General features: G+C 36.1%; 2 protein-coding genes across 6 annotated transcripts in view; one reads left to right on the top strand and one right to left on the bottom strand.

The window, feature by feature from the left end:
* Positions 1-32,825: 32,825 nt before the first annotated feature.
* Positions 32,826-37,118, top strand: LOC125480534 (calcineurin B-like protein 1). Of its 2 annotated transcripts, none has more exons than XM_048591468.1 (9): positions 32,826-33,114; positions 33,780-33,927; positions 34,421-34,503; positions 34,920-34,979; positions 35,437-35,545; positions 35,679-35,731; positions 36,155-36,235; positions 36,568-36,680; positions 36,773-37,118. In XM_048591468.1, exons 2-9 carry the CDS (start codon positions 33,849-33,851, stop codon positions 36,834-36,836), a joined length of 642 nt encoding a protein of 213 aa, XP_048447425.1. In that variant the 5' UTR covers positions 32,826-33,114; positions 33,780-33,848; the 3' UTR covers positions 36,837-37,118. The 2 variants fall into 2 exon arrangements, with proteins under 2 accessions (XP_048447425.1, XP_048447424.1); XM_048591467.1 differs by having other exon boundaries at positions 32,827-33,118.
* Positions 37,119-54,511: 17,393 nt separating this feature from the next.
* The window catches only part of LOC125480543 (protein SENSITIVITY TO RED LIGHT REDUCED 1-like), a 2,307-nt gene continuing 747 nt past the window's right edge, over positions 54,512-56,071 (bottom strand). For 2 of the 4 annotated variants that reach the window (XM_048591488.1, XM_048591487.1), the window contains one exon: positions 54,512-55,623. In XM_048591488.1, coding sequence (XP_048447445.1) covers positions 54,729-55,580 — 852 coding nt within the window. In that variant the 5' untranslated portion in view covers positions 55,581-55,623 and the 3' untranslated portion in view covers positions 54,512-54,728. Of the gene's footprint in view, positions 55,649-56,071 lie in introns of all 4 variants that reach the window. The other 2 variants (XM_048591489.1, XM_048591486.1) reach the window with 2 other exon arrangements.

Genomic DNA, 56,071 nt, shown 5'->3' with positions numbered 1-56,071 from the left:
TGCTTGAAGACTCTTCAAGCAACGCTCTTCTTTTTCCAAGGCATCACCATCTGTAGGAGGTGGAAGAGGAAAATTGGACACCTGGATGCCCAGAAAAAAGGTCATACTATCTTCTTAATCTTCCCGAATTCACAAAAGGTCGCGTGATGATAAATATTTGACTATTGGGTGTGGGTTGATTAATAATTTTTAGTTTTATTATTTATATATCTTGTACTTAATAGTAATTATATAATAAGATAAGAAAATCATTCACATCTAAAATTTAAGTTGAATGTAAAGTGAGGATATTTGAGTTTAAATAAAATTTCTCTTAAAAATTTTTTGTAACTTACATTCTAGAAAAAATAGAGTAAATGATGTCATTTTTTACATGTATTAACTTTTATCTCTCCTTGAAATATTTAAAAAAATATTATCTCAATAATAAAATTAAATATTAAAAATGTACTCTATATATAATTTTTCTTTCCTTCTATTTTTTTGACAACATTTTTAAATAGACTGAAAAACAAACAACTTTTGACTATCAAAGGACATTGCAGAATTAAATGTTACGAATAAAAGTACAAAACGGTAAAGTAACACAATGATTCGTCGTAGACTGGTTTTTTTTTATTTTTTTTATTTTTTTTAATCTTCTTCATACAGTTTGTCTAAATATATATAATCCCAAAGTTTGGCATTTTCCCACCTTGCAATGGTGATGGACCACGATACGCTCACCGTCCCTACATTTGTTTATGCAAAATTGCGTTTGGGATCTCGAACCAATAGGTCGGTCATTAGCTACACACCTTTAGTTGAACATAATATTAGACTCCATGTGATAAAGTACCATATAATCTAATTCATTCATTCATTAATATTGATAAAAAAAAAAACTTTCATGACAAGAATAAATCTCTCGTATGAACAAGCCTTAAGTTTATGAATATTTGTGTGTGTAATGAAATCAGCACTGTGAGGTCTTATTAGTGGAGTTAGCATTGGTTCATTGGTTGCTCATGACCTTTACATTTTCAAAACCCTCATGTACATTTATCTGTGTATTCAAATTTGACTCATATAAACAGTTAGGCCAAACTAAATAAGAAGTCAAAAACATTGAAATAGAACATCCTCATCCTCCTCCTTCTAATTTTTTATATCGTTCTTATGTCTTTCTTTTCTCTTGTTTTGTATGAGATTCTATTATTTTCATTAAGTGCTCGATGATATGCCTCAAATGATAAGTTTTGACAATCTTCAACATTCCTCAACATTTTTTTTATAAGGGTCATTTTGGTTCCGGTCCTTTATCAACCTAATTGTTAGACTGAAACCTTATTTGTTTAAATATTTTGATCGAGATCCTTAGCCTCATTTAAGAGATTTAACTCATGCATTTAATGTCCAACAAATCATGAAATTTAAACAAATTCAAATAATATTTTTAAATTATAAATAAATACTTAAAAAATAATTTTAGAGTAATATTGATCTTTACAAAAATTATAGCAAAAAAAAAATAATGTACCTGTTGCAGTCCTATTGGAACATGAATATGATTGTGTAAATCCTAGTAGATATGAGAATATATCTTAAATTCCTATTAGGAGTAGATTACCTATTAAATGTTGTAATCCTAAAGGGTAAGGAATTAACCTTCCCTACTACTATAAATAAAGACACAATGGAGTAGAATAACACACACCCACAATTACACATCTCTCTCTTTCTCTCTATTATTGCCACACCTTTCTCTCTCTCTATGGCCTACATAATTCTTTAGTAAATTATGCCTACAATACGTTATTAGCACGCTCTTGATGCTGCGCTAAAGAGAGTTTATTATTCAATTAGGGGAGTATTACATTTTAATTATCCTTTTCATGATTAATTAAATTATTCTTTTGAATTGATCTACATGCTATTGATTCAATTTAATTTTTCTTTGTTGAACGTGATACAACACATTGGAGAAGCAATTCCGGCTTTTCAAGAAAGATCTTCAACAAATTCAAAGGCTTTTATCGTTTTTTGCCAATCATGTACGCTTAAAATAAAGTAAGATATTTGAAATGACCATGAAAACATTCCCCATGATGCATGAACCCCCTACATTTATATTTACCTTCCGATATATATATTGTATATGTTTCATATATTTGTCAATATATATTTGTTTCATGCATTACGCAATTATGCTATGTGGAATTGTGAGTCAAAGAATATAAATAAATTAGAAGCCATTTAGGGTTTGTCAAACCCTAACTACGTCGAAAGAAAAAAAAAAAATTGCGGTTGAGCCATGTGCCGTCACGCCAAACTCACCCCAAGCCGAGCCTGCAGCTTGAGCCTTGGGCGCTAGAACTATAAGGTAACAGCCCTTTGGCCTTTGTTGCATGCGTTGACCATGCCTCTGACCTAGGTTTTAAGCCTGCCGGGCCCACTATCGCAAGTCTAATGCTTGCTAAGCCTTTCCTTTTGTCTCTACCCGCCTTCCATCAACCAGAAGCTGAATGAGCTTGCTACTCACGTATTGGACCAGGCCCGACTGACTGGGTTCCTTGATGCTGGGCTTCGGGCCCGCGACATCTTACCCAAAAGCCAGCCCAGGCTAGGCACTTGCTCACGCTTTATGCCACATATGCAGCCCTTATACTAATGGGCTTTATCTCCTGGCCCATTGATCTGCAATCAAATTGGGTTGATGTGCAGTCGTGTAATGTAATCTAAGGCCTGCAATTTTTGCAAGGCTGTGTATTGCAGCCAACCAAAGTGTGTTAGGTTGCATTCTTTTCGACCCAATGCTATTTTTTTTGGCATTTTAAATAATTTTAACCCAAATATTATTATTATTTTTGCTTCTACGATCGACCCCGAATGGTCCCGATCTATTGAATTAATTAAAAGTGACCTGCAGTCCATTAATTTGATAATAAATCTAAAATTATTGACCTGAAGATCACTTTTGGACATTAACGATTCAATAATTTATTTTTATACTTTGAACCATTGACTTACTTTCGTAGTCCCGAAGCACTCAGACTTGAGTTCCCGAAGCAACCTCAAATCCACTACACTTAAATCAGCGTATTACATTCTGTGTTCTTGCAGGAACCTCTCTTTTATGAATTAAACATTCATAAACTAAATCGAACCTGTAGTTTCAAATTTAATGCCTTTGAAACCCGAAGTTTTCATAAAACAATACACCCATGAAAACCCAATGTTTTTCATGAAAACCATGTCATAGAACTCGAATGTTCTAACTTTGATGCTTATGGATGATTCATTCCCATAGCACCAATCACAATCTTGTTCCCTCCAATTCAGTGGATTATTGAACTTTCACAAGTTAGATTTCCCTTATTTGGATGTTTTCTAAGAGAAACAACTTTAGATGTGAATCTCCACTTGACTATCAAGAAGCTGAGAAACCATTGAAGCCAACAATGGCATGGAAGAGCTGAATAAGCCTCTGCCATGATCTTCATTCGAAGACTTATGCCCAAAGCATTACAAACGGAAGTGCCTCCTGAACGAGGATTCCATGGCTCTTTGGCTCACTCTTATAGACTGTCTAATCATGAAAGAAATTGCCCGAAGCAAACCATAATTACGTCTATGAATGAGTACAATTCTGAAGTTTATAAATCCAATCGAATTTTGACTGGATAATACTTTTCTCGTCCTTCCATGTTTCTAACTCAATCTTGAAATAGCAGTGTAGAAAGCGGAAGTTTACCACATTCTCAGATCTGATTACTACCACAAACATATGGTAGAATCAGGGCCTACCAAGGTGTGGCATTATGCCCGAAGCGTGATCCTTGGCACCTAAGACCTAAAACTTCAAGAATAAGGGATAATATTCCCAAACCTTAACCCTGCATAATCTTCTTCCGTCTTGATGGAATAGATCATTGGTTATGCACATGTTCATGCCCCTACCAATGTTGTTATGGAGTACCATTCTAGTAGTCAATATGTGAGACTAATTTTTGCTCCACCAAACATCGTTGGAAGAGTAGAATTTTGACATGGATGACCTTATTGGCTGAATCCCCTTAGTAAACCATTTACTTTGTGAACATTTTTCCATGTTCTTGGATTCAAGCTTGGTGTATGTTTTACTTATAGATAATCTTATTGATATTGTCCTCCAATATGGGTTAATTGATTCATGTTTCTTAATACATGTGATCGATCCAATTAAACACGTGATTAGGTTGGAATGTGGGAAAGTTAGTTGTCTGGATGAATGCGTACTACGCACACTAACTTTACACCTAAATCACATCTCTAACAACGACTTCAGGTCTATCCAACCTGATTAAGAGCATTGGCACGCTCCTCGTTGTATAAATGGTATTGCAACACCATTTAAAGGACCTTAAATTCTCCCTGCTGTTGAGTTTTTAAGGATATTTGAGATGACAATGATCATAAATGAAACCATTGAAGCAAATAGAGTGAAATATCTTTGCACCACCTCAAAAAATGAGCCTGAAACTTTGGTTTGGGGCCAATGGGTTGTCTCCCAACTAGGAATACACCACACGTGACCCGCTTGGAGCCTGGTGATTAAGCAGTTTACTTGCTTTGGCATGACCTTTTAGGACACTTAGGTCGAACATTGATGCTACAATGCATCTCCTTATCTGAAGTAAGGATATTGTGCCCACAAGCACACTTTGCCAAGCATGCTCATTAGGGAAATTGATTTTCTATATCATTCCTCGCAAAGATACGACACGACTCTCTTTTTACAGTGGATTCAAGGGAATATATGTGGAGTAAACCAACCAAAATGCGGACCATATAAATACTTATGGTTTTAGTTAATGAATCGACAAACTGGTCACATGTTTGTCCACACACATTACTGCTAAACCTCTTGGCCGATTAAGGGTTCACCACCCTACTTATCCCTTAAGGTCTAGGAAACTAGATAATGCTGGAGAGTTTACATCGACGGTTTTCGATAAAGTATTACATGTATTTTGGGTTTATAATTAAACATCAAATTCCCATGATTCACCCCAAATAGCTTTGCTAAGTGATCATAAAGCGCAATTTAAATGATCGCCCGAATTTTGGTAAACGTACTAAGTTTTTGGTTTCTGCCTAGGGCTATGCAATCCTTGTACGCTGTTATGTTGGTCAGCCTTGAGGCCCATTGGCACCCAACCTATATGACGTCACATTTGGTTACTGGGTACGAACTTGACGATTTTCGTATTTACGCATTTGGGTGAGCATTCCATGTGCCAAGTTGCGCTGCCGCAACGTACCACCATGGGTCCTCAAAGAAGGCTGTGTATCTTTTGTCGATCATGATTCTCCTTCACACTAGCTTTCTTTGAGACCTTACATGCGATCTCTTTACCGCTCATTTACGGGTTGTCACTTTAATGAGACAGTCTTCCTGCCGTTAGGGGGAGATAAGAACGTCAATGTTCCTATAGAACGGAGCGAATTTGCATGGACGTTACCCACTATGTCTTATCTCGATCCCCATACCGCACAAATGTGATAAGCAAATGCGATGAATTCTAGTTTTCAGAACGTTGCTCCAGACACATTCCTCTGATCTAGCTGAAGTGTCGAGATCATATATCAGCTGCAAACATGCCTGCAAGGATAAATGTACTTAACGGACGTCGAGTCAACATCCCTGGAGGGTATGCCGCCCCCGTTGAATGGTTTGGACGCCCTTGTTGGACGGTCCGGTACACCGACGGATAGCCAATCAATCTATCTTGGCCTGGAGCACGATAGATCACTCGATTCATATGATTCACTTCCCTAGAAAAGGAAGACACGACATAACAATGAATCTAAACTCGATCATTGCCTCAAATCATTTCCATCTCATGAGATTAATCCGAATTTCTCCTGAGATTTAAAGTTCTTGGTACAGTATACTAGTTTGGATGAGCTAAATAAAATTGAAATGAGATTATCATCGATGATGTTTTCACTTATATGGTAGCTACCGACTTAAATGAAAATCAACGATCTCGAACCGTGTTCTGTTGATTAAGTGACAACGTAGAACTGATTGGACAACTAAAGTTATAATCTAGGTCAAATTCCTTACTAAAGTGTGTATTGGACCTGTCGTTCCTACATAGCCCAAGGTAACCCTGTTGTGTTACAAGTGGGAAAGGAAGCGTTATGAGATGAATGAAATATTGAGATATGAAGCATGCTTTACGGCACAAGGTTTCTCTCAAACCTTCTGTGATTAATAGCAACATTATGAAATGTGGTTAGTGTTTTCTCCATGGGGATATAGATACGGAGATTTACATGTAAGTCCTCGAAGAATTACATGGACTGGTTCAAATAGTTCCAAAACCACAGAACACCCTCGTAACTCATTTTGAGGCGTTCACTTATGGATTGAAAAATTCGACGGATGTGATATACCCGTCTAAGTGATTATTTGATCAGTCAGAGATATGAATTATGCCCTTACGTGTTAAACTATGAAGTATTATTCCAAATTGCTAAAGTTATAGTTTATGTCGTTGACACGAATCTCACTAAGACTCCGGAAAAGCTTGAGAAAATTGCCTCGTACCTGAAGATGAAATTTGAGATGAAAGATCTTGGGAAAACTCATCTATGCTTTAACCTGAAGTTCAAGCATTGTTCTGACAGTATTTTGGTCTACTAGTCGAACTACACCCCGAATGTGTTACTTTTGAGTATACCTTTGATCGTCCATACGTTATATGCACATGAGACCCTGAAGCAATGCGCCTACACAGATCCACTGAATTGGTATTAAAGACACACCCTGAAGGTACTACATGGGCAAATCCCAACGCATCTCAGCGGATCCAACCCCCTGATCCTCGGAATGATGCTTGCCTTGTTTGTTATGTTGACTCTGGTTACTTATCAAACCCGCACAAGGCAAAATCCCCAAATCTTTACCATTATGGATATCGCAATATCTTGGAGGTCCACAATATGACCTTAGTTATGAAATCTTTGAATCGTTTTAAGAGTCACCTCACTTCACTACGCCACAAGTGAGACATGGCTAGGAGTTCTTGTTGAGCATATTCAAAGTACTTGCTGTGTTTTCATCCGTCGTTAAGTCCCGACGACGATCCATGAAGACTATGTTGCATGTATCCACCCGATCAAGCCATGATACATCAACGAAGTCAACGCCAAGACATATTGCGTCCACATCTACATCAGCAAAGCATCAGGAGATTGAAGTCATGCAAGCCGATCCCAGACAACCTTGCCGACCTCTACACGACGTCACTGCCGAAGTCAACCTCCCAGAAGCTTGTCCGAGGAATTGGTATGCGTAACTATCATATGCAATGCTTGTAGTTCTCATTTGGAAGTAATGTCAAACTCTGGGGGAGTATCCAGAAGTACACTCACTTGATATTAATGTACTCTTTTTCTCTACGATCAGGAGCATTTTTCCCATCGGGTTTTTGCTACCTAACTAGGTTTTAACGAGGCACCCATCCTGGGCTGATCATACTCTTGAGAGCTCTTTTACTTGTGTCCAAAAGACGTATAGTTTTGACTTAATGCAACTTCTCACTTTTCTCCTTAGACGATGAGTTTTCCCTACCTTGGGTTTTACCATAGCGAGGTTTTGTGAGTTTTACTTTTTATGCAATCTTTCGTTGATTTAAGACTCACATTCGCTCATTGTGCCGACGACTTCATCAACTGGACTTGCTTGGTCACTGAAGACCTGATGCACCATTTACTGGAGTATTTACACACTCAAGGGAGAGTGTTGCAGTCCTATTGGAATAGGAATATGATTGTGTAAATCCTAGTAGATATAGGAATGTATCTTATATTCCTATTAGGAGTAGATTACCTATTAAATGTTGTAATCCTAAAGGGTAAGGAATTAACCTTCCCAACTACTATAAATAAAGGCACAATGGAGTGGAATAACACACACCCACAATAACACATCTCTCTCTTTCTCTCTACTATTGCCGCACCTTTCTCTCTCGCTATGGCCTCCATAATTGTTCAAGAAATTATGCCTACAACAATACCCACATAATTATTAACATATTTTAAAAATAACTATTGATATATTTTAAAACATGAACAAATAGGTATAATTAACATGGGTACATCTAGCAAAATTAAAAATGAGTACAAATAAACTTAAAAATATGAGTACAATTACAAATAAAAGTTTTGAAAAATATGGGCACAAAAGGGAATTAATATATGGCTACAAATTAAAACTGAAAAGAAAATTGGTACCAAATGTAACTTAACGTTTCTAACATGAGGTATTCATCAAATTCCCCCCTTAACTTGTGACTGTTAGCCAATTTCCCCTCTCAACTTTAATTTTGACCAATTTCCCCCCTCAACTCTCATAATTAGTCAATTTCCCCCCTCAACTTTAATTTAGCCAATTTCCCCCCTCAACTTTTATAATTAGTCAATTTGCACCCTACTGTTAATTTTTTAATCTGATCATAATTAAACAAGTGTGTGTAAGAAACTAAATAAGATGTATGTTAATCATGTTCCTATATCTTTATCCTATTACAAATAGATTAAAATTTAGAATTTTACAATTTATCATAGATAGTATTATTAGTCATAGTAAATCAGTATGGAGTAATTTGATTTGATTTTTTACTATACAAAATTGATAACGAAAGGGATTGATGTGTAAATTTTTGTATGTGAATACAATTTTCTTTATAAAAGTGAAAGCTAAGTTCAAGTAAATTGCAGAGAATCGAGCTTTAGTGAAAAAAATGGCTAGTCTATTCATAATTTTCGACTCCTTATTAAGAAAAACGCATTTTATTGAAATAGGTCTAATCCATAAGTTTAGGATTATTATTTCTTTTTGTTATTATTTCTTCTTCTACATGCTTTAAACCCGATTCATAACTTTTTCTTATAATCAACCCATATCACATACTAATTGTATTATGTTTTTGTATATTTTACCCTATATTATGCAAGATTGAAAATTAAGAAAAGAATAGATGGAAAATTAAAAAAAAAAAATTAACAGTAGGGTGCAAATTGACTAATTTTGAGAGTTGAGGGGGGGAATTGGCCAAATTAAAGTTGAAGGGGGAAATTGACTAATTATGAGAGTTGAGGGGGCAAATTGGCCAAAATTAAAGTTGAGGGGGGAAATTGGCCAATGGTCACAAGTTCAGGGGGGGAATTGATGAATACCTCTTCTAACAAATGTAATGTTTCTAACACTTAATGAATATATTTAGCCATAAATATAAATATAACAAATGTAACGTTTCTAACACTTAATGATTATAAAAAAATTTAGCCATTAATATAAATATACCAAATGTAATGTTTCTAACACTTAATGAATATATTTAGAAATGAAAAATATTTTAGATTAAAATAATTAATAACGTTTATTAAAATCTAAAGATCCTGATAAAAAAATTGAAAAGAAATAAGATTTTAACCAATAAAGTATGAAAAATAGGAATTAAAGCCTAATTTTTCTTTTTTTATAATCATCATTCAACAAGCCTCTATAGATCACAATAATTATCGGCATATGTAGACAAAATTTTTGGCAGATGTCGGCAGGACTCTACAGGTATCCACTAGATGCTCAGAAATAGTCCACAAAGGTTTCTTTGTTTGAAATCATGACGTCATCAAAGTTCAAACATGAAGAAATATTTTTATAGGGGTCGGCGAGGATGTGTACTTGGGACAATTTTGTGGTATGATTTGGTAAACAGAAGTTCTCTTATATTAGTAAATTTACAAGGTAATCCGGTGGGTCCCGAAGGGCGGTTGGTACTTGGTAGGCGACTTTCGTTAACTAACAAAATGCCTAAGCGTAATCTTTCGTTAATTTAGTTCCCCACAAGCCTTCCATCAGTCGCTAACTACAGTAAAGACAGACAACTTTGATTTTAATGACCATTTAATTAGTGGAGGCTTTCTTGTTTAATCATCTGATGTTGATCGATTGTCATCTGAGGAGGGTTGGAAGTGGAAGTTTCCACATGCCGAATTTTCAAGGTGTTACGTCTTTTTCTGTTTTTATGAAAAAAAGGTTTTATTTTAAAAGAAAAACTTTTAGTAAATCTGTGTCTAGTACGATAAAGTCAAAATGTATTTTTAGTAATATATTAATAATGAGTAAAAATGTATCTCAAATATTAGTATGCTGGATGAAGTGGCGACAAAATATTTTGCCTTGCAGAAGACAAGTGACCAAGAAATAAAAAAAAGGAGCTTAGAGTCATGCGTTTGGTTGGGTGATTAGGATTTTAATCATCACCAAAGAAATCACCAAAAGCTAAAAAGGATGAAGTGGAGGGGGAAATATTAAAAGAATAAAATGGAAAAGGGAAGTTGTGCTAATAAATTCCAAAAATAAGGCTGTGAAAGGCCATGCAAAACTCCCAAGTATCATGGATCATTGTCAGCCCAATGATTGCTTTTGGACTACTGATTATTTAGCCGGTTTATAGACCCAAATTGGATCATGTACCTCATATTAGGGCCTGCAATATTCTCATTGTTTAAACTTTGTTTATGTTTACACTTTTTCTTTATGGAGAAAAAAAAATTAGGATTAAGTACTTAAAATTTCTCAATCTTTTAATGTCATTCCAAATTGATCTTAGTCTTTTAAAATAGGCCCTTTTAAATATTCCAAATAAGTGGCCAACCTATTGAAAATGTCACATCCGTTAAGTTCCGTTAATTTACAAATATATATTATTCAAACCCCACCGAGGTATATCATGGTCAACATTAATATTAGTCGCCTCAAAATCTGATTGAAACATAGATTATATAATATGGAATCCAATGATCAAATAGCTATAGAATTGAATCGAAAATGGATCCAAATTGAAATTACAATAGGAGGGCAATCACCTAACAAAGAAGAGAGTTAAGAATTCAGATAGGCTTTCAAGGAACTTGTTTCTGTTTATGTGTTTTCCTCATTCGTCGATTCTCGGTTCGTAAAACTTATGGTTCTTCTTTGTGGGTGGTAAAGATGGTGGTGGCCGCATCATTATAGTTCATATCATTTTAGCAACCTCCATGACCTTCTTCTCGATGCTGGCGGCTTGAGTTGTAGGGTGGAGTTGGTGATTTTGTGTTGGGTTTGGAGGTGATGGCATGATGGAGGTGGTAGTGACCATTAGTTGGTGAAGGCTATACTTCCATGACCTTTTATTGATTTTGGAGACAAAGTAAGCCCTAGTTAATTTAATAGACTTTTAACTGAGGCTTAACAGAGGTTACATTTTCAATAGGTTTGATACTTGTTTGGAATGTTTAAAAAGATTGAAACCAAATTAGAATGACACTACTTAATCCAAAAAATTACATAAAAGGTTTTTAATTTTGTTTTGAGACGTGGTTTACATGTATCTTTACACTACTAAGATATGATATTTTAGCCAATATTTTTGTTAAAATTGGTATTAAACTAAAAAAACACCCCTGCCTTACTCTTAGTCTTAAAGAGTTTCTCTCAACTACAGTTCCTAAAGTGGAGAGAAAGTTCCTTCTTCCAGTCCCTCCCACACCTTTCTTCCCCCTAAAACACCACAAAAGTCCTCTTTATTTCTCTCCTTACATGGATAGGTATTGTGGATCTGAGCTACCAAAAAATAAACTTGAGCAAGACGTCCAAACAAAATTAGGTTGACATGTGATATTTTTCCTTGCTATATATGTAGAGTACTTGTAGACATTACGAGTTTACGAAGGGATGGATGCCCTACTTGTAGACATTACGAGTTTTCAAAGGGATGGACATCCAAACAAAATTACGTTGACATGTGATATTCTTCCTTACTATATATGTAGAGTACTTGTAGACATTACGAATTTACGAAGGGATGGATGCCCATCTCTAACCATAGAGTACTTGTAGACATTACGAATTTACGAAGAGATGGATGCCCATCCCTAACCAAAACAAAGACACAAAATTTAGAACACACGATATATGTTCTAGGGTTTGAAAACTATTGATGGATATATAAAAGAGGCGCAATCTCACAAACCACTCATTTTCCTTTGATAGAAAGAAAAGGAAAGAAACAATTCTTTAAAGAAGAAAAAAGAAAATGAAACGGAAGTATCAAAAGTAAGAGAGTGTTGCATCCCTATTAGATTAGGAATGTGATTATGTAAATCCTAACATATAGGATATACCTATGCGATTCTACCATATCTCTTATATTAGATATTATCCTATTAGAATTATAATCATATTAGGATAAGGAATTTACCTTCCTACTACCATAAATAAAGGCACAATGGAGTGACATAACACATCTCACAAAAACATCTCTCTGTGCCACACCCCCTCCCTACTATTTATATTGTTTAGTAAATTAGGGCTACAATAGGTGATTTTACACTCTTTTTAGCTTCTTCAACATATTCAAAGGCGAATCTAATGAAGGGTGCCCCATCTCAATTTTTTTTGGGTTGGGAAAAAAAAAACTTAGTTCTAAACAATTGAACAAAATATTTCTTCTTTCATTTTTCTTCGTGAAATAGACGAGTTCATCAAAAATTAAATAACATCAACATATCTCCGATGTAACTATATCACTCAATTCTCGTGTAAGACCACTAGGAAGCAGATATCCTAGTCGGTTATGACAGTTTATGAATATTAACAAGGGAAAATCCTATATGTTTATAGATAAGTGGCACTGTTTTTAAGAAAAGTTTAAAGTTAGTAATTTCTCTTCACTTAAAGCTCCCCAAAATAAAGGGCTCATTAACTCCCTCCTCCCATTCGTCTCCCGCCCTATACATGTGGTTATTAAATTTTGAAAACAAAATTTACAAAAATAGAGAAAATTAAATGGTTTTGGTCACTAAAATTTTTGGTGATGACCTTCAAACGAGTTTTGGTTGTTGAATATGCTGTTTATATCTTTAGTGATTGTTTCTAAGTAACTATTTCGTCATTAAAAATTTATTTTATTTGGGAAAAAAAACGTGAAAGAAAAACGGATGCAACAAGAATAGAGTTATGCATCCGCCACTACTTAATTGTGCCTCAATGAATTAACTTTCTAGCTTCGTCTCTGCACATATTCCTCTTTATTTCTAATCGGTGGATGACATAAATCACACAAAAAACATATAATTAAATAAAGATGTGTGTGAAAGCTTGAAAGATGTGTATTTATCAAAATTTTCAAAAGTAAATGCAAACGAAAGAATCCCTTGGTTAGGATACGTGCCAGAATTTCGACCCCACGGGCAAAACACCCCCCAACCATTTTAAAGAGACTTGACAATGACTTTGTCCATTTCACATGTACAAAAAAGGCAACAGGAAGAAGGAAGACGACCCCCATTTGTCTACCTAGATTACTACAAATCTGCACATCTTTGTCCCACAACCAGGGAGGATTTTCTCCAGATTCACTTTGCGAGGATTTCTTTTCGGATTTACTTTGTGGGATCTTAGGAATTCTCATATCTTAACCGTTCATCGTACATCATGCGATCAGTTTTCTTTAGGTATTATTTGTGTTTAATTTTAACCAAAAAGTCAAATGATTTTTTATCGCACAATGTACGATGAATGACTAAGATGTGAGGATCCTTTAAATACCCACAATTTGAATCCGGATGGGATCCAAATCCCACAACCAGCTTTATCACTAAATTATCCAAATAAAAGAAAGGATAATACTTAGCATTTTCCATTTAGGGATGCACGTATCTTCCCATTGACGAATAACGTATTTTCACGGATATAATCAATGACTTCAATTCCTTAATTTTCATTTGAAGATCAATTCTTACAAAAAAAAATCATTCGAATTAGAGATCGTTTAATCATCCAAATGTATCAAATAAATGGACGGTTTATCATGAATATGTTACTTAGTATCTAAATCGTCGATTTTTTTTTTTTGGTAAACGTCGTCGATTTGTTCTATAGATTTGAATGACTAAATCATTCGAATGAAATGAATTTTTGTAGAGATGACCTTCAAATAAAGATTAAGAAATTGCTATCTTGTAACTATATTGAATTATAAAGGAATTGTATTAATTTTTTGTGCTAATTGGTAATGGGACGGTTTTGTACCGTACCGAAATTTCATCGTGTGGTATTGGTAAGGGATACCATTATCACGGTATTACCGTACCGTACCGAAAATATAATATAATATATCATTTATAAACAATATAATATATTATTATATAACATATATTTATAATATTCCAATAATTTGAAAATAAAACCCTACGTATATTAGCATTGTTGTTGGTGACTTTGATTTCTTGAGTTGGTGGAAATCAAACATAAAAGAGTTCTCAATTCTTTCACAAATAGCCAAGGGTATCTTTACAATCCCCACTTCTACCGTCGCTAGTGAAAATGCATTTAACCTAGGGAGGAGGGTTGTGGACCCTTTTAGAACATCTTTGACTCCTAAAATGGTAGAGGCCCAAGTGTATACTAGTGATTGGCTTAGGGTGGATGAAGTAAACTTTTACAAAGAACCGGCGGAAGATATGCTTCAATTTTACAAGGAAATGGAAGAAGTGGAAACAAGTAAGATATGCTTCAACTTCTTGCTACTAATATGTTTTCTTTGCCAAGGTAATGTAGGCTTGACACAAGCTCAACCTTCTACAAGTTCAATGCCTCATCCAAAAGTTTTGACATCTCAAGCTTGAAGAATGCATAAATGAATTTTACTTTTGAAGTTTAGTTCCAATTTTTATTTGGCTTGAAACTTTAACTTCTATTTGGATTGATAACTTCATTTATTTGGGTTCGTAACTTCTATTTGGATTGTAAGTTTAATTTTCATCATGAATCTTGATGCATCATTTGAATTATTGTGTATGTGAATTGTGAATGATGAATAATAGATGAATTTAGGCTGCAATGTATGAGATAAACGTACCAAAAAACAAAAGTTTTGCCCTTGAATTGGGTTAAAAATATAAAAACAGACAAAACAAAGTGATCATTATTGTAATATCCTGAAAATTTAAATATATGAAATAGAATATTCATAATTATGAATATGTGGAGAAAATTGAAAATAAATCAATTTATGGTTATGAAAATTTAATTGAGGTGTCACATCCTAGCCCGGGCCCCCGCCAGATCTTGGACTCGACTCCACCGTAGCACAATATTGTTTGCTTTGGGCCCCGACCACGCCCTCACAGTTTTGTTTCTGGGAACTCACACGAGAACTTCCCAGTGGGTCACCCATCCTGGGATTAGCCTTGCACAAACTAGCTTAACTTCGGAGTTCCAATGAACTCTGAAGCTAGTGAGCTCCCAAAAGGCCTCGTGCTATATGGAGGTGGGCATGTACATATAAGGCATAGAAGATTCCCAGAAACAAAACAATGAGGGCGTGGTCAGGGCACAAAGCGGATAATATCGTGCTATGGTGGAGTCGAGCCCGGGATATGGTAGGGGCCCAGGCCGGGATGTGATAGAGGAATTTTATAATTTTGTTACCGGAAATTATTATAATTTACATATTTGTACTATTGAGAATTTATATTATTTTTTGAGAAATTTATATTAATTTATTTGAATTTAGTTTTAAATTAAACTAGTTACAAAGTTTGAAGTTTGGAAATTAATTATCTAAAATCCGTGGACCTTTCAAGGTCACAAATTTATATTTTTGAATAGAGCTCGATATCATGAATGCGTAGGCGCAAACCGTTCGTGAAACAGAGTTATAACGAAGAAGTTATTAATGTTTAAAATCAGGGATATTTTTGTAATTTTAACCCTCATCTAAAAGGCTCTAGATTTTCTGGAGCAATGGATGTGCCATGTGTGTGGCTGTGATGGAAAGGAAAGGAAAGAAAATGAGGGGAGGTGGATGAATCAGGAGGAGGGAGGAAAGAGAAGTGACCAATGGGGGAGAGAAGAAAGGAGGGGAGGGAGAGAGGTGAGAGGCATGAAATCACCCTAACCCGTTATACCTGCCGACCCGACTCGGTTTCTTTGCCCTTCTGTGGTGCTTTTTTGTTGATTTTTTCCAGTGAATCACATCAAATAACCACAGGGGATACACTCCATGACCTTCCCTCTACCTATTACACCCCAAAATTGTAGAAATTTGGCCTTGAAATTGTAAAAACCGCACCGGTGGCTGCATGGTCTTTGCCATCGATCAACCAATTCTGAAATGATTCCCTTCGATCACCACCACCTATAGCCTCCTCTTGAGCCCAGAAACAAATCCCAAACAACTGTAGGAGTGGTGGAGCTGTTTTGGAGTCGAATCAAAGCACACCCAAATCTAGGGTTCTAGTGGTTTGTAGGAAAATTTAGGCACTTCCCGACCAAATTGGACTTGGTCGCAGCTATGAAAATTGCTCCCCTCACTAAGACCTACTTGCCTATAAAATTTGGTAACTTTTGGAAATAGTTGAATTTCCAACGAGTCGGGACAGCCGACCGCCACCTGCGGCACGTGGCCAGTGGGCCGTATCATGTAAATTTTGATATTTTAAATCCATAATTGGAACCCATTTGATGTGATTCGATTATAAAAGCTAATGTTGAATATTTTCGTTACTAGAATATTTCGGAAATGGATAAAAAAATGTATCTGAACTATGAAAGGCTTGATCCCGCTTAAGGGTACATAGGAAGTCTAACACGGTTAGATTCAGCCTTAAATAATTGAGATTAATCTGTGGTTGGGAATTTGGATTAAGAAAAGAAATTTGGTGATTAATTGTAAAATTAAATCTTATGTTTTGGTAATTAAATTTTGGTTATAGAGTTTGTGAGTGATTAATAAATTTAAATAAAGAAATGTGATTGATGGTAGTTAAATAAACAAGAGTCTAAATTGGCCTATCATGAAAATTATATTCCAAAACAAATGTTTCGGGGCGGGTTGTTACAATTACTATTGACATACCATGTCAACCGAATAATTTGGCAATACCGAACTTCGGTATACCGAAAGTTTGGTATGGTAATGGTACTAGATTTTGTCAAACCGAAAGTTTGGTATGGTAATTGGTACGAGGGTTTTAGTACGGTAACCATACCATCAAACCAACGCTTGAACTTTAGTTTAAGGTATAAATGAGTTTTCCCAAGATCCTTCATTTCAAATTTCGTCTTCAGGTGTGAGACAATTTTCTCAAGCTCTTCTAGAGTCTTAGTGAGAGATATGTCAACGACATAAACTGTAACTCTAGCAATTTGGAATAAGATTTCATAGTTTAACACGTAAAGGCATACTTTATATCCCTGACTGATCAAATAATCACTTAGGCGGGTATACCACATCCGCCGGATTGCTTGAATCCGAAAGTGAACGCCTCAAACAAATTGAGAGGGTGTTCCATGGTTTGGAACTATTTGAGTCAGTCCATGTAATTCTTCGAGAACTTACATGTAAATCTCCGTATCAATATCCCCATGAAGAAACACTAACCACATTTCATAATGCTGCTATCAATCATAGGACGTTTGAGAGAAACCTTGCGTCGTAAGGCATGCATCATATCGCATTATTTCATTCATCTCATTACGCTTCCTTTCCTACTAGTAACATAACAGGGTTATCTTGGGTAGTGTAGGAATGATAGGTCCAAACATACTTTGGTAAGGAATTTAACTTAGATTGTAATTTTGGTTGTCCAATCAGTTCTACATTGTCACTAACACGGTTCAATATCACCATTTTTCATTTATGTCGATAGCTACCATATAAGTGAAAAAATCATCGATAATAATCTCATTCCAATTCCATTATCTCATCCAAACTAGTATACTAGACCCAGAACTTCAAGTCTCGAGAGTAATCCAGATTAATCTAATAAGATGGAAATGATTTGAGACAACGAGTGAGTATGGAATCATTGTTGTGTCGTGATCTTCCTCTTCTAAGGAAGTGAATCTTATGAACCGAGTGATTTTTCCTGCTCCAAACTAGGACATAATGATTAGCTATCCACCGATGCACTGGATCGTCCAACAGGGACATCACATTCTTCGGGGATGTTGACTCGACGTCCTTTAAGTTCTTCTATCCTTGCAGGCAGGTTTGCAGCTGGTATATGATCTCGTCACTTTAGCTAGATCAGAGGAATGCGTCTGGAGCAACATTCTGAAATCTAAAATTCATTACATTTGCTTATCACACTTGTGTAGTATGGGGATCGGGATGAGACATAGTGGGCAACATCCATGCAAATTCACGCCATTATAGATGAATGTTGATGTTCTTATCTCCCACTAAAGTGGGAATACTGTCTCATTGAAGTGACAATCCGCAAATAAGCGGTAAATAGATTGCTTGCAAGGGCTCTAATGAGCTAGTGTGACGGAGAATCATGATCGACAAAGATTCATATCTTTCTTTGAGGACCTATATTGGTACGTTGCAGCGGTGCAACTTGGCACATAGAATGCACACCCGAATGCGTAAGTACGAAACGTCACGTTCATACCCAGTAACCAACTGTAATGTCGAATAGAGTTGGGTGGTAAATAGCCCTAGGCAGAACTGAAAGCTTGGTTCATTCACCAAGGTTTGAGCAATCAATTAAATTGCGTTTTATGATCGCTCTACTAGGCTGTTTAGGGGTGAACATAGGAATTGGATGTCTAATTATAAACCCAAAAGGCATGCAATGCTTTATCGAAACTGTCGATATAAACTCTTCGGCATTATCCAGTCTCCTAAACTTTATGGGATAAGTGGGATCAGTCAGGAGCTTTAGCAACAATATGTGTGGACAACTAGTTTGTCGATTCATCAACCAAAACCATAAGTCTTTATATGGTCCGCATTTTGGTTGGATTAGTCCACATATATTCCCTTGAATCCACTGTGAAAAAAGGGTTGTTTCGTATCTTTTCTAGGGATGATTTAGAAAATCAATTTTCCAAACGAGCAGGCTTGGCAAAGTGTGCTTGTAAGCACAAGATCCTTACTTTGGGTAAGGAGTTGTGTCAGAGCATCATTGTTCGACCTAAGTGTCCAAAATGGTCGTGCCAAAGCAAGTAAACTACTCGAATCACCCGGCTTCAGGCCAGCCACATATGGCGTTTTCCTAGTTGAGAGATAGCTTATTAGCCCCAAAGCAAAGCTTCAGGCTCATTTTTGGAGGTGATGCAAAGATATGCAACTCTATTTTCTTCAGTGGTTTCATTTATGATCATTGTTCTCTCGAATATTCTTAAAACTCAACGACATTATTCCAAAACGAGGAGAATATAAGGTCTCTTAAATGGTAATGTAGTACCATTCATACAACAAGGAGCGTGCCAATTCACTTAATTAGGTTGGATAGACCTAAATACGTTGGTCGAGATATGATTTAGGTATAAAGTTAGTGTGTGTAGTCTTGCATTTATCCAAACAACTAACTTTTCCACATTCGTCCCTAATCACATGTTTAATCGAATTCGATCACATGTATACAAGAAACATGATTCAATTAACTCATATTCGAGGACAATATCGATAAAATTATCCATAATGAAAACAAACACCAAACGTCCAAGAACATAAAAAAATGTTCACAACGTAAATGATTTACTAAGAGGATTCAACCAACAAGGCCATCCATGTCAAAATTTTGCTCTTCCAACGATGTTTGATGGAACAAAATTAGATTCACATATTGACTACGAGAGTGGTACTCCTCAACGACATTGGTAGATGCATGAACATGTGCATAACCAATGATTTATTCCATTAAGACAGAAGTAGTTTCTGCAGGGTTAACGTTTGGGAGCAATATCCCTAATTCTTGAAGTTTTAGGTCTTAGGTGCCAATGATCATGCTTGGGCATGATACCACACCTTGGCAGGCCTTGATTCTAACATATATTGTAAAAACAAACTCGAAATTGGATTGTGAGAAAGACAGACCCAAACTTGGGTTTGGTAGGCATCTGCCAAAGCAGAGCAATACCGTTCGGTGCACCTTTGCCAAAGAAGAACATTTTCCTTTGGTGCATCCCTACCGAAGCAGGGCACCACCATTCAGTAAACTCCAGTCGAAACTGGGTCTATACCGTTTGGTACCTCCCAGTCGAATTGCTCGAGTACCTTTCTCTCACAAGTGTGGTAGTAATCAGATCCAAGAATTTGGTAAACTTCCGCTCTCTACACTGCTGCTTTAAGAACGAGTTAGAAACAAGGAAGACAAGAAAAATATTCTCTAGTCAAAATTCGATTGGGTTTACAAACTTCAGAATTGTACTCATTTATGGACGTAATCATGGTGTGCTTCAGGCAATATCGTTCATGATTAAACGGGTTGTAGAAGCAAGCCAACGAGCCATGGAATCCTTGTTCATGAGGTATTTCCATTTGTAATGCTTTGGGCATAAGTCTTCAAATGAAGATCATGGCGGAGGCTTACTCACCTTCTTCGATGCCATTGTTGGCTTCAATTGTTTCTCAGCTTCTTGATAGTCAAGTGAAGTTTCACTGACATAAAAGTGGTTTCGGTCAAGAAACGTCCAAATCAGTGAAATCAAACTTGTTATGGTTTGACAATCCACTGAATGAAGGAACAAGATTGTGATTGGTGCTATGGAAATAAGATATCCATAAGCATCAAAGTTAGAACATTCAGGTTCTAAGACATGGTTTATATGAAAAACTTCGGGTTTCAAGGGCACTAAATTTGAAACTACAGGTTCAATTTAGTTCATGAACATTTAGTTCATAAAAGAGAGGTTCCTACAAGAACACAGAATACAATATACAACTGAGTGTAGTAGATTTGGGTTGCTTCAGGAACTTAAGTGTGAGTGCTTCGGAATACGAAAGTGAGTCAACGGTTCAAAGAAAAGAAATAATTTATTGAATTGTTAATTGCCAAAAAGTGGACTTCAGGCCAATAATTTTGGATTAATTATCAGATTAATGGCTTGCTGGTCACTTTATTTAATTCAATATAACGTAACCATCTAGGTTTGATCATAGAAGCAAAATAATAACATTTGGTTAATATTAGCTTCAATTTTTGGCTTCGGGCCAAGCGATAATAAATTATAGCTTGATAAGCGTTAACCAATAACATCCCAAAAATTATAGGAGTATGGTTATGAAGTGAGAATGCCAAAAATGGGGCATTGAGTTTAAAAAAATCGCAGCCCAACTCGATGGGCTGGCTACTGTGTGCAAGGCAATGCCTTAAATGGCTTAGTAGGCCCCGGGTAAGCTTACAAGGCAGCCCATGTGTGGCTGCAGGTCACGAGCCGATTCTAGTAAGAAGCCCAACAACCAAGCTGTTGGTTTTGGGCCACAAAAGGCACAAGGAGTACAGGCCCAACACGGGGGTTGTCCTAGTATGGGTGTGCACGAAGCCTAACCAAAGATTAGCTTTGTTTGGGCTAGTTTTAGGCGAGCCCAGCCACGTGGGCTGGCTTCGATGATCGTTGGCCGAGACAAATGATGAGCCCAACACGCAAAGTTTGCTGTAGGCAGGTGAGGTCCATGCGGGCAAAGCCCAGCAAGCCTAAGCTAGCTACAGGCATGGTGGGCCGAGGCAGGGTAGAGACCAGCAAAGCTTTAAGGGCATGTTGGTGGACTCAAGGCTTTAAGCCCATTTGGAGAACAACTCAAATTGAGGCTTGGTGTTATGTAGGGCATCGAAACGACGCCGTCCTAATTGCGATGTGGTTGCAGGCCAGCCAGCTTGGCTCGGCGGCACGGCGTGGAGCTGCGGCTCAGCCATGAAAAAATCTCATATTTCCTTTCTTTTTCTTTTTTTTCTTATTCTAGGGTTACGAACCCTACTTGCTTCTAAATTAATTTCGATGCTTTGACTCACAAATTCCACATAGCATAATTGCGTATTGCATGAACATATATATATATTGACAAAATATATGAACACATATGCAATATATATATAATTGAAAGGAAAATATAAATATATGGGGTTCACGCATCATGGGGAATGTTTACATGCTTCATGGTCGTTTCAAATATCTTAATTTATTTTAAAAGAACCTAGTTGGCATAAAACAACTGAGCTTTGAATTTGTAGAAGATCTTTCTCTGAAAGTCGGAATTGCAACTCCAATGTGTTGTATCACGGTCAACAAAGAAAATTAAATTGAATCAATAACATGTAGATCGATTTAATAAAATAATAAATTAATCATAAAAAAATGATTAAAACGTAATACTCCCCTGATTGAAGAACAAATTCTTTTTAGCACAGCGTTAAGAGCGTGCTGATAACATGTCGCATGCATAGTTTACTTAACAATTATGGAGGCTAGAGAGAGGGGGTGCGGCACATAGAGAGAGACAAGAAAGAAATGTGTAATTGTGAGGTCTGTTTTGTATCACGACATTGTGCTTTATTTGTAGTAGTAGGAAAGGTTAAATCCTTACACTAATAGGATTACAACTCTAATATCATAATATCTAACCCTAGAGAATATTCAAGGATATCCCGAGATACACTAGGATTTACATAATCACATTTCTAATCTAATAGGACTACAACACATCTTATATTTTTATTTTTGATTTGTACCCATTTTAATTTGCAACCCTTTTTTAAACTATACCAATTTTCTTTTTAGTTTTAGTTTGTACCCATTTATTAATTTCTTTTTGTGTCAATATTTCATTTTTAATAGAAAACAAGAGGATCACTTACCAATTTGTGTTGGCTCCATAAAACCCTTTTGATAGATCAATGTCGACTGAGGTAGGTCGGCTCACCACCTAGAATATTTAACACACAATCCTAATACGGTGTTGTGTTTTAGTGCGCGCGTGTTTCTTATTTTGTTCAAATATATGTTAATTCAAAACCATTCCGATTCACACTTTTATGGTGTAATGTAGGTGTTTGCGTTTCTTCTTTCGTTCTTGTTTAGTATTTTTACGCTACGTGATTGTATTCAGGCAACCCATCTTTTCAATACAACTGCTCGTTGGTTGTAACTAGATTAGTAATCCGCCATGAACTAAGTAAGTCTACTCATTCGTTATCATTGTTTCACCTTTTAATTAGAAAACAAACCCTAATTAATTAGGAGACATTGACAAGACAATAGATCTCCAACCGACACAAGGCACCACTATATATGGGACGTAGTATATTCTGAAGTAAACAAAACAGAAAGACATATGTAGACGTACATGTAACGAATTTTAGTACAAGTTAAGATCATAAGCTTGAAACGTAAAGGTGACAAAGTTTACAGGAAATTAGGGGAAGGTATAAAGAAACCTATAAAAATATGTAAAGGTGACAAATATTGAAATAAAATTGAAGGAAAGCATGAGCTTGAAAACATACTCATTGCTTCTTAACTACCAAACCTCATAGTTTAAGATAATTAAACACCACTTTACAAACAGTGCTAGCATGAATTTTGTTTTTGGTCGGTCGAAAGTGTCGGTGTCTCCGTGCGTCAATGACAATTTTTCTCTCTCTCTTTCTGTTATTTAAATTAGTAGAGTGATAGCTGTTAGATAGTTATTAAGAGAGAAGAATTGGTGGAAATCGAACTCGTACCAAAAATATTTCTGACAAGTATGTGCTAAATCAACAACACCAAACATTTGAGACATTGTAATTTTAGAACAAGCTCATAAAGTAGGAGTGTAAATGAGCTGAGCCAAGCTGAGTATACTAAGATGCTCAAATTCAGCTTAGTTGATATTATTCGCACTTAAGCTAGAAAAAAAAAAGTTAGTAAAAGTATGATCAAGCTCAGCTCAAATGATTTTTGCAAGCTTGAGCTCGATTCGGCTCAGCTTATTTGTAAGTTGAACTCGAGCTTTTGTATGGCTTGACTTAATGAAAATTAATAATTACTACAAGTAAAACACAAAATAACAAAGTATCTTCTCTTCTCCAAAAAAAAGAAAAAAAAAATTTATATATAGAGATGTTCTCAATTCTTCATAGCGTGATCATCAAAAGTCCCCACGAGAAGTTTGTATACTAATGATGCTTGTATTAATGCAAGGGATGAATTATCCTAGTGATTATCAATAGGTATGTTGTTGTGAAACCAATTATAAAAGTGAGTGAGAGAGAGAGGGGGCGACATAGTTTATGAGGATTTGAAACTAATTATAAAAGTGGGTGAGAGAATGGATCAAGTGTATGAGAATTGTGTCTTCACATTCTGACCTTGTACCTTTATTTATACTAATTATGATGGGTAGTAATACAAAGTTTATGAGGATTTGATCTCCAAATTAAATTGGGATTGTACTTAAAGTTTACACAATCACATTCGTAATTAAAATACTATGCACAACACTCTCCCTTGAGTGTGTATAACTTAGGGCGTGTTTACAAATGGAAAATGGGACGTGTGGAATGGCAATCGTACACAATTCGAGGAATTCAAGTGTTTACTACCACCAGAGGAATGAAAATCTGGGGGAAAATAAGGTGGGACCCAGCTCATTTATGGAATCAGACTCCTCTGTTACCTGGAGTCGAATTCTCTAATAAGACTTGGTATTTGGATTCCTTGAAAGGGAGTCCTCCAGGAATCAAAGTTTTGTTCCAAAACTACCCTAATTTATTTTCTTAATTTCAAAACAGCCTTACAAACTTCATCGCCAAATCCAATAGAGATACCCATATCACTCTCTTCTCCTATCTCACCAATTTGGGAAATTTGAAAAAGTAACCATATTTTAGACCTCATATAGATTATAGCCACCATTTTAGGTTTATGATAATTCTAACCAAAATTTGATGTAAAGGTACTAATATACCTTTAATGACAAAAAAATTCCCCATTGCTCTTAACCATGAAAAAACAACAATTAGTTGAGATCTTGAAGCATAAAAGAGGTAGCCTCTTGAATACTACCCAGTACTCCTACTCTCGAACCCCTCCATTTCCTACACTTTTTTATTTTTTATTTTTTTATCAGTATATATATAGAGTAGATATAGATATTCAAATGTAATAAGAGAATGTGAAAATTGAAGACAACCCAATAAACTAAACATAAAAATTAATCAGGAACTGAATCTCCGAAGCAAAATTTGAATCTAAAAATAGAGGAGCAAAAATCCTTTTAAGCTAAAATTTGTGTGAGGTTTTTCTGCTAAACTGGTGATTGAAAATACAAAAGCCAATAATGTAATAAATCCCAAAGAAAAACATTCACATCATGCGCTGGAATGGAGTCTAATTGGATTCTTGCAAGTTTGGCGATTGTGGCCTGTCCCACCATAGTGACTGTACTTATTCACTATCACTTTCCTCCCCCAGAGATGGGATTCTATTTGTCTTGCATCTTCTAGATACAACTTGTTAAATTGGAGGTAACACAACTCTATTTTGCACCTCTTAGGGCACACTCCATTCACTCTTGTTTCCAACCGGCCAAATGGGCTTTGTATACACTAGCCCAATTGCATTGGCTGTGTAGAATTTGGAGCACATATTGTACATTGATGTGTTGCGAATTCAACATGCAGCGGGTGCATGGACACATGGAAGTTGGTCAAGATCAAACCTTCTACATGTGCATGACTTGGCATTTAGATCAATTATGTGATATAAGTCAGCCTCATGCATTTGCAATGCATAGTGATTAATGGAAGATACCTGTATAGTTGTCAACCATGTGAAATAAAAAAAATTAAAAAATGCACACACAATACCTTGAAGAAACACCAAAAATGAGAATATGTCTAAGTGCAAAAGCAACCCTTTTCCTAGAAAGTGAATAAAAGAAAAGTATAGGGACAAATATCATTGGTGCATAAAAATGTAAACAAATCATACATACTGACATACGCAAGCCTCTATTTTGATTCTTGTGCACTTTTTCCTCTACCCACTTTGTCAAGGTCGAATTCCATGAACTTGCTGTGTTCCGACGTTTGTTGAACCACTCTTGGAGTATACCTCTAAGGTGATTCGCTAGAGCAGTGATAGGCAATTTCGAGCATCCTTCAGTTTCGCATTCATGGATTAGGCAATGTTGTTTGTCATCATGTTGTATTGTTTTCGATTGAAATGTGCCGAAGCCCATCTATGATACCCAATTTCTTGAAGATATTTTCTACTTTTCCATCTTTGATTGCCCAAATATCAGTCATAACACTATTAAACTCTGACACAAGGTATGCTTTTGCCGCAGTAGTAATACAACTTAAACATCGTTTCAACAGTCACCAAATTTATTCCTCATGTTGCCAGCTACATGATACAAAGAAGCTCCATGATAAGCCTTTGGAAACATAGTTTGCACAGCTTTACCAATGCTTCCATGTTGATCAAATACAAATACCTAAGTCTGTTACCTCTCCAATGACACTTCTCAATTTTGTAAGAAACAATGTCCATGAAGCGTCATTTTCTGAGTCACCCACACCAAATGTCAAAGGATATATTTGATTTTCTCCATCATGGCATACAACGACAAATAAGGTGTCAAGATATTTACCCTTTAGAAAAGTGCCATCAATTGTTACCACATGCCTCATAGAACTTCGAAATACCCTTATAGAGGCTCACATTGCCATGAAAAAGTATAAAAAGTGATTATTGTCCTCAGTTTTTGTGTTACTGTACCAGGATTTTTACTTTCTAACATGGCACAATAGGCAGGAAGTGCGGCAAAAGATTCCTCTGATGATCCTCGGATCATGTCAAATGTATGCTTTCAAAGCTTTCTCGTAGCTCATATTAACCCAACTTGTTCTCACATATCTTCAATGATGTCTTTAGGTCTATATACATGTGATGCCCCCTCATACTTTGACTTTATAAATTGGCCAACAACAGAGCTACTTGCTTGCCTATGATCACGTTGTATAACATCAAATTCTGACACTTGTAACTTGGTTGCACGAAGTCGCCACTTGCAATTATCATCCACACATCTAATTTCAAGCAATTCTTAGTTGATCTTTCCACTTTACTCATAATTCTTCCTCATTGCAATCATAGCTAATTGTTTTTGCAACTTTTTCTTACTCGAGTACAATTGTTCGACCATAATATCTCCATCTATATTCAAATATGCAATATTATCATAGTCTTGTATGCTCTTACGTTTATTAAGATGAGATGACGATAGATTGAAATTGGCATCGTTAGACTCCACATTATCAAAATGGGTACTGTCATGATAGTCATTAGTAAACTCAACTTATATCTATTGAAGTCTCACTAATCTAGGCATTGTCTTGAAGAACTTGACTTGGTTGTTCATCACCCAAAATGTCATCATTTTCTTGAATTGCCACTGTTGGTGATGAGGAACTACATGCAATTGAGTGTTCATCTTCAGGTTCATTTAGAAGATATGTTGTGACATATAACAGAATCTTGTATGATTTTGCAGAAAGACTTTCACATACCCAACTAATCACATAGTCATTGTCTACAATCTCCATCATATTTTGTATCCCTAAGTTGCTCATGCATTGATAATGTACTGAGATTCTAAATTCACTCGGACTACGAAGATGTTCATATATACCATGTAAAAGATCTTGATGATTAACTTTGGTTGACACTACCATTGCATTTTGCTTGACCATCTGTGTATTGGCTATCAACCTTTCTCCATTCGTAGTGGACCACAGTCACAAATTGAGTCATATTTTGAAGGAAAAAAAAAATAATTAGCACGTCTAACTAACGTACAAATATATTAACATTAGGAAAATTTTTTAGAGAAAAATTCATTAGCACATATAGTGCTTATGCAAAGTGCCGAATAAACACTAATATACTTGCGTCAGTGGAGCTTCTAATTCTTAAATCAACTTGTTGATTTGTCGAAGGATTCATAATATATTCCCCTACATTGGAATATGAAAATCATTAAAGGTTTGATTAAAACCATGATATGAAATATCAAAAAGTTGATTTAGGAATTGAAGGCTACAATTGACCAACCATACCATTGTTTCTTGGTCAATTTGAAAAGGCTGCTGTGTCCTGTTACCTTGTTTTATGGTCAGAACATCCTTGCTGCTTAATTACACAAAATTAGCAAAGAATGCACTTCTGGTTTAAGGTGAGAAACCAGAAGGTTGCGAGAGTTTAAAAAAGGTTTTGTTTTTGTTGTGAGAAACCCTAATAGTAAGGGTATATTAGTACATTTACGTCAAATTTTGGTTAGAATTATCATAAAACTAAAATGATGGCTATAATTTTATAAGAGATCTAAAATATGGTTACTTTTCCAAATTTCCCCACCAATTTTCCTAGGATGAACGTCGGCTCCGGCCATATCTGAACCCCAGTTCTCCTCGTCGCTTGCAGAGTTTAAGAACGAGAGAGACATATGAGGATGCATGTGAATTTGCGAATTCGGGAGGTGGTGGGATGGTTGTGGGGGCTGGGGAAGAAGAAGATATGGATTGAAGGGAGGAGTGAAGGACCTGTGAATATGGGAGGTCGCGGGAAAGCTGTGGGAAAGATAGGATTAAAGAAAGGGAAGAAGATGATGTGCTGTTTTTATTTATTTATACAAATATTACCTTAAGAAGAGCTTCTTCAATTATTTTATGAATTAATATGATATGAAATATAAATCAATTCCAATAACTTTATATGAAAAATAAATATTTATAATAAGGGGTAGTTTAGTAATGATACTATTTTTAATTCCGATTTAACTGAATAAGTAAACAAGTTTTATGGAATTGACACCAATTTTATTCTGATTCCAGATACTTTAGTAAACAACTTTAATAGGAATCTGATTCTGATTATCCCTTAATTCAATTCCTCTCAATCTGATTACGGATTAGTAAACGTGCTATTAGAAGTAGTTGCATTAGGTCTTCATGATTAAGAGATGATAATTGTTGTCATTAGTTCTCGATAGGTATAATAGATGCTTATCAAGAGTCTCTTACAAGTGGTGCATATCAAAAGTTAAATCACTCCAATATCTAGCTTTGGTAAACCCAGTGTGACAGATCCATAATCTAAGGAGAAAAGTGAGTTAATACATGATGTTGATGTTTCACATATTCGGAATGATCATTAACTTATAAAAGGGTACAACCAACCTAGAGTAGGTGCCTCATCATGAAGGGAAATTATGAGATTTATGTGGGATTTCTAGTGACTAGCATGCATATACAATTGTAAATTTATATACATAAGCAACAGAAGCATATTATCACATATTATCAAGGCTATAGTCATGAAATCCCCTTCAAGAAGCATAGGTTCATATATGATGCATTAAACAAAATATTGTAGAACAAAGTGAAGGTTGAGTTTTATACCTCTTGATCTAGACTTTAGACCAAGGATGGACCGCCTCCAAGCTCTTTGTTCTTGGAACTCCTTGAGTCTAGCCTTCCTCCTTGTTTCCTCCACCTTAATAGATATGGAACTCCTTTGGTTATCCTCTAGTCTCCAAAGTAGAAGACCTCTAAAGATCCACACCCACTAGTGTAGTGAGATGGATGTTGGAATAACCAAAAGGAGAAGAGATTATTAGCTATATCTCCCTTTGGTGGCCGGCTATGTATGTGTATAGAGAGAGAGACTTGTTTTTCTCTTGTTGAAAAGTTCACACAAAAAACCCCTAATGAATTTTTTTTCATTAAACTCCCTTTATAAAGGTAAAAGACGTAAGTCAACTAATTGACACTTTCTCTCTTTTCTTTCATCATCCTTGCCGGCCACATAGTGTTGATTTGGGCTTTGGGTTTTTATCATTTCAAGTCATCCTATGCTTGAATAAAAAGCCCAATGGGTTTGGGCCCGAATGAATCCGAACTTTTTTTTAAGCCCAAAACGATCTTTCATTGCTTCTAAGATTTCTTTAGACTTTCTAATTAATCATAGCACTTAATTAATCCAACTAATTAATTAATTCCATCATCCTTTAGTTGTCTCACCACAAGAGTGTATCAGTGTACAATCGTTTTAGGTTCTAATTAACGAGCAATGAGGTGATTGGTACTAATCCAATTGATTAGTATTTATCCAATCACTTAGTGAATTAAAACTTACTTTTAATTCTCCTTCTTCTTTGATGACTACTTATTTAATCATCTAGAAGAACCCACAAACCATAAGTGACATCTAACCATATATCATGGCTAGCCAAGCTAATGTAGAATTTGGTCGGAGAACCTATTCAGTTGGAATTACAATGTAATTCGATCATTCTTTAATACAATACTCACAATCACATTACTAGGGTGTGGATACTTTATGTCAAACCCCTAATGTGATTAAACTATGTCATATGATTCAATTGAGTCGTATAGGAATGCCTTCCATCATTACACTTGATACTTCGTCCGAGAATTCTCGAATCATATCTTAGAGTATTCTTCTTCTCTTAATGAGGATTAGAGATCCCTTGTTGATCATTCACATGCCTATGAGAATAAATCACTGACCCCAACAATGCATAGAACACATCCAAGATGATATGTGGCCACGTCTCATTATCAAATGATCATCAACGTATCCCCAAGACAACTATGATGTCTCAGGTCAATGGATTACTTACATTATTCCAACCAGTAGAGTTACTTGCTTGACATGTGAGTAGACCTCCATGTAAGTACTCTCGTTTGATTGTGTTCAGTGAACTCATTCCCTTAATGAGCACCTACATACTTATCTTAGTGTCACTACACGAATGGCTTGAGACTTTCCATCCTTCCCATTTGAAGCAGACATAGTACTTACTAGTTCATCCAGATTGTCAGAGTCCGTTTAACAATTTTATGACTAGGAACCTTTTGGACATTATGGTTATGTGAAAAAGGTCTCTGTAGTGTAACATCTTTAGATTACTTCTTCCACCGATCCATTGTCCATGGACTCACTAATTTTGGATGTATATCATTCATTGAGATAGTCCTAATAAGTGACTTTGCCTTTTGTTGTATTAAAGTTATCTATACATACAGACATTGTCCTGAAAGGTTTCTTCCAAAGAATGACTTTCAGGGCATATTCCAACATCAAAACCTCATCAGGTTAGTAAAAACCTAGTAGGAAAACATGCTTGTGATCATAGAGAAAATAGAATATTAAGGTCATGTGGTATGCTTCAGGATATTCCCCTTAAGTTCGACTAAACTCGTTATAAGAACTACTAATGATGCAAATATGGAAGTTTACGCAATCCAATTCGTGAATAAACTTTTGGAAGGTAGACTTTGGCAATGACTTCCCGAAGTGGTGAGCAGAATTGTCTTGGTTTCAGAGTGAGAGAATGTGATGTTTGAGAGCGGTAGAAGGCGAGTTCAAGAACGAGAGAGAGAGAGAGAGAAGTGGAAATGGAAGGCAAAGTCGAGAGGTTGTAGTGGAAGCATACCTTTTGACGATGATGGACACTGTGGCTAGCATGGACAAATGCGCAACTTCATTGTACCAAGAGGAAAAAAAAACGGGGCACAAAGAGCAGTTGAGGGCTATTATCGTCAATTTACTACTGGTGAACAATACTTTTCGACTGGATTTAAGTATTATAATAATTTCAATACTAACCATAAACTACAAACAAAATCAAACAAAGTGACCAAATTCAAATTTAGGCAAAATATAGTGCCCTATGTAGAACAAAGAATCTTATTTTATTTTATAAACTAATGGGTAAATGAGAAATTGAAATTAATACCTTTTTTAACATTGAGATAACAATGACCTAGTTAGTTGAAATAAAAGTCCTTATGGGAAGATTTTGAGCTTAGAAGATGAAACTTTAGTCAAAATACAATAACTTTTGGCTAGATATTAGCTTGATGGAAACTCTAGTTTGATTGTTTAGTGTTTTGGCTTGGAGAGCTAGTTCTTCTGGTTAACAGTAAACTCAATATCTTTAGCTAGGTTTTCAATTTGAACTATTTGAGGAGAAAGAGAGAATGATAATAGGGATTTGACCTGAAAACGGATACCAGCTGTTGACTACCTGATGTTATCTTCCTTAATTTTTATCTGGACTTATGACCAACAATGTAAGATAAACTTACACAGCCAATCTTGTGTCCAATAAGAATATAGCTATAGCTTATAGCTAGGGTGTCACAATTGGATTATTTCAGGAATAAACATTGCCTAATTAAAGAGCAATAATGTAAATTAGCAAGTATAGAGCAAACATGTCAAGTTGATGGAATATGTGTTGCGTGGTTTGATTTGCAAAACTTGGACTTTGAACCATCAAGGTGTTATACTATTTTATATTAACTTTCCTATATTTGCATGATTTTAAAATGGAATTATCAAAATTCCACGTTTTAAGGGCCTAATTCATAACTAACATCCCTTTCTTCCCCAACAAAGGCCTAACTCATAACTAACATCCCTTTCTTCCCCACCAAAGGCCTAACTCATAACTTACATCCCTTTCTTCCCCACCAAGAAGAAAATCCCCCTTTTTTTTTTAACCAAATGATATTATCTACATTAAGAAAATAAGGTGTATTTAGCTTCATTTACAAGTGAAAAGGAATACCACTAGAGCGTAAGTGAGAGGTCTTAAGTTTGATTATCGCCAAAAGGCGAATTTAAATCACATTATTGCTAGACCATTGTGAGGCTAAGCCTACACCCTCTCTTAGTGTAGACAATATCGTTTGTTCAAGAAAAAAATTAGTATTACGGTCTAGTGATGTTTATCTTCATTTGTAATTCAAAGGTTTTAGGTTCAACTCTCACAAAAGACGAATTCAAATCACATTATTGCTGTCCATTATGAAGTTAAGTATGCTCCTTTAGTATAATAGCGTTTGTTAAAAAAAAAAAAAAAAACAAAAACAAAACAAAAAAAAGCAACAACAATAAGTTAATAACAACAAAATGAGATCCAAATCCCATCACGCGCATTCACCCCTCGTGCAGTGGACTCCCCCACCTCCCCCTCCTACCATCTGTTTGTTTTCTTTTTTGGCTTTCGGTAGAAGCTTTTATTTAGACAAATCAGCGTGAATTTCTCGAGAAGTTCGTGATCAAACTCAACCCCAGCCGTCCGATTTACCAATTCTTTTTCTCCACAAGAAACCCATCTCACTCCTTTTCTGCCTCCTTCCAGTTCGTTGCCTCTCTGAATCTGTGTTGTTAGCTTTTCCCTCTCCAGAATTGGCAGCCAAGCTTTTCCGGCCAAATTCTTGGTCGGTAAGTCAATTTACATTCTTTCCCGTTTTAGTTTGCTATAAAGCTTGCTTCTTTTTGCTTAATTGTTTGTGGGTTCGATTTATTTCTGGTTTTTTGGTGTGCTTTTGAGAAAGTTCTGATTTTTCTGAAATTTTGGGGGGTTTAGTGATCTGCGTATTGATATATTCTTGAAATTATTTGTTTGGTTGCTGGGAAAATCAATTTTTTGTTTTAATCCAACAAGTTCATTGGGTTGCTATATGCAAAAGAATATGGAAATTGATTTTTTTATTTAGCTTTTAAGAATTGAAGAGAAAAATGGAGCTATACAGTCATGAAACTTTGCATGCAAACAATTCCAAACTTTCTATTATTTTCTTTCCCTCTTCAATTTGGCAAACATTTAAAAATTATTTTGTTTTAAATGGTATTGAATGGCCGTTACGATTGAGTTCTTATTGACTGTGTTTTTTTTTTCTTTGAACTAGTTGAAGGATGGCTATAACTGCTCCTTGTGCATTTATGCAATAGATTTTTACTAATTAGAGCTACAAATCAAGATAATTATGGGATTATTTTATTTTACATCTGTTATTTCTGATTGATTTGGTGATATGTTATAAGGATGCTGAGTTACTGCTTTGCCTTTTTCACTAATGTGTTGCTTTTTCTGCGTTCAAAGGAGGCATAAGGCCTGGGGAGGGGAGGGGAGGGTGAGCTGAACTTTGGTGTTGGTAGGTAGATGCTCTAAATGGGTTGCTTTAGTTCTAAGGCAAGGCGGCAGTTTCCTGGACACGAGGATCCAGTGAGTCTTGCTTCGCAAACAGCTTGTAAGTTGTTCAATGTTTGCTTTTTCATTAGTGGTTTTTGCATTTTTCTATACTTTTGAATGATGATGACTATTTGTTTACGCCCCGTAGTTTGTTGTAATCTCTTGGTTTGCAATGAAGGCCCTGTACACAGTTTGTTGATCTAAACTTATTATTTAGCAGGTTTTCCTACTTGTTTCGTTTCTCCCAGCGATTATATTTGTCTTTTATGTCTGAAATATGAGACCACTGGATCTCATGTTACTCCAGAGTTTAAGCTATTGGCATTAGACTTTCGCTCCTCTCTAAAGCTTTATATTCTTCCTCAATTAATTGGTTATGACCTCAAAAGATAATCAAGGCATTTGACTACAACATTTTCTTTGTTGCAGTAAATATTGTAACATCATAATATAATTAAACTGATTATTTCATCTCTTTTCTTTCTCTAGCACATGCACAAACTCACTCTTTCATTCTCAGACCAATTTAACGCGTTCGTTTTGGTCCCCAGTTACTGTTAGTGAAGTTGAAGCACTCTTTGAGTTATATAAGAGTATCAGCAGTTCTGTGATTGATGATGGGTTGATAAACAAGGTATGTACCTGCTTGCTACCATCATGCTAATTCTCCCCCAGCCTGCTTTATTGTAGAAATTCAAGTTTTGATTAAGGTGGATGAAAAAGGATTGGATGTTCTAATGACAGGATTACAGTGAATGTTAACGACATTTTACAATTGAAAGTTTCCATGGTGTTGAACTGTATTGGGCAGTGTATTACATGTTGTAACAGGATGTTTAGCTTTGACAGTTTGGTTGCAAATATATATCTGTAAATTCATTTTTGAATTAAAAATTAACATATTTATGTGTAAAATTATTTTTATTTATTTATGCTTGTCTGGTCAAAACTTCTTGATCAACATCTATTTACGAACGTAGTACTACAAACTGTTATATGCCAATATCTGTTAGGAAAATGTGACATTGAGTGTTCTTGGTGAATACGCAGGAAGAATTTCAGCTAGCCATTTTCAAGAATAGAAAGAAAGAAAATCTCTTCACAAATCGGGTATGTATCTATTACTTTACTTATTAGCGTAGCTTTTTTGTGTGCAGATTATATTATATCTATAACCATTGAAATCATGCTGTTAATTATAAAACATTTCCAGAACCATATAAAACTAATTTCTCGAAACTTGTGGTTTTTTTTAACAGTTCATATATTAGATGACTGGTAGGTAATTTAACTTTCATGTATGTATAGGTTGATCTTATGCTTAATCTATTTATCCACATTCTGTATTGTGGTGAATCAATCAACTTTTTGCAGCTGCATCAGTTGTTTAATGAGTTTCATCAGCCTAAAGTGATAACCAGATGTAATTTAAATTTAAAGTAGTTGAAGGTATTCATTTCCTTGTTTCACTGAATCATAACTGATGGTGAATCTAACTATTCTCCTCTCTAAATTTCTGCTCTGGTTCAAGTTTTGACTTTTGTTCTTGAACCAACTCCACATGCAGATATTTGATCTATTTGATGTTAAACGGAAGGGTGTGATTGACTTCACTGACTTTGTGAGATCACTCAATGTCTTTCATCCCAATGCCTCGCTAGAAGACAAAATTGACTGTAAGTTGAATAGACGCATAGATATCTTAAACGTATTTCAAAGAGCAGACTTCTTTTAGTTTATGTACCACAGAACTTCTACATGCCTGTACTATATTCTAAAGTTTGCACTTTTTTTTATGTTGTGTTGCAGTTTCATTCAAGCTTTATGATTTGGATAGCACGGGCTTTATTGAGCGCCAAGAGGTATATTGGTGTTCATCTTTGTGTTTTTTCCCTGTTTCTTTACATTGTATGCTTTGTCTGGGTAGATGCCCAAGTGGGTTAGGATATAAAACAATCAGAACCCATTGCAGGGTTGGTTAAAAATTGTGTTCCCTTGGGGAGTGGGACTTTAACCAGTATCTTTTTGTTATGCATTGGGTGAACTACAACACATTACACTATTGCAGTAGTGATTGAGTTGCACACGCATGGGTTAGAAAATTAAATTATATTAAGCTAACCTTATAAACATCAGAAGAAGGATGAGGATTTGTAAAGATAAGTTGTTAGAACTCTCACAAAATGGAAGTCAAAATTTTCAGCAGCTAGTAAAGAATTTGAGCAAAAAGATCTGAGCTGAAGAGAAAATAATACACGGGAGATCATTGTTTTTGGTTTTGGCAGGTCAAACAAATGTTGATTGCACTTCTTTGTGAATCTGAAATGAAGCTGGCTGATGAGACCATTGAGATAATTCTTGATAAGGTAAGTTGTCACTTGTCTTTGATGAAATGCCTGAGAACCCGAGGACTGAAAAAGTGTACATTTTTTGTCAGAAACTCATTGAAGCCTTCCAGATTGTTTGTCCTCTAAAACATGGTTAACCTTATTTATCTCATTAGTGCCAGCCCATTGGGATCGACTTGAAATTATTATATACCGATTTAGGTGCATTTTGATATACTAATCTGGAGATTCATAGTATACACATTTTAGAGTCATCCTTCGCGTGCTAAGATCTTGATCAGACTATGAATACGTCATCATTTAGCATCACAAATTTACTGGATATGTAATTCTCTCATGTTTGTGGACAGACTTTCTTGGAAGCTGATGTCAATCAAGATGGGAAGATAGACAAGTATGAATGGAACAATTTTGTCTCAAAGAATCCATCATTACTAAAGATAATGACTCTCCCCTATCTTCGGTATGGAACAAATTTTTCCAATCTCATGCATAGAAATCAATGTTTCGTAAATTTCATAGTTCTGAAATATTTTTATTCTTTACTAAATGCAGGGATATTACTACCACATTTCCAAGTTTTGTATTTAATTCTGAGGTTGATGAGATTGCGACATGAGAAGCAATAGCTTAGAAAGGTTATGCATTAGTGTTTAATTTAGTTCCTTGTAGTTTTTATATTAACTATATCAACTAGCTCTCAAAGAAAGTCACCTCAAGAAAAAAAAACAAAAAAGAAACTGAATGAAATCGGAATATATTGATGGAAGGGGAGAGAGCTGCTATCTGCGTTTGGGTACAAAGAAAGTCACCTCAGTAGTAGTTTCTTTTTGGTTTGATTGTAAAGCACCTTCCATGTAATGGATTTTTTTTGGCCATTTTTTATTTTGGCCGTTTTGTACTTGCTTGGGGAAGTCGGGTTAATGCTTCTTTTACTGTAGATTTATAACCATCTTCCACAATTTCGTGAACGGGAAATTTTGAATGCAAAAACATGTTTTATAAGGTTGGGTTTCTCCTTTTTTATGAAAAGAAAAGATGTTTTACAAGTTTGTCTATATGGGCCTCCTGGAATTTTTGAGGCAAGCCTTCTGAAAAGTCATTTCAAAGACATGTTAGTTCCACTTCCACCATAAAACCATCAATGGTACCTTTACGTAAGGGCATTCAGAAGAATTGAAAGATTTGGAATGGATTTTTTCTCCTCATCTTACCCTCATTTTTTATTTTTTGAGTGTAACAATATATTTAAACTAAAAGGAGGAGGAGTTCGGTTAAGCCCCACAATGGGCAATTTAATTTGTTATGGAATTAGTCATTCATGAGATTCGAACTTAAGACCTTTCATTTACAAGTGAAGAGGAATACCATCAGATTGTGATACTAAGTGGTGCCCTTCACATTAATCCAACACCAAATTTTGTTCTCTCAGCAAAAAAAAAAAAAAAAAAATTTAAATAAAAATAAAAAGAAAGTTTTCACAAAGTTAATTTAAAATGAAAATAAATTTCTACTAGAAAATGAATAAATACAAAAAAAATAGCATATAAAATAATTTCAATTATGTGGAAAATTAAGGGACCTTGCATCCTTTTAGCCACTTAATACAACAGTCTAGTGATATTTCTCTTTACTTGTAAGTTAGTGAGAGGTCTTTGGTTCGATGCTTGCTAAAGGCGAATTTCACGTTATTGCTAACCCATTGTAAGTCTAAGCCCACTCCCTCCCCTTTAGTGTAGATAATATCGTTTGTTCAAAAATAAAAAATAAAAAAAATAGTTTCAATTCATGTGAATTAGTAAAAAGATTTTATGGTTTAGTGCTAATCCTACCTTTGATTCCTGAAAATTTTAGCAAACAGTTTCTGTAGGAATTTGATTCTGAATCTACCTCACCCCAACTTCTTTTCAGTTCAATTCCTCCTCAATTCAATTCATCACATTCTGATTATGGATTAGTAAATGAGCTACAAGTGCTATGGAGATGATTGTAAAACTAAACGAGAGGAGCCACAACGATAAATTATAGAGAGTTTTAATGAAAATGGCTTGGGTTAATAAATATTTAACCAAAAACCATCCTAAAATGTTATTTAACCAAAATGGCACAAAGTTTAATAAAAAAAAACCATCCAAAACTATTGTCTACCTTTTTCGTGCCTTGATCCTCACCTTCCTCATCATCGTCCTCATCCTCATCCTCTTATCTGCACCACGAACAATTTATAGTGTTAGTATTTTATTCCAATCAGATCCAATAAGGACCTACGGTCCCGGTGATGTATGTACATATCAAGTGTTTCTAAATAGAAAAAAAAAAGAACCAAAACATAAAACTGTTTCTGGAGAACCCAAAACATAACACTGTTTCTGGAAAAAAAAAAAAATTAGATAGAGTGTTTGTTTTTTCTATGCACAAACAAAAACTGTATCTGGAAATAAAAGAACCAAAATCCAGAAACAATGACTTAAATTCTAGAAACAGTGACTTAGATTCCAGAAACAGTCTATGTTTTAACATTTGATTGTTTCTTTTCTTTCATGCATTAGTTGATTATATTTAAGAATAATGATGCTTATTTTGCTTTGAATCCAAATACAACAAACAAACACTGTATCTGGAAATAAAAGAACCAAAATTCAGAAACAATGACTTAAATTCTAGAAACAGTGACTTAGATTCCAGAAACAGTCTATGTTTTAACCTTTGATTGTTTCTTTTTTTTTTATGCATGAGTTGATTATATTTAAGAATAATGATGCTTATTTTGCTTTGAATCCAAATACAATGAAGTTCACTATTTATTTTCTAGCTTACATTTAAGCAACAGTGTGTCTATTTCATTTGGATCCAGAAACAGTGATTTAGATTCCAGAACAGTTTATTTTTACAGTCCAGAAACAGTAACTTGTCATTATTATTGAATAACATACAAATCTCAAATTTATTTTCTGAAGAAACAAACGATAAACTCCACTAACAAAGCAAAGTTGAAAAACAGTACCTCGAATACTGAATGAATAATAACGACGATCACGTTTCAACGAAATAATACAAAATATAAATTAAATAGCATGGGAATCTATATTTTGTTTCCAAGAAAAAGAAGAAGGTCTGTAAAACAACGATGAACTCAATTAACGACAAAATTTGGAACTCTACCTAAAAAAAGTTAGGGGTAAAATCGACAAATCATTATTTATTATAGTTAGGCCATTTTTAGTTCGACTACTTTAATATGAGCCTTCTACTAATCATTAAACAAAACTTATAACATGGTTTTTTATTAAAACTAAAACTTTTCAAGCCATGTTTATTAGTTTTCCTTAAATTATATGGTGCTCTGGGTTTTTCAACTGTCAAATATTGATTTTTGTGTTTTTGGCAAAAAAAAAAAAAAAAAACTATCAAACGATTGAAAGGTCCTGAATATCCGACACTCCTTAAATTGACAAATCAATAAATTATGATTCCAATCAGTAGCGTTTCAAACCCAAGCAATAATAATTTGATTGCCCACCCTAAAAATTTAGCAAAAGTGATGCGGCCATGATGTATATGGATGGAATGCTTACAAAAGGGATGAATTAATCAGATATATTTTCCCAAATTTCTCAGAGTTTTACATGGTAACAAGTAATAACTTTGGATGACAATTGAATCCGCAAATATCAAATAAGAATTTACCCGATTAATGGTCCATATTCAATCGGATAATATACCGTTTATGTATGTGTATGTGCGCGCGCGTATATATATATATTAGTCCCTTGATATATTAATCACTTCATTTATTAATTATATTTTGATGTTTTAATTATTTCTCTTTTTCTTCCTAGTTTTAATGTATTAATTTTATTTCATTATAATTATAATTTTCTTTTCGTTCGTCGTAATACATTTTGTTGTAAACATTTAGATAAATTAATTTTTGTTATACAATATATTTCGATATACTTTATCTTCTTTATTTAGTTATATTAATTTCATTATAATACATTTTGGTGTATACATATAGGTACACATATTTCGACACATACATTTCAAAACAAACATTTAGGTACACTAATTCACTATAATACATTTCGGTACACACATTTAGGTACATTAATTTAATATAATACATTTCGGTGCATACATTTTGGTATATACATTTCGGTACTAATGTTTAGGTATATTAATTGAGTCTCACAAGTTTGAAGAATGTTAATAAAATTTATAAATTAAAAAAACTTTTTTTGGTCAACAAATAAATTAAAATGTGTATATTAATAAATTTAAATATTTAATGGGAGACATTGAATAAAATACACATAATTATTTTGAATTAAGGATAGATCAAGGGACTATAATTAATATGTAATCTAACACTAAGTTTATTTTAAATTTCAATTTTCTTCAAGGATTAAAGTTAGAAAACCCATAGATATATAACAAGCACAAGAATCATCACTCTACGGAAAGTTCTAAAGATTGAGTTGGGTCACATAATAGTTGAAGGAGCCGTGTAATATTCATCCTCTTTGCCGTGGTGGTCGTCACACTCTGCCAATCTTCACGGCAGGTCTCGGTACGGCTGGATGGGGTGGTCCTTGTCGAGATACAAAACATTCTGGACCCTTCAAGGGCTGACCTCCAAGTACAGTGTTTGTCCGGGGACGACAATCTGCACAACCATATAGTCGAATTTGGCAACACTTACAACTTCACGTTCGAGAATAATGTTTGGGACACAACGCGTTTCTTTCGCTACTTTCAGTGGGAAAAGCCCGACCACGTATGGCTCCAAGGCGGCCCCTATAACATATACATGGCCAGGAGGGATCAAGAACGTTGGATGCATTATTGCAGGTGGCGGGTTGAAGAGGAAAGCCTGTATCCTTGAGCAATAAGAACGGCATTTGAGAGAATCTATACAATTGGCCTCAATGAAAACTACCTACTTTTTTGTTTTCCTTATTCATCCATGACGAGTACTAGTCCTTAATTTAAGAAATCTCGTCTTATGTTGAATTTTTTTTTTTTTGGTCAAATAATTACCCAACTTTTAGGGTTAATTCCAAATTGTAGACTCATCTTTACCCTTTATTAAATAAATAAATAAATTTTTACGTTATTTATAAGAAAAAAAAAACCTCAAATCAACTCAAATAATAGCTGAACATCAACATAGAAAACAAAAGGATCAACTCAAATTATCATTAAAAAATGGGTTTATTACAAATAACCATACAAACCTTTAGAATTAATTTCAAATTGATTTCAACTCTTTTTTTTTTTTTTTTTTTGGAAAAGATACGATATTCATTAATAACAAATGGAATGCGTACATCAATGAGGATAGGGTGCAAACATAGAGTCTCGATAAAAACCTTATCGGGGTTTTCAATCCGGTCGAAGGGAAAAAAAGTATCCCGCACCAACATAATTAATTAGGAATTGCTATCCTCAAAGAGAAGATCAAGAATTACATCAGGATGTTCCTCAAACCAAGTCACAGTGTTACATGCTAGCCTGTGTGCCACCTTGTTCGTCTCCCTTCCCCTAAATTCAACCTTCCACTTGGGCAATGAATGAATAATTGAACGTGTGTCATTTAGACTGTTTCCAAAATGTGAGGTGTCATCACTTCCTTCATATTTGAGTCATGCCACAAGCATTGCATCACCTTCAAGAACCAAAGCTGGGAATTGCCACTCTTTGACAAACAGAGCCGCGTCCCTTGCTGCCATCATCTCAGCCAGTGGTAGGGAGCAAATGTTAGTGTTATGTGACGCCATTGCTGCTACATACTCCTCCTCATTTCGAATCACCCCCCAACGCCACCTACCTCATGTTGTTCATCCCAGGCCGCATCAAAGTTACATTTTACCCAACCAATTCCGGTTTCTTCCATTTTTTTGGTTTGTTGTTGCTGCATGTGTGGTTTTTCCCATGCCATTGTTGGAATTCCTGTAACCAACTTAGGGCTTTGCAAACCAACTCCAATGGTTCAAGCACCTTTCCTTGCTGTAAAAACGAGTTCCGCTCTTTCCAAATGCTCCAAATAAGCACAAGTAACAAATCAAAACTTTCTCTTGATAAATCACTAGTAAGTCTTGTTAACCAATCCACCAAATGTCCCCTAGTGTCTATTCTACTCCGTAGACCCGATGGGCTTATCAACCAAATCGAAGTCGTTCTAGGACAATTCTTCATCAAATGCACCAAGGTTTCTTCTTCGCCGTTATAGAATATACATGCAGCATCCCTAGTGATTTTCTTTATTTTCAGATTGTCCCGTGTTGGTAACGCATTCATACAACACCACCACACACAAATATTCACTTTCTCAGGTACCCGAGCTCTTCACAAGGCCTTCCACAAAAATTTTACCTTATGTGTAACCGAATAACTGTTGGTATTCACAAGAGTTTACTAACTCAATACCAAAATATGTGGGTGACAAGTTTACAAACTCTATCACACCTCTCACTTTCACTCTCAATAAAATTGGACAAAGAAATAGAGAAAGGAGGGAAGCAACAAGCTTTGGTAAAACACTTGCACTTAGATATATGAAAAGAGAGTTTACAAACTCAATAGCTTACAAGCTGAAATTAAATGAATGGGAAATGGGATTCGGATGGGATGCTCTAAAGCTTAGCAAGATGGCCTATTTATACAAAACAGAAATTAATAAACAATGCAACAACACATGCAATGAATGGGGTGTTTAACATCTTTACACCCTTTAAAACACATGCAGGAACTTTGGACAATCTAGCACACATATGCAGCTATCTTTCCAGCTTGCAATCAACACTCTTTCGGCTAATACATCACATGGCAGCACACTGCTGTCTTGTAATCAGCTTTCGGCTAACAGATGGAGGGAGCAATGATCTTTGTAGTTGCTGGAAACAACCTGGAAAGAAACTAACAGCTTGCTTTAACCATTAACAACCTGTTTTGATTTGATTTTCCAACACACCTCCTCAAATTAAAACGCCTTTATGCCTAGCATTTCACGTAGCAACTTGAATGGCTCAACTGGCAGTGGCTTTGTGAATATGTCAGCCACTTGTTCCTTGGTGTGACAATAGACAAGTTCGATTGTCTTTTGCTTCACATGGTCCCTCAGAAAATGGAACCTGGTATCGATGTGCTTGCTCCTTCCATGTTGGACTGGATTCCTAGCAAGCTTGATAGCTGAGATGTTATCCACATGAATCACAGTCGATTCCATTTGTGGATGATACACTGACTTCAACAGATTTCTTAACCAAATTGCCTCACACACGGTTGAGGCTACAACAACGTACTCGGCTTCACACGATGACAAAGCAACAATTGGTTGCTTCTTTGAAGTCCATGAGAAAGCTTTTGATCCTAGAAAAAACACATAGCTAGTTGTGCTTTTCCTTTCATCTTGGTCACCTCCCCAATCACTATCTGAATAACCAAATAATTTTGCATCTTCACCAAAATTATAAAATAGACCATAGTTTAGAGTACCTCTTATGTACCTCAAAATTCTCTTGGCGGCCAGCCAATGAGACTCCCTTGGTGTTTCCATGTATCGACTCACGAGTCCAACACCATAAACTATATCAGGTCTTGTGATTGTAAGGTACCTTAGGCTTCCAACCAAGCTTTTGTACACGGTTGAGTTTACAAACTCACCTTCTCCTTCCTTGGACAGCTTCAATCCAGTTGCAACTGGAGTGTTGACAATATTGCACTTGTCCATATTGAATTTCTCCAATATATCTCCCATGTACTTTTGTTGAGAGATGTAGATACCGTCACTTTCTTGCTTCACCTCTATGCCAAGAAAGTATGACATTAATCCATTTTCAGTCATCTCGAATTCACTGAACATGGATTGCTTGAACTCATAGAACATTGCTTCATTGTTTCCTGTAAACAACAAGTCATCTACATACAGACAAATAATTAAGAACTCCCCTTTTTCACCGTTCTTCATGTAAACTGAATGCTCGTATGGACATTTCTGAAATCCATTTTGGTGAAGGTAGTTGTCAATCCTTGAGTTCCAAGCTCATGGTGCTTGCTTGAGGCCATACAAAGCTTTCTTCAAACAATACACCTTATCTTCTTTTCCTTGTACTTGGAAGCCTTCTGGTTGTTCCACGTACACTTCTTCCTCAAGAACTCCATTAAGGAAGGCTGACTTGACATCTAATTGATAAATTTTCCATTTATGCTGAGCGGCAAGAGAGATTAGTAATCTTACCGTGTCAAGTCTTGCAACTGGAGCATAGACTTCATCATAGTCCACTCCATACTTTTGTTTGTAGCCCTTTGCTACAAGCCTTGATTTATATTGATCCACACTTCCATCTGCAATGCGTTTGATCTTGTAAACCCACTTGATACCAATAGCCTTCTGATTTGGTGGGAGCTTTGTTAACTCCCAAGTGTCATTCTTCTCGATGGCATGGATCTCTTCTTCCATGGCTTTCTTCCAACAATCTTCTTCCACAGCTTCATTGAATGAGAGAGGTTCATGGTCTGTATAGAAGCAGAAAAAATTGGTTTCTTCTTCTTATTGTCCATAAATCTCTGTGAGACTCCTTAACCTCACTGGAGTTGAGGAGCTGCTTTCCTCACTAGATGTAGGACCACTCCTTGCAATTCTGTGCACTGGAGTTGTTGTGATCGTTTGAGCAGGTTGTTGCTCAATAGGTGGTACAACTTCTGGTTCTTCAAAATCAGTGGAGACGATCTTCTCTTTACTGACTTCTTTATTGTTCCACTTCCATGTCTCTTCCTCACTGAAGATGACATCTCTACTAACCACTAGTTTGCCAGTTAGTGGGTTGTAGAGCTTGTATGCCTTGGACTCTTCACTATAGCCCACAAACACACACTTCTCACCTCTATCATCAAGTTTCCTCCTCTTGGCTTCTAGAACTTGAGCATATGCAACACACCCAAAAATTCTTAGGTGTGTAACATTCGGCTTGTATCCACTCCAAGTCTCTTGTGGTGTCATCCTCTTGACACTCTTTGTTGGACATCGATTCAACAAATAAATCGAACAAGCTACAACTTCTGCCCATAACTCTTTTGGAAAATTCTTCTACTTTAGCATGGACCTTGTCATGTCAAGGATGGTTCGATTCTTTCTTTCGGCTATCCCATTTTGCTGTGGGGTATAGGCAGCAGTAAGTTGATGCCTAATTCTTTGCTCCTTGCATTATGCTTGGAAAGCATTGGAGGTGTACTCTCCACCTCTATCTGATCTCACAGCCACAAGCTTGTGGTTACTTTCAGCCTCTGTGAGTGCCTTGAACTCCTTGAAAATTTTTAGGGCAGCTGACTTCTCCTTGAGAAAATAGACCCAAGTCTTTCTACTGAAATCATCAATGAAGGTAATAAAATACCTATTACCTCCATAAGACATGGGATCCAATGGACCACATATATCTGTGTGCACCAACTGCAGTGGTGCCTTTGCTCTCCATGTATCACCAACAGGGAACGATAGTCGTGCTTGCTTGCCAAGCACACAACCTTCACATACTTGGCGTGTGGCTTCAATTTGGGGTAGACCACGAACCATTCCTCCACTTGACAGCAACTTTAGGCCATTGAAATGAAGATGGCCAAATCGAAGATGCCATTTCCATGACTCATCTTCCATTACACCGATGTTGCAGCTTCCAATCTTTGTGTTCAAATTCAACGGAAACATCCGGTTCTTTGACATTCGAACACGTGCAATAAGCTTTCTCCTTGCATTCCTGAGAGTGAGAAGCATGTTCTCCATATGTATAATGTACCCTTTCTGGAACAGTTAACCAATGCTCAGAATGTTGCTCTTCATACCTGGTATGTAGTAGGTATCGGAGATGTATTCTTCTCTACCATCCTTCTGGATGATCTTGATCTTCCATTTGCCTTCAACTGGCAACTTTGAGGAGTCACCAAGACTTACAGATCCATAGGCCCCATCTTTGAGTTCGGCAAAAAACTCATTCTTTCCACACATGTGATTGTTTGCACCAGAGTCCAAATACCAAACATCTTGTTGGCTACTGGAATCATGGTGTGCTAGCAAGACTGTAAGTTCTTCATCAGTGTTTCCACTTGATTCTGCCACGTTGACATGCTCACTATTTTTATGTGAACATTCATTGGCACAATGTCCATATTGCTTACAGTTGTGACACTAGATATGCGCCTTTCCTCGAGTAGATCTCCATTCCTGAGACTGACCTTGATTTTGTGCATAGCCTCGACCTCTTCCTCGGGCTCGTCCTCGGCTACGGTTGGATGAACTCCCACGACATGAGTTCCACTGCCCACGACCTCCATTTGGTTTGTCAATATTCAACTTTGACTCCAAAGCTTGCTCTAGCGTTGTGGGGCTTGCATTCTTCTGAATGCGTTGCTCATGAACTATGAGGGATCTTAGTAGCTCCTCTGCGCTCATCGCCTCCAAATCCTTGGATTCCTCAATGGCAGTCACCACATGCTCAAACTTAGATGTGAGTGACCGGAGTATCTTCTCCACAACTCGTACTTCATCGAGTCTCTCGCCATTTCTCCTCATCTGATTTACTATCGCAATGAGCCTTGTGTGATAGTCGGAGATGCTCTCTCTTTCATTCATGTGAGCAGTTTCAAAATCTGCTCGAAGTGACTGTAATCTCACTTTCTTGACTCGATCTACTCCTTTGTAGATTGTACTGAGTGTATCCCATACTTGTTTGCTCGTTGTTGCTTCTGCAACCTTCTCAAACGTTGAATCTTCCAAACCCTGGTATAGAAGATACAGCGCCTTTTGGTCCTTCTTTCGTAAGTCCTTGAGAGTGTTCCTTTGATCCGCAGTATATACGGCTTCTTGCTCGGCAGTGGGTACAACATACCCACTACTGACAACTTCCCATAGCTCCTGTGATCCAAACAATGCTTTGAATTGGATGCACTATCTTTCATAATTTTCTTTCTTCAATGTGGGAACTTGGAGTTGCACTAAGTTGGACACCATAACTGCTGCACCTGCCAGAATGGTATTCTGGCTCTGATACCAATTGTTGGTATTCACAAGAGTTTACTAACTCAATACCAAAATATGTGGGTGATAAGTTTACAAACTCTATCACACCTCTCACTTTCACTCTCAATAAAATTGGACAAAGAAATAGAGAAAGGAGGGAAGCAACAAGCTTTGGTAAAACACTTGCACTTAGATATATGAAAAGAGAGTTTACAAACTCAATAGCTTACAAGCTGAAATTAAATGAATGGGAAATAGGATTCGGATGGGATGCTCTAAAGCTTAGCAAGATGGCCTCTTTATACAAAACATAAATTAATAAACAATGCAACAACACATGCAATGAATGGGGTGTTTAACATCTTTACACCCTTTAAAACACATGCAGGAACTTTGGACAGTCTAGCACACATATGCAGCTATCTTTCCAGCTTGCAATCAACACTCTTTCGGCTAATACATCACATGGCAGCACACTGCTGTCTTGTAATCAGCTTTCGGCTAACAGATGGAGGGAGCAATGATCTTTGTAGTTGCTGGAAACAACCTGGAAAGAAACTAACAGCTTGCTTTAACCATTAACAACCTGTTTTGATTTGATTTTCCAACAATAACCACTACTCTCTTGTCCGTTGACTTCTCCACCAATTTAAGCTAAAAAATAGGCACTTTTCACTGTCAACTTCCCATTCGACTTTGCGGACCAGATTAAAACATCCGGTGTCTGAGAGATACTAAGTGGTATGTTCTGAATCAATTGAGCTTCCTCCTCGACAAAAATACTATTCATCATTTCCATGTTCCATGCAATCCCTCCCTCCACCGAGATCAACTTCTCCACAGTAGTGGAATGACCCATTTCCATTGGTATAGGGCTAAGAACTTTGAAGAAAGTTTCCCTGGCAACCAACTGTCACCCCAAATTTTAATAGAAGCACCATCCCCCACTTTCCATCGAGCTTATGTTCGAATTACTTTCCTAGCTTCCGCAATGCTTCTCCAACAAAATAAGGAGTTTGATTTTATCGGAGCTAGGAGGAAGTCTGTGTTAGGGTATTACCTAGCCTTGAATAGTTGAGAGACCAGTGATGATTGTTAGTGGTTGAACCACCACCCTTGTTTTGCAAGCAAAGCAAGGTTGAATGCATAGAGATCTTTAAATCCAACCCACCTTGTCCCTTTTGTTTGCATAGCTTCTTCCAGCGAATCCAATGAATATGATACTTCCCATTTTCTTTGCCCTACCAAAATTGTGGCACAATTTGAGTTAGTTCATCGTATAAAGTTTTGGGTAACAAGAACGTTTGCATGGTGTAAAGTGGCACAGCTTGGACCACAGTTTTAATCAAAATTTCTTTCCCCGCGCTGCTCAGAAGACTACCTTTACAATCATTCAATTTCTTCCACAATCTATCTTTCATGTAGGCGAGCGTTTCTTTTTTCCCCCTCCCCACTAGGACCGGTTAACCAACATAACGATTATGGAAAATCACTCTCGCCATCCTAAGATAGTCCGCTAAGAGCTGCCTATCAAACTCAGTCAAATTCCCACTGAAATATACATAACTCTTGGAATAGTTAATAGCTTGGTCCGAGATTTCTTCATAAGTTTTCAACAAATGGTTCACCTGCAAACATTCCTTGAGTGTACCACAAGCAAAAATGAAGCTGTTATCTGTGAATAATAAATGATTAATTAATGGTGCTCCCTTACATATTCTTATGCCTTTGATCTGCCCTTGACTCTCCCAAGCATTCAAAAGGGCAGAGAACCCCTATGCACATAACACAAACAGGAATGGCGAAAACGGGTTACCTTGTCGAATACCTCTTTTTGGGTGGGTGTACCCAACATGCTCACTATTTAATTTGAAGGAGTAGGATACGGTAATCATATGATGTACTGATGTCCAGTTTTCCATGACTTGCTTGAGGAACCTCCATTCTATATGATCATATGATGTACTGATGTCCAGTTTCAATGCTATCACTCAATTCCATCCTAAAGATTTCTTAGACATATAATGAGCAATTTCCGAAGCAACCAAACTATTATTTGAAATCAATCTACCTGGTACAAAAGCACTTTGGTTGGGCGAAATAATTGTCCGAATCATCCGTTTTAACCTGTTTATGAAAGCTTTGGAGCAAATTTTGTAAATTACATTGCACAAGCTAATCGGACATAACTGTGTCATCACCGTTGGATCTTTATTGTTTGGAACTAGGGTTACATGTGTGTAATTGATTTTTCTCAACGTAATTCCCGAAGATAGTAGCGAACGGACTCTAATGCACACACTAGGACAACAATATCCCAATGTTTTTTATACAAACCTGGAGACATACCATCCGGCCCGGGAACCTTCGTTGGATGCATTTGGAAAAGGGCATGCTTTATCTCATCATCCTCAAATGGACACGTTAGTTCCGCATTCATACTCTCTGTGACCCTTGGTTGAATAAATTGTAATATTTCCTCTCCATTCGATGGTCCCTCGGAATCAAAAAGTGTCGTAAAATAACTCAGAATTACCTCTTCCATGCCTGCCTTATTGTCACGCCATATCCCCATTTCATCAAACAAACTAGTCAAGCAATTTCCCTGAGATCTTTTAGTTGCTTTTTGGTGGAAATATCTAATGTTCTGATCCCCTAGTCGCAACCAATTTTCTCTAGAGCGTTGTTGCCAAAATGCTTCTTCCTGCCTAACAAAGAATAAAGTTTATTATAAAGGACTTGTTTCTATGCAATCGATGTTTCGGTGAACAGTTGTCCAAATAAACTATTTAGCTTATCCTCCGTTGCTGCAATCTCACCCGGAATAGATCGTTCGTTGTTCTTAGCCCACTTTAACAATTCCACTCTAGTAGTTTTCATTTTCTTTGTAATTTGATGCATAGGTGACCCAAAGAATTCCAAACTCCACCCCACCTTCACTGTTTCCTGACACCCCTCATTTGCCATCCATCCGTCTTTAAACCGGAATGTTTTCTTAAACTTTGCACGCTTTCGAACTTCCCATTCCAACATAATAGGGATATGGTCCGATGATGTGGGATTAAGGTGCACTACACGGAAAGTAAGGAAGAGATCAACCCAATTCTGGTTAGCCAAACTCGATCAAGTCAAACTTTTATCACCCCTCCCTTTCTTGTTTCCCAAGTGAATTTGTTCCCTGTATACCCAAGATCAAGGAATTGACACTTCTCCACAATCTCCCCGAAGCCTGTCATTTGTCTCTCACTTCTTTGGTCTCTGCCTTCTTGCTCGTCAGTTTTTAAAATTTCATTAAAATCACCAACACAAACCCACGACAATTCCTACTTATGCAACTCATTGCTCTCGGCAGGGCTAAGCCTTGTCAGCCGCCGTCGCTGTAGAATACATAGAATCTCTAGAGAAAGCCCTCTGTTTTCTTGCATGATCACCACGTCCCTCCAAGTCCTTGTCGCGTGCACTCTGCTTACCGAGTTCAGGGAGATGTCGTTTGCGTCTACTTGTTTTCTTTCGACTCATGTTTTTCCCACCTCCACGTCTCATAAATGTTTCCCCTAGGCTTGATTGATTCCCATAAATGAATGGATCCAAATTAAATGGATCCGATCCTAAGGAAAGTGTCGTCTCTGTGTTATAAGTTCCTTGCCATGAAACAAATCATTTTGTTGGTCTTCATTCTCCACCAGTTAGTTCCTCCCACGTGGCATGTGATTGACTTTCCAAGACTTGATTTCCAAAATCTTGACCCCACTCATACCATCCTCAAACTTCCCTGAAAATTTGGATACCATGTCTTCTGTTATTAGTAGGCCTTGGACTAATCCGCTATACCATGAATAAATTAGAGGACAGAGACCTCTGTACTGCCACCTCTAAAAAGCACACAAGTCTCACGATGCCCTCATAGGGTTTCCTAGAGGTCGATCTGAGTTATTGGTAATTCGTATTCTATATGCAAAGAAGTGTTGCCCTTGGCTGACTTCTGCCCTCTATATACCCTTTTAAAATAAGGAAAACTAATGAAAAAAGCTTGAAAATTTTTAGTTTTAATAAAAAAAATCATGTTATAAGTTTTGTTTAATGATTAGTACAAGACTCATATTAAAGTAGTCTAACTAAAAATGGTCCAACTATAATAAATTATGATTTGTTGGTTTTACCCCTAACTTTTTTAGGTTGAGTTCCAAATTTTCATCGTTAATGGAGTTCATCGTTGTTTTGCAGATGATAGAATTTTTACCACCTACAAAAGTAGGGATAAAAACACATGAAATACTTCCAAGAATACAAAAATTGGGTAATATTAAAAAAGAATTTTAATTAAAAACTAATATGACAAAAGAAAAGACTTTTAAATATCAATTTATAAAAGACTAGGGTTTCACCATCACCTAGCAATCCTATAAATTTATACCAATTACTTATGATTTACACATACCACTTTGAAGGTTAGGTTTTCTTAATTTATATTCTACTTGGAACCTCTAATATAGAACGTATATCTAATATGCAACCTGTTCGAACGTTCGGATCAAATCTGAACATGAAAGACTCATTATGTTTTATGAAAACCCCTTGAAAAACTATGCAACCCTTAAGACGTGGTGTTCATCTTAAGTAAAATTACAATTATTAATCACAAGAAGCTAGTGTCAATTTCAGTGAACCTTGACCAAAATTGCATCAAATTACTTTTCTAAAGATCCTAATGATGATCAGGCATTAAGACAATTAGATAGTTTTAATCACGGTGATTAATAATTCAAAGTATGCATGCAATCAATCATAAATAATTAAATAAAAATCACATATTCATGCTAAGGCTCAAGGCTTCACCCTAGTAAAAGGAATTAGTTACCCATATGAAGAAAATATTATTAAGAATAAAAGGAATAAAAACACCTTAAAATAGAAAATCTCCAAGAACCCTAGCAATTACTCTCTATCTCCAAAGTTGCATAAAAGAAAGCGCCACCACCACCCCCCACCCCGCCCCCCCCCCCCCCCCCCCCCCCAAAAAAAAAAGGCTTAAGACCAGCCAAGCAATATATTTGCTAAGCCATCGCACAACCCTAAGACGTAGGTCTCTTATTCCAACTAGGAAACTAAATAATAATAAAATAACTTAGAAAATAAAGTCATAATTAAGTTAGGAGAATCTGCCAAGTACTTGTCCAGCCATGTTTTAGCCTCAAATCTCCTCCAAATCTGGTCCAAGATTGCTTGTTTTAAAGATTAGGACGTTATGAACACATTTCCAGTGGGCCACGAACTCATCCAAGGTCATCTTGGGCTCCAAAAACATCACTATTCTAGCACTGCACACTGCTCCTTTATTCTATTGCTAGAAAATAAACACTTGGTGGGAAAATATGATATTTTGATATGATCAAGCTAAATGACTCACGAACGTCCTCCAACTGGAATTACTCCAAATTTCATCTATTTGGTCCTGTTTTGCTCCAGAGGAAGTCGAAAGTCCTATATAAAAAAATACAAATCAAAGTATCAAAATTCTTCCAAAATATTAACCAAAATACACTAAGAATAGGGTTAAATATATAATATAAAATCTACTCATCAACAATCATTCTCCTTTTTCTTTGAAACAAAAATATAGATACTCATGCTATTTAATTTATATTTTGTATTATTTCCTTGAAATGTGATCGTCGTTATTATTCATAGTGTATTCGACATACTGTATTCGACATACTGTTTTTCAATCTTTCATCGTTAATGGAGTTCATCGTTTGTTTCTCCAAAAAATAAATATGAGATCTGCATGCTATTCAATAATAAGGACGGGTCACTGTTTCTAGACTGTAAAAATAAACTATTTCTGGATTTTAAGTAACACTGTTTCTGGAATCTAAGTTACTGTTTCGGGAATCTAAGTCACTGTTTCTGGAATCTAAGTCGCTGTTTCAGGATCCAAATGAAATAGACACCTTGTTTTTTAAATGTAAGCTAGAAAAGAAATAGTGAAATTCACTATATTTGGATTCAAAGCAAAATAAGCACTCTGTTTCTTGAATATAATCAACCGATGCATGAAACAAAAGAAATAGTCAAAGGTTAAAACATAGATTGTTTTTGGAACTAAGTCACTGTTTCGTTTCTGGAATCTAAGTCACTGTTTCTGAATTTTGGTTTTTTTCTTTCCAGATATAGTGTTTGTTTGTGCACAGACAAAACAACCATTGTATTTGATTTTTTTTCCAAAAACAGTTTTATGTTTTTTTTTTCTTTCTTTTTCCAGACACTTTTTCGCTGGTTTCTGCCATTAAACTTCTTTGAACTTGTTTCGGCGACATTGTTTTGATGAATGCTTCATTTTTCAACTTATTATGACGGTTTCGTGTTGGGTTGAGGTTGGTGAAGAGTCAAGACAATATCAAATCATTTAGGAGTATTTACAGAAGTGTAGATTTGTAATGGGTTGGGCTTGTAAGTTTGACCCGTGAACAATAGTTTTGAATGATTTTTTATTAAACTTTGAGCCATTTTGGTTAAATAACATTTTGGGATGGTTTTTTATTAAATATTTGTTGGTCCAAGTCCTTTTCATTAAAGCTCCCTTTAAAATATTCTAAATAACTATCAATGTTTTAAAAGTTGGACATTTGTTAGCTTACCAGTATTAAGTGATTACCTAAACAAGTTTTGAAGCGGGATTTAGTACTCTATAGGTGACGTGTTAGTGAAAACTATCTTTAATGTTTGTTCACACTATCATTTAACATTAACAATATCAACAATTAACATAAGTACTATCATCACTTAAAGCTGGTGACCTAACAATTGTAATATTCAAAGAAAATAAAAGAAATAATATTCAAAGAAAAACCTTATTAAACTATCTAATACTTAAGATAGCAAAAGCCAGGTGCTCACCACCATGACTAAAGTGTTAACAGTCAGTGAGCTCGTTGATCAATTTTGGGATCCACAGGTACCAACAGTGTTTTAGTTTAGTTGGACCTCCCTCACCATAACAATAAGCGTGCGGGATTTTCCATTGAAGCCTTGTGTCTCCCCAGTTACTATCTTCGAGAGAAATTACTGTTTGAACCCAAATTAACATTCAACTTCTTTTCGCCTCAATAAAACATTTATCTTCGTTATCGACATTCTCAAGCAAACATCTTCTCAGCATAACAAACGAAGAAATTCAAATACCTCAAGTTAATGAAGGACTATACCCATCATATCCAGGTTGCTTGATATGGCCTAAACGAAACTCTGAGGGGAGAACCCTTTCGAGAACAAACAATTTGAGATAACCAACAGTAAAGGCCAATGTTTATATGGATCATATTCGGCATGTTCATGATTCCCTTACACATCACAGAACATCGCTGAACTACATGTCAGTTGCGAGGTCAGGGCTGACAATATGCCAACTTGAATCTTGAAAACAACCAAAATAATCAATCCAAAACTGCCTTAATTTGTTTCTTCCATCATCAATAAAATTTCTCGATACCAATCAAATAATCATAATCTGCTCAACTGCAGCTCTGTCTCAAGGACGGGGCTGAAAAAATGCCAACTTGAATCATGAAAAGCACCAAAATAATCATCGGAAACTGTCTTAATTTTAAACTCATCTGTGAATTTTCGAGCAGCCAAGATACGGGTTGTGGAATCGACAATGGCTGAGTTCTTAAACTCTGACAGGTGATGCTCATACGTATCAAAGCTATTCCCAAACAATACAATGCAATCCAACAGCTGCACTTCCCAATTCGCCTGCAGAAGATTATCATACAACTCTGCCTCACAATGTGGCATGAAGAACATCATCGGCTTTTGAGCCCGACGCCGGCCTTGCTCGTTTATAGACAGCACAGAGCAGCCAAGAGCTTCCAAAACACGAGTTTCGGTGGCAGAAAGAACAGGATCAAACACCTCTATATCTCCAATCCAACTGACATTTCTCTTCAGCAAGATCGCAAGGCTCAACTGCAATCGAGGTGACTCGTAGGTCTCAAGGCTGCCAATTCCATAGATCACCACGTTCATCTTTGATTTAGAGCTCAAAACCCTATGGAAGCAATTCGTCAGTTCCGGAGTTCCAATTTGATCCAGTAAATTGAGAAAGAACTGAGACATCTCCAATTTCTTCATACAGATCTGCATCTTCTGCATCAGTTTTGATTCTCGGACAAAATTGATTTCGAAATCAGTTGGAGCCCAAGGCTCCTGCTGCTGTTGCTGTAGCTTTTGCGCTAGGGTTGGCATTCTGGGCGTGTTTCTTCTTTTGACTCCACGACGAGATGAAACGACTGTCCACTCCCCGTTTAAAGTATGGTCCTCAGCAGTCAGAGGTTTTGCAGAAGCTGCCATTGCAATCCAAGAAACCTTCAGTTCTCACACTTCTTTGATGAGTCTGTATAGTATTCAGGAAGGTAATACTGTCACAATTTGCACAAAAAACTACATTAGTTCAACTGTTCAAGTGGTGGTGATGGCAAATTGTGGTAGAAGGAGGGCATAATTAGTAAAACCACCCTATCAAATACACTTTTAAGAAAATGAAAAACGAAATAAAACCCATCAAGAGTCAAAATTGGAGGAAACAAAGAAACCCACTCCATTATCTCTAACTAATTTTTAGAGCGCGGAATTTCTTTTTTCCCTTCTCTAATGAAAAAGAGGACTCTTTAATCTATTTTATGAACACAATAATAATTTTTGGTGGGTGTTTGTGGTTAGGATTATAGAAATTTGTTCACGTCCCAAACAGTTGTATTTACCATCTCTCAGCTCCCATCTCATCTTCCCCAACCCACCCGAAATTGCAAGAAAAAAGAATGTTAAATTCTCCACCAGGGCAA

The sequence above is a fragment of a genome, unplaced genomic scaffold (assembly GCF_019419815.1).
Source record: "Pyrus x bretschneideri cultivar Hongxiangsu unplaced genomic scaffold, Pyrus_bretschneideri_v1 Contig34, whole genome shotgun sequence".
In the NCBI taxonomy this organism is placed as follows: Eukaryota; Viridiplantae; Streptophyta; class Magnoliopsida; order Rosales; family Rosaceae; genus Pyrus; species Pyrus x bretschneideri.
This window is presented reverse-complemented; position numbering and strand designations above follow the sequence as displayed.

Excerpts from the sequence above, each read along its gene's own strand:
- LOC125480534 (XM_048591468.1), top strand. The coding sequence starts at position 33,849 with ATGGGTTGCTTTAGTTCTAAGGCAAGGCGGCAGTTTCCTGGACACGAG. Across the intron at positions 35,546-35,678 it reads GCTAGAAGACAAAATTGACT|TTTCATTCAAGCTTTATGAT; the intron begins GTAAGTTGAATA and ends GTTGTGTTGCAG. Across the intron at positions 36,681-36,772 it reads ATGACTCTCCCCTATCTTCG|GGATATTACTACCACATTTC; the intron begins GTATGGAACAAA and ends TACTAAATGCAG.